Consider the following 72,089-nt stretch of genomic DNA (forward strand, 5'->3'; position numbering starts at 1 on the left):
TGTATTTTTGTACTTGTGCTGCTTGGCACATTTGATAATATTTTTGTTTAAGCATTGAGCAAAGTTTACTTTTTTGCATCGAATTATGCAAGGCTTCAGGTGAATTTTTCCCCGATAGCATTTGGGTTCCGAGCATAACTCTTCTGGAACCAACCCTTTACTATGAGGGTTTCACAAGAGAGGGCCCTCATATGTTTACGATGCTCTTGAAGAGGACGTCTCCTGTTCATTCCGACACTAGTATTTGATGTACTTGATTAACTTTCAAATGATAAAATCAATTCATCGTTTGGACAAGATACTTTATTTTGTTCCTTCTATCTTCAAAAGTACACAAGCATTCGTCTTGCTAAAAAAGAAATTGCCATTCCTTGTGGCTAATTTATACAACTTATTTCTACGGGGTTGGCTGTGCAGTATTCAGTTTCGATGAGACATTTTTATTCCCGAATTTCATAGTCCTGATTTCTGTGGTAATCAGATTACCGTATTCTAATATCATTCCCCCCAGTGTTTGAATGCAAAGAATGCGAATTGGAACACTAGAAGTCTTGCTCCTTTGAGGATTCCACTAGTGAATGGTTGGATAATCTTTGGTCTGATAGCAAGCTTCATTTCCCGTTAGGAACTTTGCTACTGAGCCAAAGATTTTCTAACCACCCTCAATGGCTTGTATGGAAGGAGCACTCGTAAACAATTGAATAGCCTTTGGTCTAATACCAGGCTTCGTTTTTCGTTAGGAACTTTCCTATCAAGCCAAAAACTATCTAACCATCCCGTAGTGGCTTGTCATTTCATGCCTTGTCATTTAAAGGTCTTATTTCTGCCGATGACATTTCCTTCATAGTAAATTTTCCATTCCTGCCTCGTTAAAAACCTTGTCAGAATAACCCAATTAGGACAAAACCCGGACGAAGGAAAAAAGAGTGCAACACATACTTTCAGTATAAATGGTGCTCATCAACAATAATTCCCTTTGAGGTAAGTCACGTTATAGTTGCTTGGCAATTTTACTCCATCTTAGTTTTCTAGTTCGTATGATCCTTTCTCGGTGAAAGCTGAAACTCGGTAGGGGCCTTGCCATGTCAGACCCAGCTTTCCTATATTAAGCTCCTAGGTGTTTGATCTCGTTCAAGTCATACCTTTATTTAAGGTTATAAAACGGTTGATGTAATAGTAATACCCAACAAGGAGTCGAGGTCGATTTTTCACATGGAGTTATGAATGGAATTTAGGGGCATATAATATAGTGTATGAGCTTGAATTATGTCAAATTGCACTTCCACAAACTTGGGTTGCTTCTACGTCTAATTTAAAATAAGATTACAAACTAAAGACTTAAAACTAGGAAATTATTTTTGTTGTTGTTTTTCAAATGATATAAAAGGCCTAGGGCTATGACCTTCACCTAGGTGTTTGACTAACGGATTATAAACTCTAAAGCTTGTTTTATTATCCGGGGTGCATAATAGCTATCAACACTCGAGTACCCACTCAATACCTATCAGCCAGAGAGTAATTTTGCCCAATTTGACTTTCTCATGTCCAAATGGGTATTGAACAAAATGGTTGATACAAAGCTCAAGTCGGGTTTTACTATCTCTTGGTTCAACACTTTAATTGGGACTATCAATCTCTTGATTTACCCAATTTTTTGTTAGCCAAGTTTTCCTAGACTAAGTCTCTCTTTCTCAAGTAGAGACCAAGTCAAATAGGAATGAACTATTGTTTGCAACCATCAATTCTACCATTAAAAGCAAGAACAAGGCTAAATAATAAATATCCAACCATAAACAAGCAATAAATCAAACACCCATTAAGATTACACTCTAGGGTTGGGTCATAACCCTAGTGAATATCTAGTTACTCTTGCTTAAGATTGAAGAAATAGAAGAAGAAATGATAATTAAACCCATATTGATAATTAAAATGATGAAATTTATATTCAAAAAGCTAAAAATAGCAAAAACTTCTAAAGAGAGTAAAGAAAATCGTCTACTGTAGCGGCTAATGTCAAAACTTGACTTAAAAAAAGTGAAACTCTTCTATTTATATAGGGCTGGAATTTTCGGACAAAAATTCCCTTTCAGAGGTTCTGCGGCCGCACAATTTCAAGTGCGGTCCGCACTTTTTTTCAGCTGACAAGATTGGAAACCTGCGGCCGCATAATTTTGAACTGCGGCTGCACTTCTCTCTTTTTGCGGTCCGCACAAATGTGTTTGCGGCCGCACTTTGCTCTTCTGCGATCCGCACAAATGTGACTGCGGCCGCACAATAATTGTGCGGTCCGCACTTTTGTTGAACTTGAAATGCAGGTTCTCTAAACTTTTGCTCTTTCCCAATTTCTACGGCCGTACTTTTCATATGAGGACCGCATTTTTCACACTTTTCTGATAGGCATTTCTTCACATCCTGCGGCCGCAGATGATAATCTGCTGTCCGCACTTCTGAGCGTTTATTTCTATTTTGGTCCTTAAGTTCAGAACATTCCTTGAGTTGGATTTCATCTTGGGGGCTCATTTTCTAATATTCCTGCAAGTAAGTATATTTCATTAGTTTTTGGGAATACGATTAAATGCTTTTGGACAAAAACAAAAGCTAAAAGGTGCTAATAAGTAGCCAACATCCCTACTTATCAACTCCCCCAAACTTAAGATTTTGTTTGTCCTCAAGCAAATAAGGCAATTCCCACCTCCACAAGTTAAGAGTTATTCCAGATAATCAAGAATGCATCAATCACACGTCAATTGGGACCAACAATTACCCATAACACTTATGAATTATCAACAAGGCAACGAGTTGAACCTTTAAGCACGAATGGTTCTAATGTGATACTTGAGTATCAAGAGTTGACTTTATTCATCAAGGAAGCTCGCTTTTTCATGTAGGTCACTGTGGATCCCAAACTCCTCCTCCTCTACTATCCGTTTGCCTATCTCACTCAAGAATATAACACTCAATTCAAAGATTTGTGAAAGCTACGCTCATCTCTCTCAAAAGAATGTCGCAAGTACGACTCTAAGTACCATAGGCTTGCCCCTAATGTAAATCACCACTAATGTAAGCTCAATCAGCTTGAAATCACGCAGGGCTTTTTCGGAATGCAATTAAGGCATTTGGGATAAGGTTGGATATGCTATGATCGACGGGTTCATCTTTCCTTAAACACTCCATTTTCTCTTATCGCTCATGCTTTGCAAACTCTTTGAGGCATTTTCTTTTCCTTAGGGGAACTAGAGAGACTTGGCATCACTCTTTCTTGGTCATGATATTTATTTTCTCCTTCTTTGCTTTCTCCACGCTTTGCATCATTACTTTTCTTTGAATCCCTTCAACTCTTCAACTTATTCACTTTCTTTTTTGCATTTTTCTTTTTGTTCTTTCTATCTTATTTCTTGCCTTTCCTTCTCTTCATTTCTTTTCTCTTTTTGTGCCTTGGTACCTTTTTCAAAATCCTCGTCTTTCCCCCAAACTTATGCTTTTAGCCAATTTTTTCTCAAGAGTGTTAAGGAAAACTCGAGTGCCAAGAGAGGGTCACAACAAAATGGGTCAAGGCTTGTAATATGGTTATCAAATGAGAAATTTTTTTAGGCTTAAATGGGTTGACTAGGGATAACAACATTGGTGGGCCATGGAAAATTTCAAGCGGGCCAATGAGAGCCTACAATCACTTCTCAAGCCAAGCAAAACTTAAAATTTCATCTCGAAACACATTCTGGGAAAGTTCTAGACCATTCGCACGGGTACTTGGACTTGCCACAAAAATATCTCACCTCTCATACAACTGGATTGTTAAAGAGGATAGAGTCGAGGATCCATAATGACCATATTCAAGATTGAAAATCCCTATGGTTTGACTAAACCACTCGATGACTGCTTAAGTCAACACAAGAGTCAGCAGGTCATTAACTAGAGCTATTTCTTTCTAAAAAGGTTGTTTTTAATTATAAGCACGTAGTTAGGTGTGTTGGTACCAAGTGAAGCATGTTTGACTCTTCGAGCCTGACTCAATTAGGTCTTTTTATTCATTATTACTACTATTCTTACCTAAATACCAAAAACGTACTCAATCCCTTAAGAAGGTTGTCACGCCATCCATTATTGGGAAGAGTCACCCGGTTCACACAAAAACTACCTTTGGATAGAACCGTTGCATTAAGAAAACCAAAGGCTTATTGTCCAATAAAACATAAAAAGAAGATACTAGATTAAAAAGAAGTTATTAGATTAAACAAGAAGCTACTAAATTAAACATTGACTAATAAGAAAACAGAATAAAGAAGCTAAAAAAAACTATTGAAAGCATAATGAATATACATAATGAGAGAAGAAAAGAGAGAATATATACATGAAGAGAGAGAGAGAGAGAGAGAGAGAGAGAGAGAGAGAGGAGGGAATATATATACATGATAAAGAGAAAGAAGAAAATATTGTCAGTTATTACAAACCAAATGTCTAGAAATCATCCAAATAGCAAATAAACTCCACCCCTCCCCCCGAATAAAAATAAGCATTGTCCCCAATACTTAACAAAATAATAATAAAGAAGGGTAAAAGTGAAGAGGACTCCCTATGTGGCCTTGGACATCTTCGTATCCAGAGCAGCGTCACCCCCCCAGTCTCCTCTAACTGGATCTCATCATCCTCGGCTCTAGGAGTAACTGGGTTGGTAAACATATGGTGCACCGCCTCAGTGTCGGCAGCCAGATCTGGCTCCTCAGACTGGCCAACTGCTGCTACTAGAGCCAATGGTGATGCTGGATCTGCTGGTACTGGTGGATGTGCCTCTATCAGCATGTCAAATGAAAGATCACCAACTTCTGCTATCCTGGTCACCTCTTTTCTCAGCCTGTCAACTGATTTCTTGGACGCTTGTGATTTTTTCATCTTCTTTACCTGCTTCCCCAACTCCTCAATCACTGCTCCATGTGCTACCAAGGTGTTCATGATGGTGGTCTGGTTCTCCAAGATCTTCTTCAATGTATCCTCCATTGTCGGAGGAATCTAGGGTGCCGAAGTGGACGACTGTGCTGCAACAATATTGGATATATCAGACAACTTTGTAGTGGCTGTCTGCATCCAGTTGTTGAGGCTCGCCAGTGTATGGGATACGCACAACGTAGATAGTGGATGAGTGGGCATGGGAACCGACTTCAAAGTCGAGGTGGAAGGCACTGATGCTGAAGGACATGAAGTAGGAGGTAGAGGCGTAGCTTCTGCACTATCGTAAGGCTCTGCTACTGTCTCTGCAGCTACCCCGACAGGCTCGTCAGACTGGCCTATAGTAGTAGAGGGTTGACCCTTTTTCTTTGGGTTTCCACCACCCATCAAAAAATACCATGATAAGGGCTTCTTTGCTTGCACCTTGGTGTCAAAATCCCTCGGCTCCACCCCCGAATATGTAAGGTACTTAGTGATAGTGTTGGGATACGGGTCATACTGGAGGCGGCTCCAGGACTTTAAGAATTTCAGCTAGCCATGATCGAGCTGCATCTCCCAGTGCTAACATTTCCAGGTATTACAAAGGCTCCACATCTTCAAATCCTAACTACGTGTTCAGGGTGTTATGATCGAATATCACCTTTAGATTTCTTAGTTTTGTTACCTTGGTCCCTTTCTTTATATGTGCCACATTGGCATAAAATTCGTAGACTAAGTATTCCTTGGCATCTACCACACGCTGGGTGAACCACATCCACCCCTTCCGCTCCCAAACTTGTCTCAACACTGCCGGGCTGTATTTATCAAGGTCTTTCAACATGAACTGACACTCAATAGTGGGCGATCTTACCGGCCACTAATCTCTGAAACTTGTGAAGGCAATTAGACTAACAAACCTATCTTCCCACGTCTCTTTCTTCTTCGACCTCTCAAGGCCGAAAACTTACGTATAACCCCCTCTTACATCATCTAGGATATCATCAACATCCACTATAGTAGCTGGTGTGTCGGGAGCAATGTAGATGAGGGATCCGAAGCCTGATTGTCACCTTCCGAACCCTCAGAAGTGCTCTTAGAGGTGGAAGACTTGTCTCGGAGTTGATATCTTCCTTGAAGCTGCTGTGTCTGTGATTAAATAGAAGGCTTCTCTTGCATTGAGTCACCCTTCGATACTTTCCTAGATGGGACATAAGAGATTGATTCAGCAGGCTCTACATCTCTACCTCGGCCAGCTGTCACCTTTTTGGATATAACTCTTTGAAGGGCGAGGGTTAAGGCACTATTGCCTCGGCCTCTGGAAGGTTCACCCCTCCCCTTTGATGTATCATCAAGACCTTGTGATCTAACCATTTTCTATAACAAACAACAACAAGAGTTAGTTCTAGTTCAAGTGTAGATAAATAGACATTCATAGAACAAACCATGTTGCAGGGTGGGGAAATGCGGTTTGCACAATTGCAAGTGCGGCCGCAGCCTGGGTTATACGGACCACACAATTTGAACTTGTGCCCGCAGACATAAAACTGTGGTCCGCAAAATTTTGAGTGTGGTCCCCACAATTGTCATTGCGGCCGCACAATAGATACCTTAAAATAACAACTCTCTGAAGACAGAGATTGGCCTGATCTACGGCCGTACACACTTTTCTACGGCCGTGATTGAATTTCTGCGATCTGCAAAATCTTTCATCACTAGCTTCCCTAATCTACACTTCTGCAGACAACACAATTTCTTGTGCGGCCGCAGATTTCAAAATTAAATCGGGCAGATTCCTTAAGGGTTTCGATTTATGCACAAATTGGACATAGTGATAACAATTAAACATGATAATCAAAATACCCACTCCCCAAATAGAAAATAGAAGTCGACCCAATACAATTTAAACCCCACAGGGATATGAAATTGTCAAATGGTATAAAATAACTAACAAATTGTAAATTAAACTAAGAAAATTGAAGAATCATAGAAATGATTTGAACATACCAGTGATAAAGCAGTGCCAAAGATTGATTACATATGCGTATTTAGGTGGTAGATGATTGAATAGATGTGTGCAAAATTTTAGCCTTTTTTGATTGCTTAGAGAATGGAAAGTTGGAACAGTAGCCTTAGGGTTACTATTTATACACAGTGGGTCTGGCTAAGGAATCAAGAGACAAGTACGGCCGCAGAATTCCTTTGGCAGTCCGCACTCTGTACCCGGGGTACTAATTTCCTTTGATGATCTACGGTCCGCAGATTTAGTCCTTATGCGGTCCGCACTCTGTTACCCGGGGTTCCAATTTCCTTTGATGATGTACGGTCCGCAAATTTAGTTGTGCGGCCGTATTTTGGTGTGGACCGCAAATTTCATTGTGCGGCCGCACTTTGGTTGTTTCTCTAACAAACAAACTTCAGAGAGTTTGAATTTTCCCATCTCAAGTTATGCGGCCCACATAAGAGTTGTGCAGCTGCAGTTGCCTTCTACTGTATCATTCAAAATTGTGCGGTCCTCAGAATACATGTGTGGTCTGCACTTTTTCCAATTTTTTTGAGCATAGTTCCAATAAAGCACACTCATTACTGCAACACACTTCAAATCCAGTTAGCACAAAATAAGACCTATCTAAAGAATAAGAAAAGAAAAAAAAAATAAAAATAAACATGGGCTTCCTCCCAAGAAGCACTTGATTTAACATCGTAGCACGATGCAAATTACCATCACTTGAAATGAATTATTGCCACGACATGGACATCACCAACTTTTCCCAGATAATGCTTCACTCGGTGACCATTGACTATAAACGCCTCATTATTTTTATTTTTCAAGTCCAATGAACCAAAGGGTGTCACACCCACTACCTCAAATGGGCCACTCCATTTAGACTTTAACTTTCCGGGAAACATACGTAACCGTGAATTGAACAACAACATAAGATCACCCTCTTTAAACTCTTTGTTCCAAATGTACTTGTTATGAAGATATTTCATCTTCTCTTTGTATAAGAACGAACTTGTTAATGCATGGTACCAAAACTCATTCAACTCATTCAAATGTGCCACCCTTAAGTTGGCGGCGACATCCCACTCAAGATTCAAATTCTTTAAAGCTCACATGGCTTTGTGCTCAAGCTCCACTGGAAGATGACAAGCTTTTTCGAACACCAATCGATATGGAGACATTCTGATAGGTATTTTGTAAGCCGTCCTATAAGCCCATAAAGTATCATCAAGTTTCTTGGACCAATCTGTCCGGTTAACATTCACTGTTTTGGACAAAATGCTCTTTATCTCCTAGTTGGAGAAGTCCACTTGATTGCTTGCTTGTGGATGATAGGGAATCATTATGAGTGACACCATACTTAGTGAATAAGGTGTCTAAAGCTTTGTTGCAAAAATGTAACCCCCCTCGCTCATGATAGCCTGCGGAGTACCAAACTTTATGAAATTATTCTTCTTCAAAAATGCCACCACACTTCTCGCTTCATTGTTGGGTAAAGCAATAGTATAAACCCATATGGACACATGATCAACCACGACCAAAATGTAGGTGTTTCCACAAAAACTCACAAAAGGGCCCATGAAGTCAATACCCCACACATCGAAAATGTCAATCTCTAAAATGGTGCTGAGGGGCATTTCATTTTTCTTTGAGATTCCACCGGCCCTTTGACATTCATCACCATGCTTGACCAGATCAATTGCATCCTTGTAAAGAATGGGCCAATAAAAACCGTAACTTAGCACTTTGGCCACCGTTCTTGCTCCACCATGGTGGCCACAATACGACAAAGAATGATAAGCCCCAAGAATTTCACATTGTTCCTCCTCTGGTATACATCTTCTAATCACTCCATCCGTACAAATCCGAAAAAGGTATGGTTCATCCCAATAATAGTCTTGGCAATCCTATTTGAGCTTCTTATTTTGGTTTGAAGAGAGCTCATTCGGGATGATACCACTTACGACAAAATTTGCTAGATCCGCGAACCATGGCACCTCTTTTATTGAAATAGCGAAGAGTTGCTCATCGGAGAAGAAGTCATTGATTTCAAGGCCATCATGTGGCCTCCCCTCGTACTTGGATGTCTATATCAAACTCTTGTAACAAAAGCACCCATCTCATCAACCGGGCTTTAGAATCTTTCTTGCTCATAAGATAACGAAATGCCCCATGATCTGTGTGGAAAATCACTTTTGCACCCATCAAGTACGAGCGAAACTTCACAATAACAAATACAATGGCAAGGATCTCTTTCTTCATGAGTGAGTAGTTGACTTGGGCACTATTTGCTAGTAGACCAGATGAAAAATCTTATTGATGCGTTGCCCCAAAACAGCCCTACCGCTATATCGCTTGCATCGCACATGAGCTCAAAAGGAACACTCCAATTTGGAGCGGTGATTATGGGAGTAGTATTCAACTTGAACTTTAGCAATTCAAAGGCTCTCATGCAATCATCATTGAAGTGGAACTTAGCATCTTTCTCCAAAAGCTTGCACAACGGGTTCACCACTTTAGATAAATCCTTGATGAAACGCCAGTAAAATCCCACGCGGCCTAAGAAACTCCGCACGCCTCTCACCGAAGTCGGAGGTGGAAGTTTAGAAATCACCTCAATCTTTGCCTTGTCGACTTCAATGACATTCTTTGAGATCTTGTGGCCAAAGACAATGCCCTCCTCGATCATGAAATGACATTTCTCCCAATTGAGCACCAAGTTTGTTTCTTCACTTCTTGCCAACACTTTAAACAAGTTTGCTAGACAATCATCAAAGGAATTCCCAACCACCGAAAAGTCATCCATGAAGACTTCAAGGTAATCCTCCACCATGTCCGTGAAGATCACCATCATACACCTTTGAAAAGTCGCCGGTGCATTGCATAACCCAAATGGCTTCTGCTTGAAGGTGAAAGTACCATAAGGACATGTAAATGTAGTTTTCTCTTGATCCTCTGAAGAAATAAGAATTTGGTTGTAGCTAGAATACCTATCAAGGAAATAATAGAAAGCATGTCCGGCCAATCTATCAAGCATTTGATCTAGGAAGGGAAGTGGAAAATGGTCCTTCCTTATAACTTTGTTGAGCTTACGATAGTCCATACACACTCTCCTCCTGATCACTGTTCTTGTAGGAATCAACTCATTCTTATCAATGGTCACCACCGTAATGCCCCTCTTTTTCAGGACACATTTAACCAGAGAAGTCCATGAACTATCAGAAATAAGGTAGACAACCCCGACGTCTAACCACTTGATGATATCCTTTTCGACAACTTCTTGCATGGCTTCATTAAGTCTCATTTGATGTTCAATAGATGGTTTAGCACCTTCCCCCAAGTTAATCTTTTGCACGCAAAATACGGGTTTATCCCCCGAGTATCGACCAATGTCCATACAATAGCCTTCTTCCTTTTTTGTAGCACCAGTAATGTGGAGTCTACCTGCACGTTAGTCAAACAAGAGGAAAGAATAACCGGTAAAATAGAACAACGACCAAGAAATTCATACCGAAGATGTGGAGGCAATGTCTTAAACTCTAAGATAGGAGGCTCCTCAATTAAAGGTTTGTTGGAGGAGTTGTCCTATTTTCAAGATACAATTTGCGGGGTTCATAAGTGTACGACCCCATTCCTTGCAAAGAGTTCACACATTCCTTGAAGCCATCCATCTCGTCATCATTAAAGTTGAAAAAGACGGCCTCCAATGTATAATCAACATTCATCACATGACTTGTTTCATCTACAATCACATCGGTCACCAAGTCCACAAAAGAACACACCTCTTTGCTATTGGGTTGCCTAAGGGACTTACACACATGGAAAACCACTTTTTCATCACCAACTCGGAAGGTAAGTTCTCCGGTTTCAACATTAACTAGATCCTTCCCCGTAGCAAGGAAAGTTCTCCCAAGAATAATCGATACCTCATAGTCAACCTCACAATCAAGAAAGACAAATCCGTCGGAAGAATGAATTTATCATCACGAACCAATACATCCTCAATCACTCCCAATGGTCTCTTCATGGTACGATCGGCAATTTGTAATCTCATAGATGTGTGTCTTGGTTGACCAATCTCCAAAGTCTTGAAACCAAATAGGGCATCATATTTATACTTGCCCCAAGATCACAAAGAGCTTTTGCAAACTCAGCACTTCCAATTGTACAAGGAATCGTGAAAGCGCTGGGATGCTCCAACTTTGGAGCCATTGAATACACAATTGCACTCACTTGACAAGTCATTTTTATAGTTTCAAAATTTATCAATCACTTCTTTGTCACTAAATCCTTCATAAACTTTGCATAACTGGGTATTTGCTCCAAAGCTTCAACCAATGGCACATTGATCGATAGATTCTTGATCATGTCAATGAACTTTTTGAATTAGTTCTTGCCATTTTTCTTGGCAAGCCTTTGAGGTTATGGAGGAGGAGGCTTAGGCAATGGTGCCTTAGCCTTTTGCACTACCAGTTCCGGTATGTCAACAATGTGATCCCTAGACGGGTTCACTTCCTCTTGAGTCTCTTCCACATCATCATCAATATCAATCCGCACTTCATCATTTACTTTCACCTTATTATTCGGGGTTTCATTTTCTTGTACCACTTGCTCATCATCCACAAGTTTCCTTTGACTTGAGGTAGGTGCATTCCCACCTTTTCCACTCCTTACATAGAATTCGCAAGACAAGATAAACTAAAAAATGAATAATGAGATAAGCCTACCTCAGCTGTGCGCGAAGAACCGTATGAAGATCAGGAACAAGCAATGTCTAAAGAACGGGGTCATTAATGGATCTAAGATGCTGTAGTTAGTGAGAAGTAGTGCTGAGAGGAGAAGAGCCAGTGGATGAATGTTTCGATTTATAGCTAAACACCCAGCTATCAGAAATGTAACTCCAAGACTCTTAGTTTCACTGTCAGGATGTGATTTCTCAATCATCTTCTCACGATCTACATTACTGATAGTTTGTTTTCATTCTCAACTTTTTCTTTCTTCTTAGCAACCTTCTGTTTAAAGCTCTTGTATGCTGCAGACTGCGAAAAGTTCTTATAGCAGAGGGATAGCTGTTACAATTCCTTTCTTCTTAGGGAACTCTGAAACGACGCATCTCATAAGGTTCAGTCAGCCAAATCAATAATTCTGCAGCTCTAAGCTCATTACCAATATCATTAGAATAATTAAGCTTTTCCCCACCACTTGATGTAACTCGACAAATCAATCTTTCTATCCATCCAAAGCCACCAACATACTCATTGTCCCCGGAGACATTACCACCTTTAAAATTTTTTTTAAGGATGAAACATCCTGAGCATCAGTAATTATTTGGCACTAAATTCAAAGGTCTAATGAGGAATTCTACTATTACAGCAAGTTTCCTTCTACATAACAAAGTTATACTCACCATAATGCGTACTATTAATGTAATCAACTCCAGGAATGCAACCGGATTGTGGATCCCATCGACTAGAGTGGTGTGGAAAGAAAAGGTGGAAGAAATCATAAAAATTAACGAATCCGACATAGCTAATGAAGTTCAAAAACCAGTAAAACAAGTAGACATGAATATGATAAAAAAGATAAGATAATATTTGGTGTGCTCATCATATTTATCTTTTTAATTCAGCGAGCTGTATAAACAAACACATGCTCTGTGCTAGCATACCTGGATAGTGGAAGATATTTAGATATCCCTTTCGAGATACCACTGCTCTTTCTACAAAAGTGAAACCACTAGAATTCAGCAATCCTCTTCCAATGCATGAGTATTTAAAACAAGTGAATGATCTGAAATTTACATGCAAGCAAAACTTTTTTTGGATAAGATAAAGGTAAATTTATAAGCAAACACAACTACCTCCTAAGTGATGCAAGATAATCCTCTCTTGAGACATTTTGCATCTCTTCAAGGTCCCTTAAGTAATCCGTCACCTACATACAAGGCAAGAACATTAAGCAGATAAAAGTTCATCATATTAGCACATAATGGTATTTACTGTTGTTAATTGTAATTTACTGTAGCTTATATTTTAAATTTATCTTGTTTCCAATATTATAAGAGTTTGTTGTTTAGTTCCTTGATTTCTAGTTTATTCCACTATAGAAGGAGTACTATCTCAGTAACTCTGTTAAAGGCTTGTGTATATATTGAGTTCATGGGCATTCAATAAAATTATCTTTCTTTTGTTTTATCTTGCTCATTCATTATATGGTATCAGAGTAGTCTCCTTGACTCTCACGAGCTTCTTTTTCAATCCTCAGACTACCACCACATACACACTTAAAATGGCCCCCAATGTAACAAATTCTGACTCCACTAGCGTCAACTCTAGTATTATTATTCAGTTTAGTCCTGTGTCGCAGCTGCCAATGAAGCTTGTTGGTATCCATAACTTTGCGACATGGAAAGCCCAGATTTCCATGCTCATGCATGGGCATAATTTGTTCGGTCATCTTGACGGTTCTTCTCCCACTCCTTCGACAACTATCACACAAAATGATAGGCAAGTAGAGAATCCAAACTACAACATTTGGTTCCATCAAGATCAGTTGATCCAGAATGCCATAATGGCTTATGTCGATCCAACAATAACCGCAACTGTGGCTACTGCCTCCACTGCTAAACTTGCCCGACACTCGCTCCATATGGCTTATGCCAACAAGTCCCAAACGCGAGTCTTTAGCCTTCGCTATCAGCTTGCATGACTATCCAAGGACTCTCGCCCATTCGCCGAATATATCCATGAAGTGCGCTCTCTCTGCAATGAGCTTGCAACTGCCGGTGTTTCAATCTCCAATGATGAGTTGATTGTGAAAATTCTGAGTGGCCTAGGGCCAGATTTTTGTGAGATTCTCGCTGCAATCCGAGCAAGAGATTCCATCATCTCTTATGAGGAGTTATATGGAAAACTGATTGATCATGAGCTCTTTCTCAAACATGTAGAATTGAAGAAGCAAAAAACACCAATTATTGCTGCTATGGTAACTCACAACAGATCCACCAATTCCAATAATCGCAGTGCTCGTCGACCCAATGGCAACTTACAATGGCGTTACAACAATCGTACTAATGCGCCTTCTCAAGGACTTTACATCAATAACTCTATTCGCTGTCAGTTATGCAATAGACAAGGTCACACTACAAATGTTTGCAGGTCACAGTCTCATAATCATTTAGAGGCAAAGGAAAATTTTCTTTCAGGTATGCAATCTGCACCCAACCAATGGATTGTTGACTCCGGCGCTACTCATCATGTCACCACAGATCCTACTAATCTTGAAGAATATAATGGTCCAGAAGGCATGGCTATGGGCGATGGTAAACAAATCCCAATTCCTCACCTTTGTTCTACTGAATTAGTTGCATCAAATAATGCATTTAAACTAACTGATACTTTGTGTGCACCTGCTATCAAACAAAACATTGCCTCTGTGTCAAAATTTTGTCAAGATAATTTGACATCAATTGAATTTTTCCCATTTTTTCTTTGTGAAGGACTTGAAAATGCGGGCTCTAATGGTATCCGGTCGGAATAGGAACGGACTCTATGACTGGCCCAACTTCACTGTTAATAAGCCTACTGTTCAAGTTGCCTCTACAAAGATTCCTCGTCAAATCTGGCATAGTCGCCTTGGCCATCCCCACTCAAGAATCTTGAACTTTGTTTTGAATAGATTTTCTCTACCAGTTTCATGAACAGACAAGTTTACTTTATGTAATTGTTGTTGTTTATATAAAGTTCAATGTTTTCCATTCAATTGTTTGTCTCTAATTAGTACTGCTCCACTACAGATTCTTTTTAGTGACTTATGGGGTCCATCGCCCGTCTTTTCTGTTGATAAAAATGATATTACTTTGTTTTTATTGACTAGTACACCAAATATATTTGGTTGTACACTCTTAAAAATAAACATGAAGTGCTGGACATTTTTTCCAAGTTTCAACCCTTAATGGAAAACTTTTTCAAAAAGAAAATTGTCTCTCTTTATATTGATGGAGGAGGTGAATACAAATGTCTTGATACATTTCTCCATTCAAACGGAAACACCTTGTATCACCTCCTTATACACCACAAAGAGTGGCCATAGCTGAGCGTCGTCATCGGCACATTGTTGAAACTGCCAAAACACTTTTACATGAGGCATCCTTATTTTCAAATTTTTGGTCGTTTCGCTTGTCAACACGCTGTATATCTAATTAATCGACTCCCCACACAACTTCTAAACAATAAATCACCATTTGAAAAATTATTTGGTGTCACACCCAGTTATGATTCACTTAGAACTTTTGGTTGTCTATGTTATCCCTGGCTTAAACCTTACGCTAAACATAAACTTAGCCTAAGTCAACTCTACGTGTCTATTTAGGTTTTTCTCAAGTTCATTATGCACACCAATGTTTTGATCCCACTAAATCTAATCTTTATATCTCAAGAGATGTAAAAAAGTTTGAAGATATTTTTCCCTTTCAAATAATATTCTCACAATTAAAAGATAAGTCTTTTACACCAATGTGGGAGGTTTCTAATAACACTCCTACACATTCTCCAATTCAAACTCCCGATATTTATCCACTTACTTCTCCTCTACTAGTTCGAGATAATTGTACCAGTGGCCAAACTAGTGAGTCTATCTCCTTCGTCCAGAATCATGCACATTCCACGAGTTCAGGTAATTCACTTTCTCTACCTTCTCCTTTCCCTGCTTCTTTGCAGCAACCCCAATCCCTTATCCCTGCAAATAATCCAACTCCCCATATTATTACCTACCAATGTAGAAACAACACCCAAAACTTGCCACTTACTTGTACAACTTCTCCTACACAACCAACAAACTTGCCATCTCATTCACTACCTCCACATGCTTCTCCTCCTCTGCCTCCGCCTACGCCTCCACCTCCTCTTTCAATTCATCCAATGACACGATCGCTGAACATTATTTTATGTTCCAAGAAACCATTCAATTACCTTGTCCAGCTTCCCGCCGATGTTACCCCTCATACCTTCAAGCAGGCTCAAAAGCACCCAGAGTAGAGGTCAACTATGAAAGCTGAATTTGATGCGTTAATTCATAATCAAACCTGGGAGTTAGTTCCTCGAGATTCTAATGTTGTTGATTGTAAGTGGATTTACAAAATCAAAAAGAAGGCAGATGGTTCGAGTGACAAGTACAAAGCTCGTCTGGTTGCCAATGGGTTTACTCAGTGACCAGGTCTTGACTATCACTGCACGTTCAGTCCAGTTGTCAAAATCACAACTATTTGTGTTGTTCTTTCACTTGCAGTTTAGCGAAATTGGGCCTTACATAAGTTAGATGTCAACAATGCCTTTTTACAAGGCACACTTGAAGAAGAGGTTTTCATGAACCAACCACTTGGATTTGAGAATGTAGTTTATCCCTCGCATGTTTGTCGTTTGCGTAAGGCCATTTATGGTCTCAATCAAGCTCCTCGCGCTTGGTACGATGAACTGACATCCTATCTTTTCTATATGGGGTTTGTTAAGTCTTACTCGGACCCATCTCTCTTTGTTCGGCGTGACTCTAATAGTGTAACGATCCGATCGGTTGTTTTGAGTAATTGTACTTTGCTCGCCAGTTCTCGGGCATGACTAGCACCGTATGATGTATTATGACTCATTTAAATCGTTGGTTTTGGTTTTGAGGATAATCAGAATAGATTTTGAAGAACAATTCTTAGTTTGAAGCTTTAAAATTGAAAGGTTTGACCAAGTTTTGACTTCTTAGTATTTGATCTCGGATTTGGATTTTTATGATTTGGTTAGCATCGTCGGGTGATTTTGGACTTAGGAGCGCGTCCGGAATGAAATTTGGAGGTCCGTGAAAGATTTAGGCTTGAATTGCCAAAATTTGGAATTTGGCATTTTCCGGCTGGTAGTGGAAATTTTGATATTGGGGTCGAAATGGAATTCTAGAAGTTGGAGTAGGTTCATAGTGTCATTTGTGACGTGTGTGCAAAATTTCAGGTCATTTGGATGAGGTTTGATAAGTTTCAGCGGCGTTTGTGAAATTTAGAAGTTTATAAATACTTAGGCTTGAACTCGATAGTGATTCGATGTTTTGATGTTGTTTTAAGTGTTCTGAGGGTTGGAACAAGTTTGAATGATGTTACGGGATATTTTGGCATATTTTGTTGAGGATCCGAGAGCCCCGGGTGTGTTTCGGATGCTCAACGGGGCATATTTAAACTTAAAGAGTTAGCAGATTTTTGCTGGTTTTATGTTGCAGAGGATTTGTTCTATGCAATTGCCAACTTGGGTCTGCGATTCTGAAGGTCTGTGAAGTTGTCTATTGCGAACGCGTGGCTGAGGTCGCGTTCGCGTAGTGTTGGGTCTGAGCTGAGGTTGATGGTTATCTCTTCGCGTTCGTGAGGTTGTTCCGCGAACGCGTAGTTCATTCAGCAGTGTTTAACGCGACCGCGAAAGAGATTATGCGATCGCGTAGGGCAACTTTAGGAGCATCTTTCTTCCTCTTCGCGATCGCGATGGTGCTTCCACGATCGCGATAAATATGTATTTGGGCAGATTTAAAAGATTCAAACGAGGGTTCCAAGTTCATAACATAAAATGGAAGTGGGAGCTTGGTATAAGGTGATTCTTGAAGGAATTTTCAGAGAAGTGATTGGGGCAAGTGTTCTTTACTTAATTTTGGTTAAATTCCATGATTGTATCTTTATTTTTATCATATAAATTGGAAATTTGGGGTGAATTTTGGGGGGAAAATGGAAGAGAATTGGAGAAATGATTTTGGGGATTTGAATGGGCATTGGATATCAAATTTTGATGATTTTGGTATGTATAGACTCGTGAGAGGATAAGGATTCTATTGATGTGATTTTTGTCAAATTTCAAGATGTGGGCCCGGGGGTCGGGTTTGGCCAATTTCATAAGTTTGAGTTTAATTTGATAATTTTCACGTGGGCTTTGTCCCTTTGGCATGTATTGATGATATGATTCTAATTTTGGATAGATTCGAGGTGAATTGAGGCTGAGTCGGGAGGCAAGGGCATTGCGGAGTATATTTTCGTTCGGTTTGAGGTAAGTAATGATTGTAAATCTTGTCCTGAGAGTATGAAACCCTGAATTTCACTTCGTGGTGTTACTCTGAGGTGAAGGACATGGTAGATGACGAGCTTGGGGTCATGCCTTATTAGGGATTGTGACTTGGTCTGTCCCGTGCAACCGTTAAGTTGTGTATTTGATTGAAAACTGTTTGATATCATTGTGTTTTGGAAAATGTTACTATGTTTTGGGCTGAATGCCATATTTGGGCCTTGTTCCAACTATTTGGACCGTTAGGGGCTTTTTTTACTACTGTTTTTCTCACTATTTTGGTTTAATATCTACACTCAGTCATGCTACGTTTTACTGATTTCATAACTCAGTCTTCATTACTCTATTTTTGTGCATAAATTGATATTTTGGGCTGAGCACCCTGTTTTACTAATAGTCTGAGTGGCTTGTGAGGCTGATGACTGAGAGAGGCCGAGGGCCTAGTTGTGAGGATTATATATTTATGGATCAGGCTACACGCCGCAATGATATATGGATCGGGCTGCATGCCGCAACGATATATGGATCGGGCTGCACGCCGCAGCAATATATTAGATCGGGTTGCACGCCGCAACGATATGGCGCTTGGGCTGTAGGATCCCCTCCGGAGTATGAACACCCCAGTGAGCACAGTCGACTATATATATGGATCAGTTTGTATGCCGCAACGATATATGGATCGGTATGCACGCCACAACGGTTATTATATGGTACCTATTGAGCATGAGTGTTGAGTGTGAGCGCTGATTGATGAGAGTTGAGTGATAAGGAACTGAGAGGCTTGCCCGAGGGGCTATATATACATGTATGCGAGTGATGCTTTGCCTGAGGGGCTTGATTTATGAAATTACGATTTGCACTCATCTTTATACTGAGCCTCTATTGAAAATGTTAAACAAATGTTTTGAACAACTTTCATTGAAACTGAAATTTTTATGAGATGTTTGGTATTAAATTACTGATTGGTTTTGTTATTTCCACTGAGATTTTCATGTTATGTGATATATATGAATGACTGAGGGGTTTCTACAAGGGCTGTTTATGATTTGTTTTTGCCCGAAGGGTCGATTATGATTTTCATCACTTTCACTATAAACTACATTGAACCTCTATTGAAACTGTTATAAAGTTATTTTTTCAAAGGATTTTACTGAAATTGGAGTTTAATGAGATGATTTGATTTGTATCCTATTTTTGGAAACATACTATACCCGCTGTGATGCTATGATGTGGATTACATGATTTCTTACTGCTCAGTTTTTATTTACTTTTATTACTTATTGAGTTGGCGTACTCATATTACTCCCTGCACCTTGTGTGCAGATTCAGGTATTTCTGAGCTTTCATCAGCTTTTGTGTATTTTTCGGAGTTAGCAAGGTAGCTGCACGGCGTTCGCAGCCATGCCCTTCTCCTTCCTATCCTAATACATTATATTTCAGAATTAATTTGTATTAAGCAGATAGTGTTGAGTTGTACTTAGTGGCTCATGAGTAATGACACCAGATTTGGCTGTGTTCATTGTATTTTCGTACTTGTTTCCGCGTATTTCTCTTGATATTTTAAAATGAAAGAATTGAGACTTAATCTGTTTAGAAAAAAAGAGTAAATATTACAAAATAACTTCCATGTGGTTCGTGTTGTTTGGTTGGCCTAGTACTGTGATAGGCGCCATCACGACCAAGGTATTTAGGGTCGTGACAAGTTGGTATCAGAGTCTAGGTTATATAGGTCTCACGAGTCATGAGCAGGTTTAGTAGAGTCTCGCAGATCGGTATAGAGACGTCTGTACTTATCCTTGGTAGGCTGCAGAACCTTTAGGAAATCCCACATACTTAAATTCTTATCGGGTGTCATTGATTCAACCTGAAATGTAACTCTTTGAATTCCTTCCACACGTTCGTATGCACACATGAGCACTCAATATTAGTTGTGCATTGACGGCTTGTGATTTCCCTGATTGAGGGGTAAGATGTGGTTTCTGTGTGTTGATGTTAGGCCAGTCTGGAGGACTCGAGGCCCGATTTTTGCCTGTAGCTTGAGCGCTGAGGCATAGATTGTGTGAGCATGTGCTTTTGGATTCATATGTTCGGTAGTGTCCCTATTAGTGGAAGTGATAGCTGAATGGTTATGTGATGAGTATGATGTGACTGCGAGATGTGTTCATATGATTTAGATGTGATAAGAAAGGTTTATTTGAGGGTAGGAAGAACGATTTGATGCTTGATTTCCATCTTGGTTTGATGTGTAACCCCGAGTTATTGGTGTTTGGAAGGATCTTGTCATGTTGTCTAGTTTTGGAATGAAGTAAATTTCATGTCATGATATGAGTTTAGACTCAAGAAGGTTAAGTGATCGTGTAAAAGTTATGATTATGGAAGTGTATAGAGAGATACCAGTTTGAGGCTAAGCAAGTGGATTATCTCCTGCAGAGTGTTCTAAGGTTTGTGTGATCCTTATATCATGGGTTGGGAATCCCCTTTTATCAATGAAGTATATGTGCTTTAGTTTGAGTTCGGATCACGTAGAAGAGTTGTCTTGACTGTTACGAGGGTGAATGCGAGGTTCGCAAATGATTTGAAGTACTAGATGGTCTGTGTTGCACGAGCTTATGAAAGATTGAGTTTAACCTTGTATAGTATTGTGGCAGTAATAGAGTATATGCATTATGAGTTATTGTGTGTTTGGATCTATGGTTTTGAGCCAAGTGGGGGAGTCTGCCATTGATAAGTTGATTGAACGGTTATGTACTATGTTGGTTCTAGTTTTAGGCATACAAGTGAATCAATTATGTCTTATAGAGGTTGAAATCAAGGATGACCCGAATAAAGAGAATTTTGGATAGAGGTCGTGTTATGCTTTATGGGTGTATAAGAATTTTGGAATGACTTGAGCTATTATTGGTGAGGGATGTAATGTACGTGGAGTAGGAATTTACTTTGTTGCATTAAGGTGGGGTTACTCTCTGTGGTGTCGGAGTGCTAATGGAGCACAGGTCGTCCCGTCCGCTTGACTAGTCTAATTGAGGTTTGGGTAGAGTGGATGACTCCCGAGAATGGTTCCAATGGTTAAAGATTTTACATGTACAATTAGGATTTCAGGTGTATTTGGCTAGAAACTGAGTTTTATATTGGAGGATGACAAGACTTGTGGCATTTCTGCATCATTATGGCAAAGGTTATAGCTTTAGATTCGCAGAAGGTCTCTTTAGAGCGGGTATCTCGGATGTGATACTTTTGGGGGTGCTTCAGAAGAATACAATGGTTTATGAACCTTATGGCAGTGTGATTTTATGTTTGGGTCTCATGTGGTGAGTCTGGGTTGAGGACTTCGGTATCATGGCAAGGAAAAATATCAATTTGAAGGTAAATCAGAAGAAACCTGGGATAAATAAGATAGCTTGGTAGTAGGTCGGATCGACATGGTAAGGGATATGATTAGTTCTTTGGGTGGTTATGAGGTAAAGAGTTTCTACAGGTATTTTGTGGCAATGCTCTTAGGTTTTTGATGGCTTGCGTAGCTTGGTTGAGATAAAAGGATTCTGTCCTGACGGTATGGTTTTGTGCAAATGGGATTCAGAGAGTTCTTGATGATTTCTACCACGGTTAGAGATGTATATTTTTTACTTGCATGAGGAGCATGTGATGTATAGTGATTTTCTTCTAGATGGGATTAACTGGAAAGTTCTTGGCTAGTTGAATACGTAGTAGCTTGTGGCTCGGAATGGATTATGAAGTCCTCGCATTTGGCAAAGGATGGCATGGTATATGTGGTATGTTGTGTAGGGTTGAGATTGCATGTGTAAGGTTATGGTTCGGTTTTGGAAGAAGGTTATAAATTCTTGGGCAACATGGACAGTTTTAGATGACTAGATAAATGAGGCCATCGATTGGTGTGGCTTGATGATGGTATATATTTCATTGGTATTGCGACACTCTCTTGTGTGATCGATTGCTGAAGTTCAGATTTTGCCTTGTGGTACAAAAAAGTTTCAGGAGTATTCCTCGTAGGATGATCGTGTAATCGGAGAAGTGTAGATATTCCTGTGGTGGAGTTGATACTAGAAATGGTAATTCGTATGTTCTAATGGATTTGGAGACTGATAGTTTTTGTGAGTAGATGGTTTCGTGGTTATGGACTGTGAAAATGTAGCTAAGGTTAGTCAGAGGGTGGTATGTGTTGTGATTCAGTCACTGTGGACTTTTAGAGGGTTATTTATCCATTGTGGGTGACCAAAGTTGATTTAGAGATCATTGATAGGCCTAGTATGGATGTGTGTGCTGCACCGGGACGAAATTGTTGACTCTGAATTGCTATTTTTTAGGGATGTGCCATTCTATTATCATTGAGCTTATTCATGTTCTAGAGTAATCTATGAGTTACCCTTCCGTGTTGCGAGGAGTTGTGATTTTTGGTATGCACATATGGTGCGGTTCTATTTGGGCTTTATAGCGAAATTTGAGTGAGACGAGTATTTGGGTGTTGGATGATTGATTGCACATTGGATATGCTCTTTCGGACTGGTATGGCATTGTGTTACTTACTTCTCCGTGATTATGGTGATTCACTTTTGGGTGCTAGACATCAAATTGCGCGTGGTTGTTGATTTTGATTATAGTGACTTGAGGTGTTTCATGTGGACCCGTGTTTGTATAAGATCGCACATTGCAGTGAAGTTAACTTGAGGTATGATCCTTCGGGTTAGATTCACGTGTTTTGGTTCTACGGTGTATGATGGGTTCTTAGCATTATGTTGTCGTTGTACTGGTGAGCTTGCGGTACAACTCTCTCATTTGATTCACTTCCCATGATTTGAGTACATTCAGACTGTTGCTTATTGGTGCACGGATTGCACAGGTTGTGGCTTTAGATTGTATTGAGGTTTCATGTCACCAGAGTAGTCATGTTGGATTAGATGAGGTCATTAGACCTAGAATGGATACTAACAGATTCAATTTTAGCATGTTGGAAGGATAATATCGATATTTGGCTTAGAAATTTGCTATGGTTCTTGCCAAAGGACAAGTGGCTTCACGAATGGTTGATATGAGGAATGGATATGACTTTCTGCGTGTTTCATTCATCATTGGCAGTATATGGAAGTGTTGGAATAAGGCTTTATTTGATAAGCAGTTTATTATCGATATTCGGTTGTTTTGAGCAACTGCTGTGATTAGAAGTTATCACTACGAGTGTTTGAGCTATGTGGTATATCATGTAATTGCATCTGAGGCTGCAGGTATGGTTTCTTACAACTTGTTCAGACTTATTCAGAGTATATATGTGAGATTCTGATCTTATAGATAATTTCAGAAGTGAAAATTTGGTTCTAAGGTTTATGGGCTAGGTTGGATTATGAAATTTTAGTTATGTTGTGTTATCGGACCTATATAGGATAAGGTGACATGGGATCACCCCCGGGTATGTGCATGGTAAGGTTACACAGTGATTTGATGGTTTTCGGAACAACTCTGGTCATGTTCGGGGACGAACGTATGTATAAGTGGGGGAGGATGTAACGACCCGACCGGTCATTTTGAGCAATTGCACTTTGCTCGCTAGTTCTCGGGCATGACTAGCCCCGTGTGATGTATTATGACTCATGTAAATCGTTGGTTTTGATTTTCAGGATAATCGGAATAGATTTGGAAGAACAATTCTCAGTTTGAAGCTTTAAATTTGAAAGGTTTGACCAAGTTTTGACTTCTTAGTATTCGATCTCGGATTTGGATTTTTATGATTTGGTTAGCTCCTTCGGGTGATTTTGGACTTTGGAGCGCATCCAGAATGGAATTTGGAGGTCCGCGGAAGATTTAGGCTCGAATTAGCGAAATTTGGAATTTGGCATTTTCCGGTCGGCAGTGGAAATTTTGATATCGGGGTCAGAATGGAATTCCGGAAGTTGGAGTAGGTTTGTAGTGTCATTTGTGACATGTGTGCAAAATTTCAGGTCATTTGGATGAGGTTTGATAAGTTTCGGTGTCGTTTGTGAAATTTGGAAGTTTATAAATCCTTAGGCTTGAATCCGATGGTGATTTGATGTTTTGATGTTGTTTTGAGTGTTCCGAGGGTTGGAACAAGTTTGAATGATGTTAAGGAATATGTTGGCATATTTGGTTGAGGTCCCGAGGGTCTAGGGTGTGTTTCGGATGCTCAACGAGATATATTTGGACTTAAAGAGTTAGCAGATTTTTGCTGGTTTTAAGTTGCAGAGGATTTGTTCTATATGATCGCCAACTTGGGTCTGCAATCGTGAAGGTCTGTGAAGTTGGCTATCGCGAACGCGTGGCTGAGGTTGCGTTCGCGTAGTGTTGGGTTTGAGCTGAGGTTGATGGTTATCTCTTCACGTTCGCGAGGGTTATTCCGCGAATGCATAGTTCGTTCACCAGTGTTTCGCATAGGGAAATTTCTGGAGCATCTTTTCTTCCTCTTCGTGATCACGATGGTGCTTCCGCGATCGTGATGAATGTGTATCTGGGCAAATTTAAAAGATTCAAACGAGGGTTCCGAGTTCATAACATAAAATGGAAGTGGAAGCTCGGTATAAGGTGATTCTTAAAGGTATTTTCAGAGAAGTGATTGGGGTAAGTGTTCTTCACTTAATTTTGGTTAAATTCCATGATTGTATCTTGATTTTTATCATATAAATTGGAAATTTGGGGTGAAAATTGGGGGAAAAATGGAAGAGAAATGGAGAGATGATTTTGGGGATTTGAACGGGCATTTGATGTCGGATTTTGATGATTTTGGTATGTATAGACTCGTGAGAGGATAAGGATTCTATTGATGTGATTTTTATCAAATTCTGAAATATGGGCCCTATTTCACCCCCTTTTTCCCTCGTGGAAGTCCGGGTTTCAACATTCATGGGGGAACAACTCGTTTACTTTTGGGAATTGGATATTTGAAGAGTTGCCACCTAACGGATTATGGTGCGTTAGGGCACCTAGAGCGATTAACTCATGTAACTAGTTTGTATTACCAGAGATTACGGTAAGGTCTCTAAATGACCTTAAGGGAAAGGTGTTGGGCACCCCTCGCAGTCCCCAACGGTGGGTCTCGACCGAACTTAAACAATGCGAATTAGTCATTTAACAAGTAAACAGTCTTAGCACATATTTGCAAATAAAAATAGTTTTCACAGTCTAACTACATGTATGATCATGGAAATTCGGATAATGAAAGTAAGAGAGGTTTGGACAACTTACACATATATATGTCAAGAAAAGGAAGTTTAGAGAATTTAAACACATAGAGTAATTGGGAGAGGGAAGTCCTAAGTTGATTAGCCTACAAGATCATACCCATACAATGCTCGGTAATCACTCCTCTATGAGGGGATACACGTGACATTAGCGCGCAGGTCATCATATCCTTTTACTACCCATTACCCTCCCCTTAGTGGTTGTATAAGCGGGTTTAATTAACGGCCCCTAAGCGTGCTGTTACCCATCCCTTCCTTGTGGTCCTGGAGGAGTTTAGGACCTCTAAATCTGGGCAATTCTAGACAGCCTATGGTGTTTTAAAGGGAAAATCTAGGTGACAAACAAAGAATATATAGGACAATCAAATAGGGAAAAAACAGTTAAGGCTCATGTTTACCTCCACATGTACATAAGCAAATAAGAAGCACGTCTCAAACAACTGATTTTGAATAAGTTAAGAAAGCCTAGGAACATGATATCTAGATGAACAATCACAAAACAGAACGTACAACATTTGTTTCAAGAGAAGTGGCAGAATCCTAACCGGTTTGCCTACTGGTTTTATAGCCTGTTAAGCCTGAATAATTTCACACATAAACATAACTAGTTTCACAATTATTCAATGTCCTAAGGCTTGCCTAAGTGTGTATATGCAGTCACAATTTTAGGAAATGGTTTGAAGTTCTTTATTCCTATAGGCATGCTTTCTAGTGACATTTAACAAGACACTGTATGAAGTTCCAGTTTTAGCACTTAATGCACATGGTATTACCCTATGGACATGAGTGAAACTGCTATTAGTTATTGTTAGACACACATACTCACTGAGTAAATGTGACAACCAATTAAACCTACATGCATGATTTCTAAAGAGACAGATTGGAATATATGTTGTAATGAAAATTGAACCTTAGTTATTTTATTCCCTATAGGCACGACGTCTAATCATGTAAAACAAAGTAGGCAGAACTTATTTCAACCAAAGAAAACCTTATAGGCAGGTTATCTAACAAAGCACATTTGAGCCAAAGTTAACCCTATAAGCATGTTATCTAGCATGCAATAGTGATTAGAGTAAACATCTAGGCAAGTTTTCAAAACATGCAATAACAGAGTGCTTTTGAATGAAGTAAACCCATAGACAGGTTATCTAACATACAATAGTATAACGCAAACACCAATATGCATGTTATCTACCCAAGTTTACCCACAGTACCATACAACTACCCTCCCTTTTCACTAGTTACCCCAATATCTGTTTACAATTAATTATTATAGACCAATGATTGAATAAAAATTACATGAATAAGATATAAATTAAGTTATAGGGAGCCTGAAGTAGGCCCAAAGTAAATCCTGGTGTACCAGGCCTTCAATAGTCTCAAATGCCAAGGATTTCATAGCCCAATTCATGTCCAGGTGTGTTAGAGTTCCCTAAGGCCCTCAAGGATCCGGGGCAGTGCTTACACCCAGACTTTTCTCAAATAAAGACTGAATATGTGTAGTGTGGAAGAGCCAGCCCTGATATGCCAGAGTTCAGAGAGATCTCAAGGATCTCTAGGTAGTATACATACCAGAGGGGCAGAACTTAATAATCTAAGAGTAAGTGAGAGTGCTTGAAAAAACTTAGTAAAAACACTGTGGAGATAAATTCTTAGGAGTAAAAGATCTTTTGTAATAGACCAGTTTTTAGAGAAATGCTAGGAATGAAACCAGTTTTAGAAGAACACATTTTGAAAACAGTTTAGAGGAGAGCAAGTTCAATAGACAGTCAGTAGATTAGAGAAGGGTCAGTTCCATACACACTTTAGCAAACATGTTTGCACACAGGGGTAAAAAGGGATTGGGAACACATGGAGATCTTATTGAGGGTGCATGAATAGGCTACAGGGGGACAGGTGGCAGTAACATACATAAAACACTTATAGACTTAATAAATTAACCAGGATAGTAGGCAACTAAACATGGAGCAAAGATGTAGAGGATAGAATCAGGCACACAAGCAGGCTTAACCATAGGCATAAGTAACCAACATGATCACACAGCTAAAGCATAAGTCAAGCAGGTTGTTCAAGCATCAGTTAAACATGTGAAGTGTAAACATATTAGTTGCACATGGAGCAGGGCAGAATTTTTGGCATGCTTGAATAAAGAAGTAAATAAGAGGATAGGTCAAATTCAGAACCAATGAATTAATAAAAGGATGAAACACATAGAGTTTGGGTGTCAAATGTAACTAGAGACATACCAGTTGAGGGAAAAGAGTGCAGAATATTGAGCAAGCAGCCTCACTATCTAGCCTTAGCTAGACCCACAATAGCACAAGTAACACAAGTAGCAAAGACGGAGAATAGTTTGAGTGTGTGTGTATATTGTGAACTGATGTCTATCCGAGAACCAGAACAATGGGGTTTTTATAGTATGCAATAGAGTAGGACACATAAGATAATGAGCCAATCATATGCATATAAGGTATGGAAATCAATTAACAATCAGTCATGACTCAATTAAGGGGCCAAAATCTCATAAATGATACTTAATTTAAGGAAGTCTCATACGGACTCCTTTAGTAAATCAGAGCAAGTTTAATAAGGTAAGAAATAATCAGAAAATTGATCAAGTGAAGTCAGTCATGAACAAATTAGCCACAAAATCTGACTAGTATTACTTAATTTAAGGAAAATTGTATATGGAATTAATCAGTAATTAAGGGCTAGGTTAAATAAGGCAAGAACTAACTCCGAAATCAATTAGTAGTTGGTTCTGAAAATCAGAGCATAAAATCAGGCTAGCAGAACCAATTAATAATTACACATAAGGTAAGTAAACTAATTAAGTTGTAAGCAAGGGAAATAATCAAGAATCAACACATAAGTTTTGACAGAGCAAATCAGTAGATCAAAATTCAAAGTAGTACTGATTTACGGGGAAAAATATCAATTTCCACAAATAGATAGCTAGGCTAAATAGAATTTTAAAAATTAGCTAAGGAATCGAATCAGAAACCCTAATAGAGATGGACTAGGGCAAAAATCACAAGACATTGAATTAGAATAAGGGGAAATCATGAAAGTCAAGGCACAAACAAAATGATGTAACAAGTAACACGGAAAGACTCAGAATCGAAGCAAAATATAAGAAAATTAGGGTTTTAGCATAAATCGATTAGGGTCCAGACAATTTTAGCAGAAATCAATCAATAATACTTAATAACGGATGATTAACACTCAAAAATAAGGAAAACTTTGAGAAGACGAGTTTCAATAAACCGTATTTTTAGGAAGAACGGAAATCACTTGAAAAACCAGGAAACTTTCAAGAAAACATGTGAAGTACGTTCAATCCATCTCAGATCTGTACATATTTGAGAAAACCAAAGATAAAATAAGGGTTTTTTTGAAGTGAAATAGAGATGACAACATAGACTTAGGAGTCCACGAATAAAAATGAGAAAGATCTTACTCAAGGTCGAGTCAAATGGCCTGAAATAGGCAAGAAAACCCTAAGGTGTAAACAGACCGCCTAGGCCCCTTGATGCAGATTCCCTTTGGACCATGAAAGTTGTCTTCGGACGGTTAAGGATGACGTCTTCGGACCATGATGTCCTAGGCCATGAATTGTTTAGTGAGGAATTTGTAGGCCATGAAATGATGTTCTCGGGCCATGAAGATAGTGCCTCCGAACCATGACGCTTTTGAATAATGATATGCAAATTTGAGAGATCCTCAGGCCATGGCATGGTGTCTTCCGGCTATGAGGATGATGCCTTCAGACTATGATGCTTTTGGACAGATTGGCGATATTTTAGCCCATGATATGCAATAGTACGATGTTGACAAGACAAGGCTTAGTCTTGTGAAAGAGAGGGCAGAGCTTAGCCTGACAGAAGAGCGAATAGATAATGCCGGAATAGAGCAACAATCATGCAAGGAGGGACAATGCTTAGTCCCATGCAAATGGAAGGACGTTCTTAGCCTCATGAAAATATGGAGGCAGGGATTAGCCTTATGCAAATATGGCGGTAGGAATTAGCCTCATGCAGATATGGAGGCAGGGATTAGCCTCATGCAAGATATGGAGGCGGGGCTTAGCCTCATGCAAGATGCGGGACAGAACTTAGTCCCATGCAGATGGAAGGTAGGGCTTAGCCTCATGTAAGATGTGGGACAGGGCTTAGCCTCATGCAAGATGCAGGACAGGGCTTAGTCCCATGCATATGGAAGGCAGTGCTTAGCCTTATGCAAATATGGAGGTAGGTCTTAGCATCATGCAAGATGCGGGACAAGGCTTAGTCCCATGCAAAGAGATGATAGAGCTTAGCCTTATGCAAATATGGAGGCACGACTTAGCCTCATGCAAGATGTGGGACAGGGCTTAGTCCCATGCAAAGAGCAAGTAACAAAGAGTATAATATTTCTTAGCTGGAGATATATTCAGTGTCTGGTGGCCCGAGTGATTTTTCTTCGTGCATATATATATATATATATATATATATATATATATTTGCGAATGCTACTACTACGTCAGATGTGCCTACGCTCAAACAAAAATTGTAAGTTTTGTAAGGGGGAGGTTGGTTCATGTCTTTGTCCGCTGGCCTTGCTTTGTTTGAGTTTCCCTGGGTAACACCTGGCTGTTACGGAAATAGAGTTTTCAAAAATATGAAATTATTGATAAAAATAGAGTTATTTTAGAAACATAGCAAAATATCAAGTAGTTTTTAGACAAACTAGTGACTGTAACACATTTCAGAGACATTGCAGCTTTCTCGTATTAGAACTTTGAGGGCCCTCCTCAAAATTCTGCCCTAATTTGGTAGATTATCCTTTGACCGTTTATGGGTAACGAGCCTTGTTGAACCTTCTTCGGAATTTGATAATCCTTCTCAAACTTTTGCCCTAGTTTCTTAACCGATTTCTGACTGTCTAGCATATGTTGGGGTCGGCTAGACATGCTCCGGAATTTTAAGGGTCCTCCTAAAAATTCAGCCCCAGTTTCTAATCTTGGGGGGGGGGAATGGAAATTTTATTATGATTTGACCAAACTGACAGGGCTGCCTACGTATCACCTCTTAAACGGGAATCAGGTCAAGCGTAGTTCAATTACATCATGTGAATGTGAAACCTCTAAGCATAATATCTTTTAACTGCATCTGAATTGATTAGTTTTGGCCAGACTTCTCTATCCATTTCTGCATGTATGAGTGCTCCTCTTGTTTGCACCCTGTGAACCATGCAAGGACCTTGCCAGTTGGGAGAGAATTTCCCTTTTACTTCATCTTGATGTGGGAAGATCTTCTTCAGTACCAGTTGTCCTGGTGCAAATTGTCTTGGTTTGACCCTTTTGTTGAAAGCTCTGGACATTCTGTTCTGGTAAAGCTAACCGTGACAAACTATCTTGGCTCCTTATCCATTCTGCATTGTTGAGTTCTGCTTCCTGTATGATCCTTAAAGAAGCAAACTCTACCTCGATTGGGATGACAACTTCAGTACCATAAACTAGAATGTAGGGAGTTGCCCCGGTTGATGTGCGAACTGTAGTGCGGTATCCCAACAAAGAAAATGGTAGTTTCTCGTGCCATTGCTTGTGGTTTTCTACCATCTTCCTTAGTATCTTCTTGATGTTTTTGTTGGCAGGTTCTACAGCTCTGTTCATCTGAGGTCTATATGTTGTGGAGTTCTTGTGCTTGATTTTGAAAGTTTCACACATGTCTTTCATCAGATCACTATTGAGATTAGCGGCATTATCAGTGATAATAGACTCGGGAACTCCGAATCAGCAAACAATACAATCCTTGACAAATTCCCTGACAACTTTCTTGGTTACAGCTTTGTAGGATACAGCCTCTACCCATTTTGTGAAGTAATCAATGGCTACTAGAATACACCTGTGCCCATTTGAAGTGGTGGGATCGATAGGATCGATGATATCCATTCCCCAAGCGGCGAATGGCCAAGGTGAGCTTGTTGCATTAAGCTCATTTGGCAGCACTTTTATTATATCGGTGTGCACTTGACATTGGTAGCATTTGCGGACATACTAGACGCAATATGTCTCCATGGTCATCCAAAATTAACCGGCCCTAAGTATCTTCTCTGGCAAGACAAAACCATTCATATGTGGGCCACAAGTCCCAACATGTATCTCCTCAAGTAGTTTAGAAGCCTCTTTTATGTCGACACATCTTAGCAATCTCAAATTAGGAGTTCTTCTGTACAAGTTTCCTCCGCTGGGGAAAAAGTGATTGGACAATCTTCGAAGTGTGCATTTCTGAGCATGGTTCGCATGCTCCGGATATTCTCCTTTCACCAAATACTCCTTGGTGTCATGGAACCAAGGTTTTCCATCTGTTTCTTCTTCAACATGGGCATAATATGCCAGCTGATTATGAACTCTCACTGGGATAGGATCAATGAACTTTTTGTCCGGATGTTGTATCATGGATGATAAAGTGGTCAATCCATCGACAAACGCATTTTGAATCCTGTGCACAAGCCAAAACTCTATCTTTGTGAACCTCTTTCTTAATTCCTGTACATGGTGCAGATATGGTAGTATCCTGGGATTCTTGGTGGCCCACTCTCCTTGTATCTGGTGCATAAGCAAATCTGAATCTCCTATTACCAGCAATTCCTGAATATTCATGTTGATTTCCATGTTAAGTCCTAGGATGTAGGCTTCATACTCCATCCTGTTGTTGGTGCAGGGAAATCTCAGTTTAGCAGATACCGGATAATGTTGACCTGTTTCTGATACCAAAACCACTCCAATTCCCACTCCTTTGAAATTTTTAGCTCTATCGAAGAATATTCTCCAACTATCGTATGCTTCGGTAATGTCCTCTCCTACGAATGATACCTCTTCATTAGGAAAATACATTTTTAAGGGTTCGTATTCTCCTTCCACCAAATTTTCAGCAAGATGGTTTGCCAATGCTTATCCTTTGACCGCCTTTTGAGTTACATAGATGATATCAAACTCACTTAACAGTATCTGCCACTTGGCTAACTTCCTAGTTGGCATGAGTTTCTGAAATATGTACTTCAAAGGGTCTATCCTAGATATGAGGTATGTGGTATAGGCACAGAAGTAGTGCCTCAATTTCTGGGCCGTCCAGGTCAAAGCACAGCAAGTGCGTTCCAGCAGAGAGTATCGTGCTTCATAAGGTGTGATCTTCCTACTTAGGTAGTATATGGCTTGCTCCTTTCTCCATGTCTCATCATGCTGTCCCAGAACATATTCAAATGCTCCATCCAACACAGATAGATACAGTAACAAAGGCTGTCCTAGTTCTGGCGGGACCAAGACCAGTGGTGTGGATAGGTACTCCTTGATTTTGTTAAAAGCTTTCTGACAATCTTCGGTCCAGCTTGTTTCGGCATCTTTCCTCAGCATCTTGAAGATGGGTTTACATATAACTGTGGACTGTGCTATGAAGTGACTGATATAGTTGAGACGTCCTAGGAAGCTCATCACATCCTTTTTGCTTCTAGGCGGCAATAACTCTTGAATAGCCTTAACTTTAGACGGATCCAGCTCGATCCCTCGACGACTGACAATGAATCCCATTAACTTTCTTGTGGGAACCTCGAATGCACACTTCACGGGGTTAAATTTTATGTTGTACCTCCTTAACCTATCAAAGAACTTTCTCAAGTCCGCTATGTAATTCGCGACCCTCTTGGATTTGATAATGACGTCGTCCACATACACCTCTATTTCTTTGTGTATCATATCATGAAAGATGGTTGTCATGGCCCTCATGTAAGTAGCCCCAGCATTCTGTAGACCAAATGGTATCATCTTGTAGCAGTACACCCCCATGGTGTAATAAAAGCTATTTTCTCTGCATCTTCTTCATCCATCCAGATCTGGTGATAACCCGCGAAGCAATCTACAAAGGATTGGAGTTCATGCTTGGGGCAATTGTCAATCAGGATGTGTATATTTGGCAGTGGAAAGTCGTCCTTGGGACTTGCTCTATTTAAGTCTCGATAGTCAACACATACTCTGACTTTCCCATCTTTCTTCGGAACTGGCACAATGTTGGCTAACCAAGTTGGGTACTCAACCACCTTGAGGACTTTGGCTTTGATATGCTTAGTGACTTCCTCCTTGATTGTCAGGCTCATATCTAGTTTGAATTTTCTGAGTTTCTGCTTCACTAGCGGACATATGGGATTAGTAGGCAACTTGTGAGCCACTATGGACGTGCTCAACCCGGTCATGTTATCATGTGACCATGCGAAAATGTCCTCATACTCCTTTAAGAAATGAATGTACTCCTCTTTCTCTATTGGCGATAAGTGAATGCTGATGCGAGTCTCCTTGATGGTCTTGGCGTCCCCGAAATTTATTGCTTCAGTTTCGTCCAGGTTGGACTTAGGCTTATTCTCAAAGTTTTCAACCTCCCTGACAACTTCCTCAAGTATCTCATCTTCTTCATCTGAATCACTATCCTCATGTTGCGTTGCCTCATTACATGTCACAGTCACTGTTTCATCAAGAAAAGTAATAATAACACTGTAGAAAGAAAAATATGGAAGATAATAATAAATAATAAAGAGCAATGCATTTGATTAAGACTTAAAACATCCAAACAAGTACGGCTCGATGAATTGAGCATTTATTTTGAAACAAGTGAGTTTTTAAAATAAAATTACTAAAAATCTTAGATACTTAGAATGGCTATAGAAATAAAATCTGCCAAGCTACCTAGGGACTCGACAGGCCCGGATGGTGTGGCAGTCTAGTTCCTAAGAATAGCTCCCTTCTCCACAGTCTCAATAGTGAAGCCTTCTTCTTGCTCCTCCTCAATTATTGCACTGCAGTTTATATCCCCGTCCTCCAGGAATAGATTCCTTAGCCCATCTAATGCTTCTTCTTCTATAGTTCTCCATATTGTGTCAGCTTGGTGAAAAGTTTGACCCAGATGTGGTACTGGTTGCTCGAGAGGGTAATAAGGTCCATGCCATGGAGGTGACCAATCATCATACTCCTGCCATGTATACTGGTATCCAAGCCCGAAAGTAGTACCATGGTGCTTCAGCTGTATTGGTTTAGTAATACCCTGGAGATTCTTCCCAAGCCCTTTGCCGGGTTTATACCCAGACCATGCCAGTATGCTTTCTACTTTGCTACTCCAGTATTTGTCTTTCTCAACGTCATTGACACGTTCGATATGATGATAAGTTTCCCCTCCTAGACTTCTTCTGTTCCCAATAAACGAGATGGTTTGACTAGTGTAAATGGGGTTACTCCCATCTCCATAAATGATCACCTCCTGATGGTTCCATTCGAATTTCATGGCTTGATGTAGTGTGGAAGCCACAACCCCAGTGACATGTATCCATGGTCGGCCTAACAAAAGATTGTATGAGGCTGATATGTCGAGCACCTAAAATTCAACGTCGAACCAAGTTGGCCCCATCTATCGACAAAGATTAATTTCCCCAATCGTGGCCCTTTGAGACCCACCAAAGGCTTTCACATTCATTCTTCCTGCCCATATTTCATGGGAACCTTTCCAAGTCTTTTCAGAGTATCCAACGGACAAATATTGAGGTTTGAACCTCCATCAATCAAGACACTAACAATGAATTTGTCTTCAAATTACATTGTGATATGTAATGCTCGGTTGTGATTCAACCCTTAAAGTGGTAGCTCATCCTCGTGGAAGATTATTTTATGACTTTCCAGCACCTGCCCTACCATATTGTCCATCTCTCTGCAGGTGATATTGTTGGACATATAAGCTTCACTCAACACCTTCATCAAAACATTTTTGTGTGTCTCTGAATTTTGCAAAAGTGACAATATGGATATTTGAGCTGAGGTTTTCTTCAAATGATCAATGACAGAATATTCCCTTACTTGTACTTTCCTCCAAAGGTCACCTGGTCCTGTTTCAATGACAGGATGCTTGGTAGTGGCATCCTTACTTGGTCCTCCTAAGGGTTCAGGTGTATAGATTCTTCCGGTCCTAGTCATTCCTTGTGCGGCATCAGATTCCTCCATTTTCGCCTTTCCTTTTTGCCTAGCTTTGACAACGTAATCCCAAGGTATTGCTTTTGAGTTGAAAGGAGGCGTGGTTGATACTGTCACTGTGAAAGGTGTAGCCACTTCTACTTCAAATAAAACATGGGTGGCCGCAGGTGGAGCTTCCTCTACCTCAAATGGAATTGATGCAGCTATCTCAACCTCGATTGGTGACTGAATCTATACTACAATAGGAGTAAGTGTGACTGCAGGTTTAAAGCCATCGCCTTCTCGCATAAGCCCGATTGACCCCTTAGGATTCCATTCTTCATCCATCTCTATCACATGTATTCCGCCAGCCCTATGATCCGGGAGAGGGTTGTTGCGGACATTGGGTGCAGCTTCTTTTGCCTGTATGACCTTATTGTTAACCAGTGTCTGGATTTTGTCTTTCAATGTTTGGCACTTGTCAATGGTGTGCCCCTTCATACCAGAATAGTATGCACAAGTTTTGTTTGGGTTGACCCATTGGGACGGGTCTTCTACTGCCACAGCAGGAATGAGAGTGACGTAACCAATAGCTTTCAACCTTTCATATAGCTGGTCGATGGGTTCAGCAATAGCGATGTATTGTCTGGTGGTTTGCGGTCAAAATTGGGTCATGGCCTTGGATAATTTTGGCGAGTTGGAGGTGACTGGAAGTGAGATGGTTGGGAATTGTAGGTATGATTGCAGTGGCTGGTTAGGAGTATTTGGGAGATGAGGGTTGGTATGTGGGTGGTGGTTCTTGGTATGTGGGTGGAGGTGTTTGATTTGTAAGTGGAGATTTCGGGCTTTGAGCTACCATTACTGCCCCAACGTCTCTCTTCTTTGATATGCCGCCTGATTGTAATGCCTTATTTGTGGCCTGTAATGCCTCAAAGTTTGTTACCATCTCACTCTTGATGCCTTCTTCGATTCTTTCCCCGAGTTTGATGATATTGTCATACCTCATTTTTACTACACCCCGCAAAAAGTATAAATACAAGGGAGTTTTTCCAATTAAAGGACAATCAAAATAGGATTTGTTTATTTAAAGATTCAGAGTCGCCACTTGGAAAAATTTATGGTGTCCCAATTCACCGGTTTAAAATCCCGAATCGAGGAAGTTTGACTCTATTATCGGTCCGCAAACACAAAAATCCGGGTAAGGAATTCTGTTAACTCGGGAGAAGGTGTTAGGCATTCCCGAGTTCCGTGGTTCTAGCACGGTCGCTTTGATCATACTTGGACTGTTAAAATTGTTTAATTACTGACTTTAGATCTTATGTGCATTTATCTATTAACCGCTTTTTAAATCAAAAATTACTTTGAAACGGGTCACGCGTACGTGTACCCATTTTTGCCGCGTAAAAATTATGTCACGCGTACGTGTCCACAATTAATAACGCTTGTTATTATTAAGAAAGTTTAGCCGAAGTTACGCGAACGTATACTCCGATTTTATTTTTAGAAATCGTAACCTGTCACGCGAACGTGTCCACAATCATGATAGTATTTTAAACGGCCCTAAAGGTTTCTCTACGAACATTTGTTATTTTATCTAAATCATAAGGAATTAGTGAGGACCATGCACTATTTGAGTCGCCTAATATGGCGCACCTCCAATCTTATTATAAAAGAACCCAACTAATCAACTAAGGAAAAATTGCAGAGCTTCTGCTTGTTTTGGGCTAAAGATTCTACATTACTGGATTACCAAAACGCGTCGCATTGGAAAGTTAAAAAACCAAAAGGAAATTATTTCGGACACTAGGAACGAAACCCCTTTAAAGAGGGTCTTCAGGTTTTGGGCTCAAACCAGGACCAATTTTATGACAAAGAAAGCTCCTGAGGTCCGTATACGGCGTATCTCGCAATTGGGCTTGCGTGAGGCACAATTTTTCGTGTCCGAAATATTCAGAACACCCAAATAATGTCATTTACTGATGACACCAAGAAACGAGATTGATTTAGTAAATTGAATCTTTGATTTTAAACGCCAACACTGATTAATCAACACACCTGCATGCCTTCAAAATTACATGCACATATTTGGACTGATTTAGCTACTGAAACGGACCCGTGGTCAATGAGTGAGTCGCTGGGCTCGAGGGACAAGCCCAAACCAGAATCAATTCATAAACAAACTGACACCAACTTCAGTATCATTTCACAACAAAGATGATCTAATAACTAAATTTGAGTGCAGACAGAGGCTTCAATCAAAATTCAAAGTAAAGATAATATAAATATATCCGATGCTGAACTAGACCTAATGTTAGTCGAGCATTCATAACAGTTCAGAAACATGTTGTAGTTCAATGATACAATACCAAAGTCCAGCTACCAACTCAAATGGACAAATTGCTACCCAAGTTTCAGAATTCAATCAATCGAGACAACAAACAAATTTCACATGAAAATCAAAGTAATGCTACTGAAAATAGAATAATGCCATGCTTTGAATTTAGCTTATGTTTCACTCTTCAAGTTCATTTCACAACATTGAAGCTCGAAATAGATACCTGGAGATTTGAAAGAGCAAAGAAAAAAAGAAGAAATTAGTAGAACATCGGCAAGAGGTCAGCAACAGAAGTTACCCAGATTCAGCAATTAAGACACTAAAAACAGCTCGCTAATTCAATGGAACAGTGACCCTTAACAGGCTTGAACCATAAAACTTTTCAAAAGACCTAATATCAATCCATTTGAACTCTCAGAATAAGAAACCTTTTTTCAGAAGTTGAAAAAGAATAAGAAATTATTGAAGAAGCTCAAAAAGAAAAACCAGTCATTGTTGATTTTTTGTATTTTTTCTCTCCACCTTCCCTTTTTTTTCTTCTTTTGAAGCCAAGTTATCGTGCCTTTATAGGCAAATTATTAGGGCAGCTTTCAGATATTAGTCTTTGCACATTTTCCCCCTTTTGAATTTTCATTATAGCTCAGATACCCTTGTTACAAAAATAAAAAATCAGAACCAACCCCTTCCCCAGCTTCCTAGTCTGTTATAGCAAGATTCCCTTAACCAATTACCTAAACTACCCCTAGAACCCTGATTATTTACTCTAGGAAACCAACCTAGCAGAACCCCTGTTGATACTTAGACATATCGAATGGGCCATGGGTCAATTCGGTCCAACTGTTCAACCCCAAATGAACCGAAATAGACCCAAAACCCAACCCTCAATATCAAAGATCTATTCGGCCCAACCAGCAGTTATCTGATTACCAAATAACACAGAACAATTAAACTTTAGCCTAAATGGTTTACTAACTAAATTTAACCAAACTAACAATTTTAAAACTTACCTAACAAGATTCCAATTACTTATGCATGAATGAATAGACTCCGGAAAAAACAAAAAATTTAAAAACAAACTAAGGACAGATTAAACCAAAAAAAAAAAAAGAATACCTAAGAAAAGTTCGGAAAATAAGCAGGGGAGCCTGGGTCTTCAGATCCTCTGATTTTCCGGCCAAATCTGATGATAATCATGTGCTCTTACGAAGAACACACGAATAAAATTGGATTCGGCACGAAATTTCGCCAAAACCTGACTTGGGATTTCTGGGGTTCGTTTCTGATCTAAGATTCGAGGAACTGGGGCAATATTCGAGGGTAATGGCGTATGGATTTGGAAAGAGGGGAGTGAGTAGGCTATAGGGTGTGATTTTGGTGGCTTTTGGAGGTGGCGCCGCCACCGGAGGCCGGGGATTTGGGGGCGGCTTAGCTAGGGTTTAGGGGGTGTTTCTGGTGAGGGCGGTGAGCAGAAGGGGATTCTGAGGGGGGGGGGAAGGTTTTCGGACACTTAAATACCCTTGGGGCTTTAGTTCTGAGCCGTTTGATCAAGGGGAGATCAATGACTTAGATCAATACTTATTGAAATGACGTCGTTTGGTTTGGGGGGGGGGAACCAAACCAGATTAGGGTGGTTTGGGCCGGGTATTGGGTAATTTTTGTTTGGGATGGGGACAATTAAATTGGTTTGAGCCCAGATTTGGATTTCCTTTCATTTCTTTCTTTTTCTTTTTTTTTTTTCAATTTCAAAATTCTTTTCTTTTCAAAATTAAAATAAAACCTAAATTAATTGATAATAATAATTTTTTAACTAAATTAACCTACCCAATTAGATTAATCACTCATCATGGTATTTACAATAATTAATTAAATCCTAAATTTAAAGAAAAATTATACAATTAAAAAGTAAAAATGCAAAATGAACTATTTTTGTGATTTTCATTATTTATAAAACAAACTACTTTACTAATTAATCTAAAATATAAAATTAAATCCTAAATGCAGATGCAACATATTTTTGTATTTTTTATGAATTAAATAAAATAAACGTGCACAGACAAATGCAAATAATTAATAGAAAATGCCACGAAATCCGACAAAATTACAAACACTGAAAGAAATTATTTTGTTTTGAATTTGTTGGAGTAATTCATATAGAGAAAAAATCACGTGCTCACAACTGCCCCTCTTTGCCCGGAAACACGAAGAGTTTTCGTGCAAAGATAAGTGAGCGGATACGAGCGATTTTTGCCCGTTTGAATACTCCGTGGGAAGCATTTTTAAAAGATTTGACCGCACCCTGGTTCCGAGGTTGCCTACATATCTTTGGATAAAAAGGAATCAGGTCAGTGTAGTTCGGGAATGTCTGGTAGTTGGGACTACCATGGAGCTATGTTGTTGTTGTTGCTGCTGCTCACTGAACCCCTTATTACACCATGTCAAAAATAAAAGAAGCTAGACTAGACTATGATCTATGCTTTACAAAATCCTATCTAGATCTTCAAACTTGATCTTATGTTTCTTGTTGCCTTGTATTCTCTCGGTAGAATTCCTTCGTTGCCGCCTTGAATTGTAAACTGAGATGTTTCCCTTTCTCCAGGTGGATGCCTGACTGCTGAACTTGATATGTAATCTCATGCTATCCAGGCAGGCTCCTGACTTTGAAACATAAATATATTCCCACGCTATCCAGGCGGGCTCCTGACTTCAAAACGTGAGTGTATTCCCATGCTATCCGGGCGGGCTCCTGACTTCAGCAAAATAGACAAAAACAAAGAAAATTTTCTGCCCCAGCTTGGTGGCTGGGCCCATGTGTAGGTGTAAAACGAATCACATTACCGAATATCAATAAGAATTTTGAAAAACCAAAACTTGAGTTGTACTCCCTTGTTCTCTAGGCGGGCTCCTGACTGCTAAACTCGAAAGTATTCCCTGCTTTCCAGGCGGGCTCCTGACTTCAACTTGAAAGTACTCCCTGCTCTCCAGGCGGGCTCCTGACTTCAAAATAGACAAAACAAAGAATTTGAAAGCTAAAACTTAAATGGTACTCCCTTGTTCTCCAGGCGGGCTCCTGACTGCTATGCTTGAAAGTATTCCCTGCTCTCCAGGCGGGTTCCTGAATTCAACTTGAAATGTATTCCCTGCTCTCCAGGAGGGCTCCTGACTGCTGCATTTGAAAGTATTCCCTGCTCTCCAGGCGGGCTCCTGACTTTAACATAGACAAAACAAAGAATTTGAAAGCTAAAATTTAAATTGTACTCCCTTGTTCTCCAGACGGGTTCCTGATTGCTACACTTGAAAGTGTTCCCTACTCTCCAGGCGGGCTCCTGACTTCAACTTGAAATGTTTCCCTACTCTCCAGGCGGGCTCCTGACTTCAACAAAATAGACAAATACAAAGAAAATTTTCTGCCCCAGTTGGTGGTTGGGCGCAGATGTAAGTGTTAAACTAAATCCTATCATCCAATATTACTAAGGATTTGAAAGCTAGGTCCCATTATGCAGGGGGTCCTGACAACTCTTAACTAAACGATAATTTTAAATCTAAATTATATCTTCTACCGGTGTGACTTCTGCTAAATCTTGCTATCTAAGAGAATCTATTAACCACTCCCCATTATCCAGGAGGGTCCTGAAAATCAAAAGTCAAGTTTTATCTTAAGAGTGACAACTTTCATGGCTGAATTATACTACCCTACAACAGAACTTACGCTAAATGTTATTATCTAATCGAAATCTTAAAGCTACGTCTCATTATTCAGGAGGGTCCTAGAAACTCCTAATTGAATCCCATCTCGAATATGCAAACTTCTAAGCTAACTTATATTCTTTTGGGATACATTTATGCTAGGTTATGTTATTTCTGAACTTTAAGCTAGGTCCCATTTTCCAGGAGGGTCCTAAAAGTTTACGGTCAAACCTGTTTTGATGCTTGCTCTTTCCCCTACGGAGAGTTTCTCTGAAACAAATGAATTTTCTGCCCCTGTTTCAATCAAAGAAAATTTTGTCAGTTTAAAGTGGTGGTTAGCTGATGGCATTCTTGCTGGAGATCTTTCCACTGCATTGTTTTGTTCTGAATGGCTTTCCCTGAACTGGCCCTGAACCGCTTTTACTTTCTGACTGACTTTCAAATCCCATGACCTTTGACGAACCGAGTGTTCTATACCCATGTTGTTGTTTCACACCTCTGTCCCCTTTATTTGACCTTTGCATCTCCCATGATATTACCAACTCATTCCACCGGTGAAGCTTCTGGTGATTCCTTGTACCTCCTCTTACATCATGTTGTCCTTAGTATGCTCCGACCACGATGTGCTTTGCAATTTTGGAAGTTGGTGGTGAGCTTTGACTTGCTTTGAACAAAACAGACATTGACATCTTAGACAAATAAACCCAAAAGAAAATGAAACACAATGACCTTGTGGGTTAAGGATAAGAAGAATCCAAAACCAGATGACTGCTATAAAGGGAAAAAGAAAAAGAAACTTATATGAGTGGAACTGGTGGTACCAATGATCATGACATGCATTTCGGATTAATTGGCCCAATCTGTCCAATCAATCAACTTTCAGTCTCCGTACTTTGTCGCTTCAGAATTTCCATGACCTGATTACTTTACCCGAACCTTGACCTTGTTCATCCTGCGGTACCTTGAAACAGTTCTCCACCAACAGACCTTTCTCACTTGTTGACTTTTCAACTCACTTTCGCCTCAAGGTGCCCGTGAGGGTTTTCACCAATAAGACTCTCTCATTTTAATTTCTTCAACTCTCGTCGCCTTACGGTGCCTGTGAAGGTTTTCACCAATAAGACTCTCTTATTTTTATTTTTCCCTGCTTGAACCAGAGTGTTGCCCCTGACATGAATTACCTTTACCTGCTCGACTTGGCATTTCTCAAAGACTGATCAGAAAGTCTTTCTTTGGACCGTAATGTGGGCTTTTGGACAGGGTTAGAAAGAAAGGGTATAAAAGGCTCAAAACAATTCAAATGGGTCAAAGTTACAACTTTCGGAATCAGATTTCCCACAACAATCACGACTTCTGCCCCAGTTTCTGGCTTGGGGGCTTTTGGATTCTTGTTTGATGAGACCGAATCATGAGGCTGCCTATGAATCCTTAAAAGGAATCAGGTCGAACGTAATTCATGTCATAGAAATTACTTTGTTGTTGTGATTTTTCTTTTCTCTTTCCTCTTCTCTTTTCTTTCTTTTCTCTTTTGCCTTATATTACTACACCCTGCAAAGGGTATAAATACAAGGGAGTTTTTTCAATTAAAGGACAATCGAAATAGGATTTATTTATTTAAAGATTCAGAGTCGCCACTTGGGATAATTTATGGTGTCCCAAGTCACCGGTTTAAAATCCTGAATCTAGGAAGTTTGACTTTATTATCGGTCTGCGAACACAGAAATTTGGGTAAGGAATTCTGTTAACCCGGGAGAAGGTGTTAGGCATTCCCGAGATCCGTGGTTCTAGCACGGTCGCTTTTATCATACTTGGCCTATTAAAATTGTTTAATTACTGACTTTAGATCCTATGTGCATTTATCTATTAACCGCTTTTTAAATCAAAAATTACCTTGAAACGGGTCATGCGTACGTGTACCCATTTTTGGCGCGTAAAAATTATGTCACGCGTACGTGTCCACAATTAATAACGCTTGTTATTATTAAGAAAGTTTAGCCGAAGTTACGCGAACGTATACTCCGATTTTGATTTTAGAAATCGTAACCGTGTCACGCGAACGTGTCCACAATCACGATAGTATTTTAAACGGCCATAAAGGTTTCTCTACGAACATTTGTTATTTTATCTAAATCATAAGGAATTAGTGAGGGCCATGCACTATTTGAGTCGGCTAATATGGCGCACCTCCAATCTTATTTTAAAAGAACCCAACTAATCAACAGGAAAAATTGCAGAGTTTCTGCTTGTTTTGGGCTAAAGATTCTACATTACTGGATTACCAAAACGCGCATTGGAAAGTTGAAAAACCAAAAGGAAATTATTTCGGACACTAGGAACGAAACCCCTTTAAAGAGGGTCTTCAGGTTTTGGGCTCAAACCAGGCCCAGTTGTATGACAAAGAAAGCTCCCAAGGTCCGTATCCGACGTATCTCGCATTTGGGCTTGCGTGAGGCATAATATTTTGTGTCCCAGATATTCAGAACACCCAAATAATGTCATTTACTGATGACACCAAGAAACGAGATTGATTTAGTAAATTGAATCTTTGATTTTAAACACCAACACTGATTAATCAACACACCTGCATGCCTTCAAAATTACATGCACATATTTGGACTGATTTAGCTACTGAAACGGACCCGTGGTCAATGAGTGAGTCGCTGGGCTCGAGGGACAAGCCCAAACCAGAATCAATTCATAAACAAACTGACACCAACTTCAGTATCATTTCAGAACACAGATGATCTAATAACTAAATTTGAGTGCAGACAGAGGCTTCAATCAAAATTCAAAGTAAAGATAATATAAATATATCTGATGCTGAACTAGAACTAATGTTAGTCGAGCTTTCATAATAGTTCAGAAGCATGTTTTAGTTCAATTATACAATACCAAAGTCCAACTACCAACTCAAATGGACAAATTGCTACCCAAGTTTCAGAATTCAATCAATCGAGACAACAAACAAATTTCACATGAAAATCAAAGTAATGCTACTGAAAATAGAATAATTCCATGCTTTGTATTTAGCTTCTGTTTCACTCTTCAAGTTTATTTCACAACATTGAAGCTCGAAATAGATACCTGGAGATTTGAAAGAGCAAAGGAAAAAAGAAGAAATCAGTAGAGCATCGGCAAGAGGTCAGCTGCAGAAGTCACCCAGATTCAGCAATTAAGACACTGAAAACAGCTCGCTAATTTAATGGAACAGTGACCCTTAACAGGCTTGAACCAGAAAACTTTTCAAAAGACCCAATATCAATCCATTTGAACTCTCAGAATAAGAAACTTTTTTTCAGAAGTTGAAAAAGAATCAGAAATTATTGAAGAAGCTCAAAAAGAAAAACCAGTCATTGTTGATTTTCTGTATTTTTTCTCTCCACCTTCCCCCTTTTTTTTCTTTCGAAGCCAAGTTATCGTGCCTTTATAGGCAAGTTATTAGGGCAGCTTTCAGACATTAGTCTTTGCACATTTGCCCACTTTTGAATTTTCATTAGTGCTTAGATACCCTTGTTACAAAAATAGAAAATCAGAACCAACCCCTTCCCCAGCTTCCTAGAAGCTTCCTAGTCTGTTATAGCAAGATTCCCTTAACTAATTACCTAAACTACCCCTCGAACCTTGATTATTTACTCTAGGAAACCAACCTAGCAAAACCCTGTTGATACTTAGACAAACCGAATGGGCCATGGGTCAATTCAGCCCAACTGTTCAACCCCAAATGAACCGGAATAGACCCAAAACCCAACCCTCAATATCAAAGATCTATTCCGCCCAACTAGCAGTTATCTGATTACCAAATAACACAGAACAATTAAACTTTAGCCTAAATGGTTTACTAACTAAACTTAACCAAACTAACAATTTTAAAACTAACCTAACAAGATTCCAATTACTCATGCATGAATGAATAGACTCCGGAAAAAATAGAAAATTTAAAAACAAAGTAAGGACAGATTAAACCAAAAGAAAAAAAAAGAAAAATACCTAAGAAAAATTCGAAAAATAAGCAAGGGAGCCTGAGTATTCAGATCCTCGGATTTTCCGGCCAAATCTGATGTTAATATCGTATGCTTTTACGAAGAACACACGAATAAAATCGGATTCGGCACGAAATTTCGCCAAAACTTGACTTGGGATTTCTTGGGTTCGTTTCTGATCTAAGATTCGAGGAACTGGGCAATATTCGAGGGTAATGGCGTATGGATTTGGAAAGAGGGGAGTGAGGAGGCTGTAGGGTGTGATTTTGGTGGCGTTTGGAGGTGGCGCCGCCACCGGAGGCCGGGGATTTGGGGGCTGCTTAGCTAGAGTTTAGGGGTATTTCTGGTGAGGGCGGTGAGCAGAAGGGGATTCTGAGGGGGGAGGGGGGAGGTTTTCGGACACTTAAATACCCCTGGAGCTTCAGTTCTGAGCCGTTTGATCAAGGGGAGATCAACAGCTCAGATCAATACTTATTGGAACGACGCCGTTTGGTTTGGGGGGGGAATCAGACCGGGTTAGGGTGGTTTGGGTCGGGTATTGGGTAATTTTCGTTTGGGCTAGGGACAATTAAATTGGTTTGAGCCGAGATTTGGATTTCCTTTCATTTCTTTCTTTTTCTTTTTTTTTTTCAATTTCAAAATTCTTTTCTTTTCAAAATTAAAATAAAATCTAAATTAATTAATAATAATAATTTTTTAACTAAATTAACCTACCCAATTAGATTAATCACTCATCATGGTATTTACAATAATTAATTTAATCGTAAATGTAAAGAAAAATTATACAATTCAAAATTAAAAAGTAAAAATGCAAAATGAACTCTTTTTGTGATTTTCATTTTTATAAAACAAACTACTTTACTAATTAATCTAAAATATAAAATTAAATCCTAAATGCAGATGCAACATATTTTTATATTTTTCATAAATAAAATAAAATAAACGTGCACAGACAAATGAAAATAATTAACAGAAAATGCCACGAAATCCGACAAAATTGCAAACACTGAAAGAAATTATTTTGTTTTGAATTTGTTGGAGTAATTCATATAGGGAAAAAAATACGTGATCATAGATATCAAAGAATTTATGATTTTAAATAACCATCAATCTTTCATAGTATTGCGGATTCTGTGCTCTGACGAAAAACTTGTTCATTTGTTCCTCGTCCAAGGATGGCTTGACTTTGGCTGCATACTCGCGAAAAGTCTCGGTGGGCTTCTTCTTGAGGTTCTGAATGTAGAAAGCATCTGCTGTATTTTCTGTGTTGAACCTAAATCGGTCCATGAAATCAGATGCCATACTCACCCAGTTGGACCATTTCTTAGGATCCTGGCTGATATACTAGGACAAAGCTTCTCCCGTAAGACTCCTTATGAAAAGCTTCATTCAGATCTTTTCGTCCTTTCCGACCCAGACAAGTTCATCACAATAGGTCCTTAGATGAACCCTAGGATCACCTGTACCGTCAAAAATCTCAAACTTAGGAGGTTTGTACCCCTCTAGAAGTTCTACATCTGGCTATATGCATATGTCTTCATAATTCAAACCTTCTATATTTTTGCCTCCTTCGACACCCTGAACTCGACTTGTCAACTTCTTGAGTTCCTCAACCATGTTCTTAATGACCAGGTCCTTCTCGGCGGAGTCTGGTGTATAGGATGTTTGTTGGATAAAGTGAGGTACAGTTTCCACATATATATAGGGTTGTTTGGTGAGTGCCAGGTGCTTGGGTGTAGTGGTGGTCATTGGTTGAGTTTTGAGGATTAGGAGTGTGTTGTGGTGTGTTCTGGGGAGTGTGATAAGTGGCAGTTGGTGGGTATTGGATTGGTTGATGGTGGTATTATGGGGGAGTTGGTATTTGTAAGGGAGTCAGATTTTGAGGTGGGGTTGCATATTGATGTAGTGTAGAAGGGTTTTGTGGATGTTGGTTTGGTGTGTTTTGGGGAGGTGCTGGGTTCTTTGTGTTTTGTTGGTTGATGTCGGGGACATTCAGGGTGAGGGATAGGTTTGCCAAGTTGCGGAGCTGCTCAAGCTCTCCCTGTAACTCTAGTATCTTTGGTTCCAATCTAAAAACTAAATCATTTAGTGCCGGAGTACTCCAGCCGTCTGAAGTTTCTGCATTTTCCACATTCTCCTTTCGAATACCACTTAAGTTGTCCATTTTAGTCTTCCCTTTTCTCTTTGTATTACTTAGAGGAGGAGGGGATGGAGGGCTTCTAGATCTGGTGTGATACGCTAATGATGCCAGTATGTGCGAATCAACCTTAGGGGATGAGAATAAAGAATAAAGAAAAACAAAGGTAAACAAGTCAGTAAGGATTCTGAAATGTTTGTAGTATTTAAACACATATTGCGGGAATGTAAATTCGCATCCTAATTTAGGAGACTCATTGTACCTAAGGTAGGCCTAGCGAGAAATAAATTTGGAGAAATTCAGTGCTAACAATTGCCTCATTTCATTAATTGTAAAAATAAATGACCCAAAACGACACTAAATAAGATAATGTTACTAGTGACACTTAGCCTTATTACATTTAAAAAGGAAAGCAAGTAAATCTAATCTACTTGGTCCCAGAAGGACCCTCTCTAGACCGGATGTTGTTGTCGATCAACTCTCCCAGCTCGCGCAGGTTTAGCAGTAGGAATGCCCTTGCCAAATGCCCTCCTTCATTTCCTTCAACGTTCTAGCAGTCGGTGACCCTCTTCCTTATCTTCCCTTCCAATTCCATTAAACTATATTCCAGCCTCTTGCTGGATTTAACAGCTCTTTCTTTCCACTCGTTGATCATTTCCATGTCGGCCTTATGCTGTGCCATATGCTCGGCTTCAGACTCTCGAACTCTTTTTCATAGCTTGTTGTACTTCACCTCTGCTTCGGCAAACTCATCTATGACCATATTTCCCGGACCAACCCTTGGTTCAGAGACTCCTGATAGATTATCATCCAACCATGAGGGGTAAAAGTATGAATGACCTGCATGATATCGGTCTGCCTCGATGGTATCCTTCTCCACAATAATCTTCAAAGTCCACATATGTTGTCCTTCATTATTATATGGGATGGCGTCACCCTGGAAATCAGCTATGAAATGACTCATCTTAGCAAACTGTGGTATGACTTGTCTCCTGCCTGCCTGTCCCATAACTCTAAGGGGAGCATAAGGGTATATCCCTCTTAACCCGATCAACACCAAATGTGGGACATCTCTGGATCTTATGATGAACTCGTCGGTAGGGAACCACTCGAACATCCACTGAACCTGGTCCTCAGTCAACTTGTTGAAAAACTACACCCATCCTACAACATCCTTAGGTTGATCGAACATGTGTGGAATGTAAGTCATCCTTTTAGGGTGATGGAAGGCTATGTGGTCATTCCACGGCCTTCGTGGAAACTCTTGGCGGTATTGGTCCCCTTGGAGATATTCTAATAGCCAGACTTGTAACAGCAAATTGCAACCCTCGAAGAATCTGGACCCCTTCTGACAGCATTTCAAGGCCCAGTACATATCCACAATGATCATAGGGACAGTAGTATATGTCTGCCCCTCGATACCATCCATCAGAGTTTTGGCCACCATGGCCGGCCTAGTATCAATTCTGTCCCCCTGGATTGGGAATACCAGCATGCCCAAGAAGCACACAATGAACATGAAGACCCTGCAATGAACCCATCCCAAAGAGGTAATTGAGAACTCATCATCAAAAATACGGTAACAGCTACTATGACCGTATCTTTCATAAAGGAAATCAAAAGGTATGTAGGAGTTTTTTAGGCACTCCAAGTCATCATTTTTCTTTAGCCCCAGCATCTTAAGGAACCCTGTAGTGGTGCGATTTTCAGGTGCTAGTAGACCATGGCTATTCCAAAGAAACCCCACAAATCCCCCTATTTCTTCTAGAAGGGGAGTCATTTCTATGTCTCCAAAACGGAACACAGCCCTTTCCTTATCCTAAAACAGAGCGGCAACCTCGATCAGCATCTTGTTTGGTTGAAGATCCAATAAAGATGGCAAATTCCTTAAGACTCTTTTCACATGATTTTGGTCACTTGAGGAAAGGTCCCTCCACCAGTCTATCAAAAGTGAAGGTATGCTACCAACCATACCGAATCTAGGGACTTGGTGCCTCATTTTCTGCAAAATAAGAGAGAGTTTGGCCCTTTTCCCACTCCAGGTTCGTCTATTTATACAGTAATGATTAGCCTATAGGCACTTAGTTCTCCAAATTAATGCACACAATCGTGGTTACGTCCGTTGGGATTGTAGAAAATCCGATGGACTTTTGGACGAGGCTTGTCTTAAAGGGTTATTATGCGGACAACATATTAACCTGGGTAGGTTTGACTATGATGCATGTACAATTACTCAGAGTAAGGCTGCTATAGAGGTCTAGACTGGGCAACATGAAGGGGAAAGGTACGGAACCATCGAATGCACCGCTGATCGACTAGTTTACCGCAAATATGCCTTTCCGAATTTAAAGGGTGATATATAGGAAGAGCGCAAACACTCATCAAGCGTTGCTATAGGATTGATTACGCACGAGTGGAATATGATATTGAGCATGATTTATGCAACAATAAATAGCATGTTGTCAAGTGTTTGCACGTAAATAATGATAAATGTAGTATTTAAATAATTGAAAGACAGTTATGGAAAAAGAAAATAAGAGAGACAAGTTAGTTTTAGGAAAATAAAGAAATCATAAATGCTTGAAAATAAGCAGTTAAATTCAAACAAGGGGAAATGGTACATGGGATAGAGCATGCTTGGACTAATTCACAAAAAATAAGTTCATTATGGTAAGAGCCTAAAATATCCCCAACAGAGTCGCCATGCTGTCGCACCCCCTTTTTCCCTCACGGGAGTCCGAGTTTCGACATTCATGGGGGAACAACTCATTTTCTTTTGGGAATTGGGTATTCGAAGAGTCGCTACCTAACGGATTATGGTGCGTTAGGGCACCTAGAGCGATTAACTCATGTAACTAGTTTGAATTACCAGAGATTAGGGTAAGGGCTCGAAATAACCTTGAGGGGAAGGTGTTAGGCACCCCTCGCGGTCCATAACGGTGGGTCCCGGCCGAATTTAAACTATGCAAATTAGTCATTTAACAAGTAAACAGTCTTAGCACATATTTGCAAATAAAAGTAGTTTTCACAGTCTAAATACATGTATGATCATGGATATTCGGATAATGAAAGTAAGAGAGGTTTGGACAACTTACACATGTATATATCAAGAAAAGGAAGTTTAGAGAATTTAAACACATAGGGGAATTGGGAAAGGGAAGTCCTAAGTTGATTAGCCTACAGGATCATACCCATGCAATGCCTGATAATCACTCCTCAATGAGGGGCTACACGTGACATTAGCACGCAAGTCATCATATCCTTTTACAACCCATTATACTCCCCTTAGTGGTTATAGCGGGTTTAATTAACGACCCCTAAACGTGCTGTTACCCGTCCCTTCCTTGTGGTCATGGAGGAGTTTAGGACCTCTAAATCTGGGTAGTTCTAGACAGCCTAAGGTGTTTAAAAGGGAAAATCTAGACGACAAGAAAAGAACATGCAGGATAATCAAATAGGGAAAAAGTAGTTAAAGCTCATGTTTACCTCCACATGTACATAAGCAAATAAGCAGCACATCTCAAACAACTAATTTGAATAAGTTCAGAAAGCCTAGGAACATGAATCTAGATGAACAATCACAAAACAGAACATACAACATTCGTTTCAAGAGAAGTGGCAGAATCCTAACCAGTTTGCCTACTGGTTTTATAGTCTGTTAAGACTGGATAATTTCACACATAAACACAATTGGTTTCACAATTATTCAACGTCCTAAGGGTTTCCTAAATGTGTATATGCAGTCACGCTTCTAGGAAACAGTTTGAAGTTCTTTTATCCTATAGGCATGCTTTCTAGTGACATTTAACAAGGCACTGTATGAAGTTCCAGTTTTAGCACTTAATGCACATGGTAATACCCTATGGACATGAGTGAAACTGCTATTAGTTCTTATTAGACACGCATACTGACTGAGCAAGTGTGACAACCAATTAAACCTACATGCATGATTTCTAAAGAGACAGATTGGAATATATGCTGTAATAAAAATTGAACCTTAGTTATTTTATTCCCTATAGGCATGACGTGTAATCATGTAAAACAAAGTAGGCAGAACTTATTTCAACCAAAGCAAACCCTATAGGCAGGTTGTCTAACAAAGCACATTTGATCCAAAGTAAACCTTATAGGCAAGTTATCTAGCATGCAATAGTGACTAGAGTAAACATCTAGGCAAGTTTTCAAACATGAAATAGCAGAGTGCTTTTGAATGAAGTAAAGCCATAGGCAGGTTATCTAACATATAATAGTATAAAGCAAACACCTATAGGCATGTTATCAACCCAACTTTACCCACAGTACCATACAACTACCCTTCCTTTTCACAAGTCACCCCAATATCTGTTTACAATTAATTATTACAGACCAATGATTGAATAAAAATTACATGAATAAAATATAAATTAAGCTATAAGGAGCCTGAAGTAGGCCCAAAGCAAATCCTGGTGTACCAGGCCTTCAGTAGTCTCAAATGCAAAGGATTACATAGCCCAATTCATATCCAGGCGTGTCAGAGTTCCCTAAGGCCTCAAGGATCCGGGGCAGTGCTCACACATAGACTTTTCTCAAATAAAGAATGATTATGTGCAGTGTGGAAGAGCCAGCCCTGATATCCCAGAGTTCAGAGAGATCTTAAGGATCTCTAGCCAGTACGCATACCAGAGGGGCAGAACTTAATAATCTAAGAATAAGTGAGAGTGCTTAAAAAAACTTAGTGAAAACAATGTGGAGATAAATTATTAGGAGTAAAAGATCTTCTGTAATAGACCAGTTTTAAGAAAAATGCTAGGGATGAAACCGGTTTTAGAAGAACACATTTGAAAAAAGTTCAGAGGAGAGCAAGTTCATTAGACAGTCAGTAGATCATAGAAGGTTCAGTTCCACATACACTTTAGCAAACATGTTTGCACACAAGGGTGAAAATGGATTGGGAACACATGGAGATCTTATTAATGGTGAATGAACAGGGTATAGGGGGTCAGGTAGGCAGTAACATACATAGAACACTTATAGCCTTAATAAATTAACCAGGATAGCAGGCAAGTAAACATGGAGCAAAGATGTAGAGGATAGAATCAGGCACACAAGCAGGCTTAACCATAGGCATAAGTAACCAACATGATCACACAGCTAAGCATAAGTCAAGCAGGTTGTTCTTGTACATAGAGCAGGGCAGAATTTTAGGCATGATTGAACAAAGAAGTAAATTAGAGGATAGGTCAAATTCATAACCAATGAATTAATACAAGGATGAAACACATAGATTTTGTGTGTCAAATATAACTAGAGACATACCAGTTGAGGGAAAAGAGTGCAGAATATAGAGCAAGCAGCCTCACTATCTAGCCTTAGCTAGACCCGCAATAGCACAAGTAACACAAGTAGCAAAGAAGGAAAATAGTTTGAGTGTGTGTGTATATTGTGAACTGATGTATGTCCGAGAACCAAAATAATGGAGTTTTTCTATAGTATGCAATAGAGTAGGACACATAAGGTAATGAGCCAATCATATGCACATAAGGTATGGAAATCAATTAATAATCAGTCATGACTCAATTATGGGGCCAAAATCTCATAAATGATACTTAATTTAAGAAAGTCTACTACGGACTCCTTTAGTAAATTAGAGCAAGGTTAATAAGGTAAGAAATAATCAGACATTCGATCAAGTGAAGTCAGTCATAAATAAATTAACCACAAAATCAGACTAGTATTACTTAATTTAAGAATAATTGTATATGGAATCAATCAGTAATTAAGGGCTAGGTTAAATAAGACAACTCTGAAATCAATTAGAAGTTTATTTTGAAAATCAGAGCATAAAATCAAGCTAGCAACACCAATTAATAATTACACAAAAGGTAAGAAAACTAATTAAGGTTGTAAACAAGAGAAATAATCAAGAATCAACACATAAGTTTTGACAAAGCAAATCTGTAGATCAAAATTCAAAGTATTACTGATTTACGGGGAAAAATATCAGTTTCCACAAATAGATAGCTAGGCTACATAGAATTTCAAAAATTAGACGAGGAATCGAATAAGAAACCCTAATAGAGATGGACTAGGGAAAAAATTACAAGACATTGAATTAGACTAAGGGGAAATCATGAAAGTCAAAGAACAGACAAAACAATGTAACAAGTAACACGGAAAGACTCAAAATCGAAGCAAAATAAAAGAAAATTAGGGTTTCAGCATAAATCGATTAGGGTCCAACAATTTTAGCAGAAATCAATCAATAATACTTAAGAATAGATGATTAACATTCGAAAATTAGGAAAACTTTGAGAAGACGAGTTTCAGTAAACCCTAGTTTTAGGAAGAACGGAAATCACTTGAAAAACCAGGAAACTTTCAAGAAAACATGTGAAGTACGTTCAGAGAGATCTGAGAAAATCAAAGATAAAATTAGGTTTTTTTAGAAGTGAAACAGAGATGAGAACATAGACTTAGGAGTCCACGGATAAGAATGAGAAAGATTTTACTCAAGGTCGAGTCAAATGGCCTGAAATAGGCAAGAAAACCCCAATGTATAAACATACTACCTAGGTCCCTTGAGAATCTCCTCAAAGATCCAAGAAAAGGAGATACTATAGCATAGATGAGGCCATTAGAGGCCTGAGGTGGTGAAGAACTACCATAGGAGGGCAGTAGGTGAGTGATGACGAGGATAAATTAGGGTTAGAGTTAGAGAGCATTTGAGAGACGAGGGAATAGGTGACGTTGGGAAAGAGAGGAAATGATTAGGGTTTCGGGGGTGTAGGTGGGTTTAATTATGGTAAGAAATATCCTGACCGTTGATCAAAAGTGATCAACAGCCAGGATTGGCCATAGGGTTTGGGTCGGGCAGGTGGATATTGGGCCTGGGATCTTTTGGGCTGGTTTATAAGGGGTATTGGGCTGGTTAATTTTAGGACAAAATTGAAATAAAAAGAGGCTATTTATTAAATACCCCATACAATTGATTAAAAAATAATTTATAAAATAATTACTAATTATTGAAAATGAATCTCATGCATAGAAATGTTTTAAAAAAAGTTATTTAGTATTCAAAAATACGGAGGACTAGTTTCTCGTAAAATAATACAAGAAATGTATGCATGGGCCATAATTGCAAAGTTATTGCAATTATAGCCAAAAGGTGCCAATTTGACTATTCATGAAATAATTTGGACTCAATAAGACCTATAATAGTAATATTAAATCAAGACATGTTCTAAAAGACCTATAATAGTAATATTAAATCAAGACATGTTCTAAATTCATTTGTGATGCAATTTTACAATTATTTATATGAAGAAAATATTGAAATAAATTAATTTAAGGGTGTAAAAATTATGGGAAAATACCCATTGATGCTAATGCATAGTTTGAAAGGTATATATGCATTTCAAAAATATTATAGGAAAAAATTGGGTATCAAAGTAATTTTGAGTTTAATTTGATAATTTTTGCATGGGCTTTGTCCCTTTGGCATATATTGATGATATTATTCTGATTTTGGATAGATTCGTGGTGATTTGAGGCCGAGTCGAGAGGCAAGGGCATTGCAGAGTAGATTTTTATCCGGTTTGAGGTAAGTAATGATTGTAAATCTTGTCATGGGGGTATGAAACCCTGGATTTCACTTTGCGGTGCTAATCTTAGGTGACGCACATGCTAGATGACGAGCGTGTGATCGTACCCTGTTGGGGATTGTGACTTGGTCCGTCCCGTGCGACTATTAAGTCACGTTTTTGATTTAAAACCGTTTGATATCATTGTATTTTGGAAAATATTACTATGTTTTGGGCTGAATGCCATATTTGGACTTTGTGCCAACTATTTGGACCCCTATGGGCTTTTTTACTACTGTTTTCCTCACTGTTTTGGTTTAATATCTATAGTCAGTCATGCTACGTTTTACTGATTTCATAACTCAGTCTCTATTACTCTATTTTTGTGCATAAAATGATATTTTGGGCTGAGCACCCTGTTTTACTGATAGCCCGAGTGGCTTGTGAGGCTGATGGCTGAGAGAGGCCGAGGGTCTGACTGTGAGGTTGATGATTGAGAGAGGTCGAGGGACTAGTTGTGAGGATTATATATTTATGGATCGGGCTGCACGCCGCAGCGATATATGGATCGGGCTGCACGCTGCAACAATATATTAGATTGAGCTGCACGCCACAACGATATAGTGCTTGGGCTGTAGGAGCTCCTCCAGACTCTGCACACCCTTAGTGAGCGCTGATTGATAAGAGTTGAGTGATGAGTGATGGAGAGGCTTGCCCGAGGGGCTATATATACATGTATACGAGTGATGCTTTGCCTGAGGGGCTTGATTTATGAAATTATTGTTTGCACTCATCTTTATACTGAGCCACTATTGAAAATGTTAAACAAATATTTTGAATAACTTTCGTTGAAACTGAAATTTTTACGAGATGTTTGGAATTAAATTACTGATTTGGTTTTGTTATTTTCACTGAGATTTTCATGTTATGTGATGTATATGAATGACCGAGGGGTTTGCCAGAAGGGCTGTTTAAGATTTGTTTTTGCCCGAGGGGCCGATTTCAATTTTCATTACTTTCACTATAGACTACATTGAACCTCTATTAAAACTATTAGAAAGTTATTTTTTCAAAGAATTTTACTGAAATTGGAGTTTAACGAGATGATTTGATTTGTATCCTATTTTTGGAAACATACTATACCCGCTGTGATGCTATGATGTGGATTACGTGATTTCTTACTGCTTAGTCTTTATTTACTTTTATTACTTACTGAGTTGGCGTACTCGTATTAGTCTCTGCACCTTGTGTGCAGATTCAGGTATTTCTAAGCTTTCAGCAGCTTCTGTGTATTTTTCGGAGTTAGCAAGGTAGCTGCACGGCGTTCGCAACCCTGTGCTTCTCCTTACTATCCTAATACTTTATATTTCAGACATAATTTGTATTAAGCAGACAATGTTGAGTTGTACTTAGTGGCCCATGACTAGTGATACCAGATTCAGGCTGTGTTGATTGTATTTTTGTACTTGTTTCCGCGTATTTCTCTTGATATTTTAAAATGAAAAAATTGAGACTTAATCTGTTTAGAAAAAAAGATTAAATTTTACAAAAGAACTTCCATGTGGTTCGTGTTGTTTGGCTGGCCTAGTACTGTGATAGGCGCCATCATGAACGAGGTATTTGGAGTCGTGACAAATAGTGTTGTGTATATTTTGGTCTACGTAGACGATATCATCCTTAAAGGAAACAATTCTTTAATGTTTTTTTCAGGTTATCTCTTCATTGGCCTCCCGTTTTTCACTTAACGATCCTGGCCCTTTATCCTACTTTCTTGGAGTTGAGGTTCATCGAAATGCCAAAGGCCTATTTCTCTCACAAGCAAAGTATGTTTCAGATCTTCTCTATGACCTTTTGATGCAGGACTACAAAGGTGTTTCCACGCCCATGAGTTCTTCTCAAAGTCTGTTACTAAATGATGATACTCCATCTCATAACGCTACAGAATATAGGAAAGTAATTGGCAAGTTGCAATACTTGTCTTTTACCAGGCCTGATGTTTGTTACTCCATGAACAAATTGTCTCAATTTATGCATGCTCCATCTAAAACTCATTGGAAGGCTGTTAAGCGGCTCATTCATTATCTCAAAAGCACTGCTAACTATGGCCTTCAAATATATCCTACCACAAGTCTTAATCTCTCTGTTTTTCTGATGTTGACTGGGCCAACAACCTTATTGATCAAAGTTCCACCACTGGTTATATTATATCTCTTGGCCTTACTCCAGTTAGTTTGTCCTCAAAAAACTAACACACTATTGCTCGCTCATCCACTGAAGCAAAATATTGGGCTATTTCTAATGCTGTTAATGAGATCACTTGGGTCAAAAATTTTCTTAGAGAACTTCATGTGAATATCTCCACACCTCCAACAATCTTTTGTGACAACCTTGGTGTCACCTATTTATGTGAGAACAATATTCTTCATAGCCGCATGAAGCATATAGCTGTTGATTTCCACTATGTTTGCCAACAGGTTCATGATAAGCGTCTTGTTTTCAAGCACATTCCCAGTTCCAACCAGTTGGCTGATACTCTCACCAAGCCACTTCCAAAAGTGTCCTTCCATCGTCATCTGTCCAAGCTAGGTGTTGTTGTGCACCATCTAGCTTGGGGGGGGAGGGGTTATCACATAATAGTATTTACAGTTATGTGCTAATTGTAATTTATAGTAGCTTATATTTTAAATTTATCATGTTTCCAATATTATAGGAGTTTGTTGTTTAGTTCTTTGATTTCTGGTTTGTTCCACTATAGAAGGAGTACTATCTCAGTAACTCTGTTATAGGCTTGTGTATATATTGAGTTCATGGTCATTCAATAAAATCATCTTTCTTTTGTTTCATATTTCTCATTCATTATACATCACACAACACTGATATGAGTCAACATATATTCATATAGGTCCATTTGATCCTTCCAAAATTGTAAGCCTCTAATGAAAAGTGGGGAACAAAGAAAATAGGGCAAGGGGGTAGGTACTACTTCTTCAGGGAAATGCAGAAAGAGGAATATGCTGCTCTTCTTTCTTTTTCCTTTTTATTCTTCTTTTTTATTTTATTTTATTTGGGGGGAGGGGGGGATAAATGAGTAACATGTTATTCCCCTTTCAAATTTAGATGTCCTAATTTGAATCTGATGATCAATTCAGCCAATTTTCAGGGTAAAAAGGTGACATAAATTTTCAAAATTTAGAAATAATTCTCATTTATCAAAGTAGGATAAAAGCCCGATGAAAAAATTGAGTTAAACTTAATTAAGAAATTTTAACTTTCAAAATTCATAATTTGGACATTAAAGGCATCTTAGACAGTTATTCTCTCCGTTCAATTTTACTTGTCAAATATTCCAAAAATAATTTTTCATTTTGACTTGTCACTTTTCACATTAATTACTTATTCCAGATAATTTTTCAAATTCATTAAGACTATTCATTAATTAATATGGGTATCATGGTAAACTATGTACTTTATTGATTATTTCTTAAAGGGTGTGCAAAGTCAATAGTGGACAAGTAAAAGTGAACGAAGGGAATACATTGGAACAGAGAGCATATTACTTAATTCGAGGCAGTAATATCTTACTGGAAAATTAATGAAGGTTCCAGGACCCCAATATTTCAAAGCAGCAAGATCTTATGCCCTTACTGCAACCTCCTCATCATCTTAAGCACCTACACGGGGTTTTAGTGACCAAATTAACATAACTTGAGTTAAGACCCAGTAATATTCGAATTTTGAGAAACGAATCAATCAAGGTACTCACCTAAGTAGACTGATCGCGTGGATCAATATAAGACTTTTCAAAACATCAGATTCCACAAAACTTGAACTATGAGCTAGAATTCTAATCTGCAAGCGCTGGAAATAATAATTGTCTTCCAGAGAGACAACCAGAGAGACAAAGAGAAATACCTTGCTTTCCCTTCTTATTTTGGTTTTGATTCCAGGTACTTTTATGCCAAAGATGAGCTTCATAGCGACCTTTCCATCTATGCCTATTCACATCGGAATCAAAACGTAGCTCATAATTTAACACGCAAGCAAAGAGATTTTTCAAGGTAAAGCAATAGTTGCTGGAAAAGCTTAAACAGAAGCAAAGCTTCATGCTCTGATTTATAGAACTAGAAGAAAAATATAAGCTGTTTAAACCTTAAGGTCTCAGTAACACATAATAGGTAACTGCTAGGTATTTTTCTATAATCACAGAAAGGCTACTTTAGAATACTGAATAAGAATCAAACTTCCTTATGGAGACAGTAAAAAGTTGGAGGTAAAGCAAATTGGAAATTAAAATAAAGGAAGTTGTGGAGAGCACCCATTTTGATACCCAAATTTTTCCATAATATTTAAAAACTATGCCCGGGCATCAATTAGTATTTTTTCATACAATTTCTGCATTTTTAAATATTTTAACTAATTTTTTCCAGCATTTATTTTATAAAACAATCACTAAATTGCATCACAAATAGTTTTATAATAACTTTTGTGGCTTAATTCTATTATTTGCATTCGTATTAAGTTTCAATTATTGCACAAATAGCCACATCTGTATATTTAGGATGCAATTGCAATTACTTTGCAATTATAGCCTATGCATGCATTGTTACATTATTTTTTATCGGAAAATAGCCTTTTATATTTTTAAAATATTAATTAATTACTTTAAAATATTTCCATGTATGAAAATTATTTTTTATAATTTATTAACCATTTTTTAAAAATTATTTTAGCAATTAATTACGTATTTAACAAATAGCCCCTTTTTATTTTGGACCTAGCCTATTAAATTAGCTCAATTTTAAGCCCCCCTCCCTAATCCCAATCGGGCCTAAAAGCTGTCCAGCCCAAACCCAGCATTTACCCGACCCACCTCTTGCCAAATCTTGGCCGTTGATCATTTTGATCAACAGTCCAGATTCCCCCTTTCCAAAATTAAACCTAATTACCCCCCCCCCCAAAACCTCTCATTTCCCTTACCTTTCACGCTGACATCTAATCACCCCTTCTCTCAAAACCTAACCCTAATCCACCCTCACAGTCACTCATCTATGGACATCCATGATTGTTTCTCACAATCCCCAGGCCACTAATGGCTTCTCCTGTACTGGTATCACCATCTCTAGGGTCCTCAAGGGACCAGGGTTAGTCTGCTTACACCTTTTTATCTTTGCTTGCCCATTTTAGGCTGTTCCGATTTGATTTTAAGTAAGATCTCCCTATGTCGCCTTAGATCTATGGACTTCTAAGCCTACTTCTTCATCTCTGTGATTGTTCTCCTCGAAACCCTAAGTTATCCTTTGAGCTTCTCAGATATGTGCAAGATCTAAGATAGATCGAACTTATTTCATATGAGTTTTACAAGAACCTTATGATTTTTACAAGGACCTTCTGATTTTTGAATGGTTTTCTATTTTTTCTAAACTAGGGTTTCCCGAAAATTTCTTTCCAAAAACATTTGATAATTTTGAGTGTTTAATCTTCTGTTTCTTATGTGTTTTAACCGATTTCATAAGGTTTGCTTTAACCCCAACTTGTTTATGCTAAAAGCCCAAATTGTTTCGACATTTGTTTGATTTCTGAGTTATTTGTGTACTGACTTTGTCCTATACTTTGGTTTTTGGGATTCTTCTTTAACCTAATTCGATGTCTTTTGATTTTTATCCTAATGTGCCTCTATTAATGTTCTTGGTTTGACTTTTCTACTGATTTTATGTGTCTATGTTCATTTTTTTCCTATTCATGGTAAACCTATACTTTTCTCCTTAAATCAGTAATTGATTTGGATTCTTGATTTACCAATTTGCTTCGCTAAAATCGATGTGTTGAATCCTGACTATTCCTTTCTTTCCTATTTGAATTCTCTACGATATTTGCTGACTCTTTACGTGATTTTCTCTTTTAATTAAACCCTTGACTATTCTGAAGTTCTTATTTTTGGTTTGATTTGAACACTTTTCCTTAACAAACCTTTGATTCTTACTTCTCTACTCGGTTTGATTGAACTTCTTGCCTTAATTAGCTTTCTCCTGCCTTATTTGAATCAACGATGTTATTTGCTGATTTTTACTAATTGTTTCCTTAATTGAAGTCCTGTTCACTCACCCCTAATTACCTACTTTGTACCCCAAGTCTTACTTGATTTCCTTCTTTAAATATCTGTCATGCTTTTACTGTTGAGTGATTATCCCTTGATTAAGGGGAAGACTTTACTGATTTCATGTGTGTGACTGATTCTGTTAATTTCCCTAATTGCTACATAATTGATCATTTACCTTATTTTGTTTAACTCTTGATTACTATATATGCCCTTACCTATTCTCACTTCTGAACACGAACAATAGTTCAGAAACTACTACTTTTACACTCTAAAAAGGCTCTCTCTACTCTCTCTAGTACTTGTGATCTCTGTTATTCTAGCCGGTTGCAAGCCAAGGCTGAAAATTGCACAATACCTTTCTCACATCTTGTGTTTTCTTTCTTTAACTAAGTATGCTTCTGATTAATTTTAAGAATCTAAACCTATGTATTTATTTACTACCTTAGTTCATATGGTCTGAGTCCATTCTTGCTTCTGTTTACTGCTTACCCAGCATGCCAAATACTGCTTATTCAAATCTGTGATTAGCATGTTTCCACTTTACTTGCTTATTTGCTATCCTGTTTAACATGTCTACATATGTAACTAAGCATGTTTGACTGACTACTGTTTATCTAGCATGCCTAAACTTTGCTCTTGTGTAATTAGCATGCCTTCACTTGTTAATTCTGGCATGCCCATTTAAGTCCTTGCCTGTTCTGCCTCACTCCTGCTAAATTAATCTCCCTAGAGTGACTCTAGTTGTGTTGTTTAAATGTCCTCAACCTGTTTCTGCTGTGATCTTTGATGCATGGCATGCATTCTATCTAACCTACTGGTTCTGTAGAACCCCTTAAGAACTCTATGCATCATATTATTTATGTGCTCCATTAAAAGAATATTCTCTGTATTCCCAACCCTTCTTTCCCTGTGTGAAAATTGTTTGCCAAAGTACTTCCTAAAGCTTATTTGTTCTATGACTGGTGTTCTAATTGTAGATTGTTTTCATACTTTCCTCAAACTATTTTATCACTAAATCAGTACTGGTTTTCAGAAATTCTTTTCACTCCTAATAATTTTCTTTATACTGCCCATTAAACTCTTTCAAACTATTATGCACTTTCACTTACTCCAAGATTATTAAGTCCTGCCCCTCTGGTATGTGTACTGCTTAGAGACCCTTGATATCTCTTTGAACTCTACCATATCAGGGTTGGCACTTCCACACTGCACATAAATTAGTTATTATTTGAGAACGATCTAGGTGTGAGCACTGCCCGGGATCCTTGAGGTCCTTAGAAATTGGCTATGGAACTTTGGGATATTAAGACTACTAGGGGCCTTGAAAATCACTTTGGGCCTACTTCAGGCTTCCTATAGCTTAACTTCTATTCTATTTATGTAATTTATATTCAATTCTTAGTCTGTAATAGTTAATTGTAAACAAATATTGAGGTGATTAGTGAAAGGGAGGGTAGTTGAATATTCTGGGTAAAGTTAGGTAGATAACATGCCTATAGGGTTTATTCTAATTTACATGTGCTGTGTTAGACAATCTGCCTATAGGATTTCTTGGTTGAAATGAATTCTACCTGCTCCATTTCATAAATTTAGATATCATGCCTATAGGGTGTAAAGTAATTGAAGTTCAGTTTCCGTTACAACATGTATTCAAATTCATCTCCTTAGAAATCATGCCTATTGGATTAAAAATTAGTTTTAATAGAAATCATGCCTATGGGGATTTCGCTTTGGTCACATAAATTTTACTCGCTTTCAGCTTAGTTAGACCTAAAATCAGTTTAACTTTAATTCATGTTTGTAGATTCTTAATCGGTTTAATTAATTAATCTACTCGTTTTTTTACACAGCGTTAAATAATATTACCAGAAAGCATGCCCATAGGATCCAAATTACCCTTTTAAAATAGTTTACTGATTTACTGCATTCCTGATTAAGGAGTAGATACCATGCTCATAGGATATCACTGTTATACGCCTAGGCAAGCCTATAGGGAGATTACAAATCCTGCAACTTTAAAACTATGTTCTGTTATCTGTGACTGCTCATATTCAACAGGTCTAAAATCAGTAGGCAAACTGAATAGGTCTTTAACACTTTGGTCCAAACTTAATATTTCATATTCTCTGCTCACCTAGATATCCTGTTCTAGAGTTCCTCTTAAATATCTGAAAACCATTGTTTGAGACGTGCACTTTCTTGTTCTATTTGTGGAGGTAAAATGTGAGCCTTTCATTGTTCCCTCTTTAAATGCAGTCCTAATTGTTTTGGTTGACGCCTAGATTTTCTCCTTTAAAGTACCTTAGGATGGTCTAGAACTACCTAAATTAGAGGTCCTAAATACCTCCATGGCCACAAGGAAGGGACGGGTAGTGCACGCATAGGATATCTTTCAAGGTTGCTAGAACGCTTTAGGCTATGACCAAGGGGAGGGAGTTGGGTAGTAAGGATATAATGACTACGCGCTAATGTCACGTGTAGCCCCTTATTGAGGAGTGAGTATCGGGCATTGTGTGGGTATGATCCTATAGGCTAACCAACCTAGGACCCCTCTTTCCCAACTCCCGTTATTTAAATAAATTTACTTTTCTTTACATAAGTGCAAATTGTTCAAACCTTTTCCCTTGTTCTCATTATTAGAATCATACATGCACTTAGAATGTCAAAACATGCCTTTACTTGCGAGTATGTGTTAAAACTTTTTATTTGTTAAAATGACTACTTCACACAGTTTAAGTTCGGCCGGGACCCACCGTTGTGGACTGTGAGGGGTGCCTAACACCTTCCCCTCAAGGTTATCTCGAGCCCTTAACCTAATCTCTGGTAATTCAAACTAGTTACATGAGTTAATCACTCTCGGTGCCCTAAAGCACCATAATCCGTTAGGTGGCGACTCTCCAAATACCCAAATTCCCAAAAGGAAATGAGTTATTCTCCCATGAATGTCGAAACCCAAAATTCCTCGCAAAGGAAAAAGGGGGGAACGACAGCATAGCGACTCTGTTGGGGATATTTTTAGGCTCTTACCACAACGAACTTATCTATTGTGAATTAGTCCAAGCATGCTCTATCCCACGTATGCTTTCCTCTTATTTGAATTTAACTGTCTATTTTCAAGCATTTTGTGATTCTTTTATTCCTGAACCTGACTTGTCTCTTTGTTTTCCTTTCTGTAACCATCTTTCAATTATTTAAATACCACATTTATCATTTTTTACGCGCAAATACTAGACAACGTGATATTTATTGTTGCATAAATCATGCTCAACATTATATTCCACTCGTGCATAATTAATCCTATAGCAATGCTTGATGAGTGTTTGTGCTCTTCCTATATATCACCCTTTAAATGTAGAAAGGCGTATTTGTGGTAAAACTAGTCGATCAGCGATGCGTTCGACGGTTTCGTGCCTTTCCCCCTCAAGTTGTCCACTTGAGAGTCCCAGTCTAGACCTCTATAGCAGCCTTACTCTGGTTAATTGTACATGCATCATGGTCAAACCTAGCCGGGTTAATATGTTGTCCACATAATAACCCTTTAAGACAAGCCTTGTCCAAAAGTTCATAAGGTTTTCCATAATCCCAACGGACGTAACCTGTTTATATGCATTAATTTGGAGAAATAAGTGCCAATATGCTAATTATTACTGTATAAATAGACGAACCTGGAGGGGGAAAGGGTCTAACTCTCTTTTTTGCAGAAAATGAGGCACGAAGTCCCCAGAGTTGGTATGGTCGGTAGCATACCCTCACTTTTGCTAGATTGGTGGAGGGATCTTCCTTCATGTGACCAAAACCATGTGAAACGAGTCTTAGGAAACTTGCCTTCTCTGTTGGACCTTAATCCCAACAAAATACTGATCAAGGCTGCAACTATGTTTTGGGACAAGGAAAGGGCTGTGTTCCATTTTGGGAACATAGAAATGACTCCCCTCCTAGAAGAAATAGGAGGATTTGTTGGGTTGCCTTGGGATAGCCCTAATCTGTTAGCACCTGAAAATCGCACTGCTAGGGGATTTCTAAAAATGATTTCTAAAAATGGGGCTGAAGAAGAATGACAACTTGAAATGCCTAAAGGACTCCTACATGCCTTTTGAGTTCCTTTTTGAAAGATACGGTCACAACAGCTCCTACCGTATTTTTAATGATGAGTTCTCAATTACTTCTTTAGGTTGGATTCATCGTAGGGTCTTCATGTTTATTTTGTGTTTATTGGGCATGTTGGTATTCCCAACCCAAGGGGATAAGATCCATACTAGGCTGACCATGGTGTCCAAAACTCTGATAGACGGGATCAAAAGGGAGACATACACTATCATCCCTATGATCGTTGTAGACACGTACCGGGCTTTGGAGCGATATCAGAAGGAGTTCAGGTTTTTCGAGGGTTGCAACTTGGTGCTATAGGTATGGTTGTTGGAACATCTCCAAAAGGAACAATACCGTCAAGAATTTCCGCGAATGCCGTGGAATGATCACATAGCCTTCCATCATCCCAAAAGAATAAACTATATTCCAGACATGTTTGCTCAGCCAGAGGACGCTGTAGGATGGGTACAACTTTTCGAAAATTTGACCGAAGATCAAGTTCAGTGGATGTTCGAGTGGTTCCCTACCGATGAAATTCATCATCAATCCAGGGATTTTCCGCACTTGGTATTGATTGGGTTGAGGGGCATATACCCTTACGCTCCTCTCAAGGTTGTGAGACAAGCAGGCAGGAGGCAAATCATACCACGAGTCACTAAAATGTGTCACTTCAGAGCCAATTTCAAAGGTGATGCCATCCTCTATAAAAATGAAGCGCAACATATGTGGACCTTAAAGATTATTGTGGAGAAGGATACTATTGAGTCAGACCGATACCACACGGGCCACTCATACCTTTACCCTTTGTGGTTGGAGGACAACATAACTGGGGACATTGAGCCAAGGGCTGGGCCAGGAAACAAGGTCATAGATGAGGTTGCTGAAGTCGAGGTGAAGTACAACAAGCTGCGGAAAAGAGTTCGAGAGTCTGAAGTCGAGCATATGGAACTGCACAAGGCTGATATAGAGATAATTAACTAGTGGGAAGAAAGAGCTGTTAAATCCAGTGAAAGGCTGGAATATATGGAGTACAGCTTAATGGAGTTGGAAGGGAAGATGAGAAAAATGGTAACTGACTGCCAAAACACTAAAGGAAACAAAGGAGGGCATCTTGTAAGGGCATTCCTACTGCTGAACCTGTGCGAGTTGGGAGAGTTGATCGACAAGAGCATCCAATCTAGAGAGGGTCCTTCTTGGACCAAATAGATTAGATTTACTTGATTTTCAAATGTAATAAGACCAAGAGTCATTAGTAACATTATCTTATTTAGTTTTGTTTTGGTTCGTTTGCTTTTACATTAATAAAATGAGGCAATTATTGGCACTAAATTTCTCCAAATTTATTTATTAGGCCTACCTCGGGCACAACGAGGTTCCAAAATTAGAACGCAAATTCACATTCCCGCAATATATGTTTAAATACTGCAAACTTTTTAGAATCCTTACTGACTTGTGTACCTTTTTATTTTTCTTTATTCTTTATTCCCGCCCCCTAAGGTTGGTTCCTTCATACTGGCATCGTCAGCATATCACACCAGATCTAGAGGCCCTCTACCTCCCCCTCCTCCAAGTAATACAAAAGGCAGAGGAAAAACAAAAATGGACGACTTAAGTGGTATTCGAAAGGATAATGCTGAGAACACAGAAACTTCAGATGGTCGGAGTACTCTGACACCAAATGATCTAGTCTTGAGATTGGTACAAAAGATATTGGAATTACAAGTAGAGCTTGAGTAGGTTCGCAACTTGGCAAACTTGTCACTCACCCTGAATGTCCCCGATATCAACCAACAAAACACAAAGAACCCAACACCTCCCCAAAACACACCAAACCAACATCCGCAAAACCCTCCTGCACCGCAACAATACGCAACCCCATCCCAAAATATCAATCCCCTACCAATACCAACTCCACCACAACACCACCACCAACCAATTCATTACCCACCAACTGCCACTTATCATATTCCCTAGAATACACCTCAACCCATTCCTGACCCTCAAAACTCTGCCAATGACCACCATTACACCCAGGCACCTGGCACTCACCAAAATAACCCCATATACATGAAAATCGTACCTCACTCTATCCAACAATCTCATATACACCAGAATCCTCCGAGAAGGACCTGCTCATTAAAAACATGGCTTAAGAACTCAAGAAATTGACAAGTCGAGTTCAGGGTGTCGAAGGTGGCAAAGGAATAAAAGGTTTGAATTATGAAGACCTATGCATACAACCAGATGTAGAACTGCCAGAGGGTTACAAACCTCCCAAGTTCGAAATATTTGATGGTACAGGTGATCCCAGGGTTCATTTGAGGACCTATTGTGACAAGCTTGTCAGAGTCGGGAAAGACGAAAAGATGCAGATGAAACTCTTTAAGAGGAGTCCTACTAGAGATGCTTTGTCCTAGTACATCAGCCAAGACCCTAAGAAATGGTCTAACTGGGTAAGTATGGCGTCAGCTTTCATGGACCGGTTCAGGTTCAATACAGAGAATGCACCAGATGTTTTCTACATCCAGAATCTTAAGAAGAAATCCATCGAGACTTTTCGCGAGTATGCTACCCATTGGAGGTCAAAAGCAGCCAAGGTCAGACTCTCTCTGGACAAGGAACAGATGAACAAGTTCTTTATTAGAGCACATGATCCACAATATTATGAAAGGTTGATGGTTATCGAAAATCATAAATTTTTTGATATCGTCAAACTCGGAGAAATAATGGAAGAAGGAATCAAGAGTGGGATGGTGACAAAAGATGAGGCATTACATGCCACAAACAAGGCATTACAATCAGGCGGCATATCAAAGAAAAGAGACGTTAGGGCAGTAATGGTAGCTCAAGGCCCGAAATCTCCACCTATATATCAAACACCTCCACCCACATACCAAGCACACCACTCACATATCAACCCTCATCTCCCAGATATTCCCAACCAGCCACTGCCTATCATACCTATAAATCCCAACCATCTCATTTCCAATCACCTCCAACTCGCCAAAATTTTCCAAGACCACGACCAAACTTTGACTGCAAGCCACCTAGATAGTACACTGCTATTGCTAAACCCATCGACAGTTGTATAAAAGGTTGAAAGTCGCTGGTTATGTCACCCCTATTCCTGTTATGGCATTAGAGAATCCGTCCCAATGGGTCAAACCAAACAAAACCTATGCATACCATTCTGGTATGAAAGGGCACACCATTGACGTGTCGAACATTGAAAGATAAGATCCATACGCTGATTGACAATAAGGTTATACAGGCAAAAGAAGCTGCACCCAATGTCCACAACAACCCCTTCCTTGATCATAGGGGTGTCGGGATACTTGTGATAGAAATGGATGAGGAATGGGATCCTGAGGGATAAATTGGGCTTATTCGACAAGGCGATGACTTTAAGCTTGAAGTCACACTTACTCCTATTATAGTACAGAATCTATTGCCGCTCGAAGTTAAGATTACTATATCAGTTCCATTTGAGGTAGAGGTAGCTCCGCCTGCGGCCACCCCTGTTCCATTTGAAGTGAAAGTGGCCACACCTTTCACGGTGACAGTATCAACCACACCTCCTTTTGACTCAAAAGCAGTACCTTGGGATTATGTTGTCGAGGCTAGGCAAAATGGGAAGGCAAAGATGGAGGAATCCAATGCTGCGCAAGGAATGACTAGGACCGGGAGAATTTATACACCTGAACACTTGGGAGGACCAAGTAAGGATGCTGCTACCAAGCACCCTATCATTGAAACAGGATTAGATGACCTTTGAAGGAAAGTACAAGCAAGGGAATATTCTATCATTGATCATTTGAACAAAACCCCAACTCAAATATCCATACTATCGTTGTTGCAAAATTCAGAGGCACACAAGAATGCTTTGATGAAGGTGTTGAGCGAAGCTTACGTGCCCAACAATATCATATGCGGGGAAATGGCCAATATGGTAGGGCAGGTACTGGAAAGCCATAAAATAATCTTCTACGAAGATGAGCTACCACCTGAAGGGTTGAATCATAACCGATCTCTGCATATCACAGTGTAATTTGAAGACAAATTCATCGTCAGGGTCTTGATTGTTGGAGGTTCAAGCCTCAATATTTGTCCGTTGAATACTTTGAAAAGACTGGGCAAAGGTTTCCATGAAATACGGGCAGAGAGCATGAATGTGAAAGCTTTCGATGGGTCCCAAAGGGCCATAACTGGGGAAATTAATCTTTGTCTACAGATGGTGCCAACTTGGTTCGACGTTGAATTTCAGGTGCTCGACATATCAGCCTCATACAATCTTCTATTAAGCCGATGAAGGATACATGCCGCCGAGGCCGTATATTCCACACTACATCAATCTATGAAATTCGAATGGAACCATCAGGAGGTAATCATTCACGGAAATTGGAGTAACCCCATTTACATCAGTCAAACTATCCCGGCTATTGGAAATATAAGAAGGCTAGGAGGGGAAACCTACCATCATATCGAACGTGTCAATGCCGTCGAAAAAGACAAATATTGGATCAGCAAAATAGAAAGCATACTGGCATGGTCTGGGTATAAACCTGTCAAGGGGCTTGGGAAGAATCTTCAGGGTATTACTAAGCCGATACAGCTGAAGCATCATGGCACTAACTTCGGTCTCGGATATCAGTATACATAGCAGGAGTATGATGATTGATCGCCTCCATGGCATGGACCTTATTACCCTCTCGAGTAACCGGTGCCGTATCTGGATTAGAATTTTACCAAGCTGACACAATATGGGGAACTGCAGAAGAAGAAGCATTAGCTGGGCTGAGGAATCTGGTTTTGGAGGATGAAGGCATGGACTGCAGTGCAATTATTGAGGAGGAGGAGGAAAAAGGCCTCACTATCCAGATTGTGGAGAAGGGAGTTATTCTAAAAAACTGGACCACCACACTATCCCGGGCCCGCCGAGTCCCTGGGTAGCTTGGCAGATTTTATTCCTATATCCATTCTAGGAATTTAAGATTTTTAGTAATTTGTTTTTAAGATTCACTTATTTCAAAATAAATTCTCAATTCATCGAGCCGTACTCGTTTGGATGTTTTAAGTATTAATCAAATGCATTGCTCTTTATTATTTATTATTATCTTTCATATTTTTCTTTCTACAGCGTTATTGTTACTTTTCCTGATGAACCGGTGATTATGACATGTAATAAGGCAATGCAACAAGAGAATAATGATTCAGATAAAGAAGACGAGATACCCAACGAAGTTGTCAAGGAGGTTGAAAACTTTGAAAATAAGCCTAAGTCCAATCTGGACGAGACCGAAGCAGTAAATTTAGGGGACACTGAGACCGTCAAGGAGACTCGCATCAGCATTCACTTATCACCAACAGAAAAGGAAGAGTACATCCACTTCTTAAAAGAGTATGAGGACATTTTCGCATGGTCATATGATGACATGACCGGTTTGAGCACGTCCATAGTGGCTCACAGGTTGCCTACTAATCCCATGTGTCCGCTAGTAAAACAGAAACTTAGAAAGTTCAAACCAGACATGAGCCTGAAAATTAAGTAGGAAGTTACTAAGCAGATCAAAGCCAAAGTTCTCAGGGTGGTTGAGTACCCAACCTGGTTAGCCAACATTGTACCAGTTCCAAAGAAAGATGGGAAAGTCTGAGTATATGTTGACTATCGGGATTTAAATAGAGCAAGTCCTAAAGATGACTTTCCACTGCCAAACATACACATACTGATCGATAATTGAGCCAAGCATGAACTCTAATCCTTTGTGGATTGCTTCGCAGGCTACCACCAGATTTGGATAAACGAAGAAGACGTAGAGAAAATAGCCTTTATTACACCATGTGAGGTATACTGCTACAAGATGATGCCATTTGGTCTAAAGAATGCTGGTGCTACCTACATGAGGGCCATGACAACCATCTTCCATGATATGATACACAAAGAAATAGAGGTGTATGTGGACGACGTCATTATCGAATCCAAGAGGGTCGCAGATCATATAGCAGACTTGAGAAAGTTATTTGACAGGTTAAGGAGGTACTACTTGAAAATGAACCCCACAAAGTGTACATTCGGGGTCCCCGTAGGAAAGTTACTGGGATTCATTGTCAGTCATCAAGGGATCTAGCTGGATCCATCTAAAGTCAAGGTTATTCAGGAGTTACCGTCACCTAGGAGCAAAAAGGACGTGATGAGCTTCTTAGGACGTCTCAACTATATAAGTTGCTTCATAGCACATTCCACAGTCATATGTTAACCCATCTTCAAGATGCTGAGGAAAGATGCCGAAACAAGCTGGACTGAGGATTGTCAGAAAGCTTTCGACAAAATTAAGGAGTACATATCCACACCACCAGTTTTGGTCCCGCCAAAACCAAGAGGACCTTTTCTACTCTATCTATCTGTATTGGACGGAGCCTTCATATGTGTTCTGGGACAACATAACAGAACAGGGAGAAAGGAGCAAGCCATATACTACCTAAGTAAGAAATTCACAATTTACGAAGCACGATACTCTCTGCTGGAATGCACTTGCTGTGATTTGACCTGGACAACTCAGAAATTGAGGAATTACTTCTGTGCCTATACCACAAACCTCATATCCAGGATGGACCCTCTGAAGTATATATTTCAGAAACCCATGCCGACTGGAAAGTTAGTTAAGTGGAAAATACTATTGAGTGAGTTTGATATCGTCTACATAACTCAAACGGCGGTCAAAGGACAAGCATTGGTAGATCATCTTGCTGAAAACCCGGTAGGAGGAGAATACGAGCCCTTGAAAACGTATTTTCCTGATGAAAAAGTATCATTCGTAGGAGAGTACATTATCGAAGCATATGACGGTTGGAGGATGTTCTTTGACGAAGCTATAAATTTCAAAAGGGTAGGCATTGGAGCAGTTTTGTTATAAGAAATGGGGCAACATTATCCGGTATCTGCCAAACTCAGATTTCCCTGCACCAACAATATGGCAGAATATGAAGCCTACATACTATGATTCAACATGGCAATCAGCATGAATATTCAGGAGCTGCTGGTAATCAG

The 72,089-nt window shown here is 39.3% G+C and overlaps 3 protein-coding genes across 3 annotated transcripts in view; 1 reads left to right on the forward strand and 2 right to left on the reverse strand.

The window, feature by feature from the left end:
• Nucleotides 1–11,877: 11,877 nt before the first annotated feature.
• On the reverse strand, nt 11,878–13,082 carry LOC138884971 (AP2-like ethylene-responsive transcription factor At2g41710). The gene is made up of 6 exons (XM_070165849.1): nt 13,038–13,082; nt 12,783–12,856; nt 12,591–12,641; nt 12,330–12,451; nt 12,021–12,202; nt 11,878–11,961 (listed from the first exon to the last, which is right to left on the reverse strand). The coding sequence occupies exons 1-6, from the start codon at nt 13,080–13,082 to the stop codon at nt 11,878–11,880; spliced, it is 558 nt and encodes a 185-aa protein (XP_070021950.1).
• Nucleotides 13,083–30,972: 17,890 nt separating this feature from the next.
• LOC138884972 (uncharacterized) lies at nt 30,973–32,076 on the reverse strand. The gene is made up of 2 exons (XM_070165850.1): nt 31,275–32,076; nt 30,973–31,187 (listed from the first exon to the last, which is right to left on the reverse strand). Exons 1-2 carry the CDS (start codon nt 32,074–32,076, stop codon nt 30,973–30,975), a joined length of 1,017 nt encoding a protein of 338 aa, XP_070021951.1.
• A 39,972-nt stretch (nt 32,077–72,048) lies between these two features.
• The window catches only part of LOC138884973 (uncharacterized), a 705-nt gene continuing 664 nt past the window's right edge, over nt 72,049–72,089 (forward strand). The window contains exon 1 of the mRNA XM_070165851.1: nt 72,049–72,089. This exon is cut by the window's right edge and continues 25 nt beyond it. Within this exon, the coding sequence (XP_070021952.1) occupies nt 72,049–72,089 (41 nt within the window).

Source organism: Nicotiana sylvestris, chromosome 2 (assembly GCF_000393655.2).
Source record: "Nicotiana sylvestris chromosome 2, ASM39365v2, whole genome shotgun sequence".
NCBI classification, from domain to species: Eukaryota; Viridiplantae; Streptophyta; class Magnoliopsida; order Solanales; family Solanaceae; genus Nicotiana; species Nicotiana sylvestris.

Bases quoted from the DNA above. Each gene is read 5' to 3' on its own strand.
- LOC138884971 (XM_070165849.1), bottom strand. From the start codon at position 13,082: ATGAACTCAATATATACACAAGCCTTTAACAGAGTTACTGAGATA. The intron at 12,857-13,037 runs GTACTCCTTCTA...CCTTGTATGTAG, and splicing joins TTAACAGAGTTACTGAGATA to GTGACGGATTACTTAAGGGA. The intron at 12,642-12,782 runs GTAGTTGTGTTT...TCACTTTTGTAG, and splicing joins TATCTTGCATCACTTAGGAG to AAAGAGCAGTGGTATCTCGA.
- LOC138884972 (XM_070165850.1), bottom strand. From the start codon at position 32,076: ATGTATTTTCCTAATGAAGAGGTATCATTCGTAGGAGAGGACATTACC. The intron at 31,188-31,274 runs GTTAATTTTGGA...ATATAATAAAAG, and splicing joins AGAGAAGATACTTAGGGCCG to TGCTGCCAAATGAGCTTAAT.